Raw genomic sequence first — 60,948 nt, forward strand, 5'->3', positions numbered from 1 at the left:
ACTTCTGCTTAACTAGCTAAAGAATCAGACCTACATAGTCACTGAGTAAATGATGGCCAGGAACCAATGTGTGTTCCACAATTCCATAGCTGCATCAGCAGCAAGTCTTTTTTATTAAAAAAGACGTTTGGGAGACCTGTGAGGATCAAGAATTTTCAAACTGATTCACAGAACCTGTGGAACAGAGAAGAAAAATATAAGAAAGGGAAATAACAGAGGTTTTGAAACCAATAAAACAATGAGAAGACACAGAGAGAAAGAACATATATCTGGAGGCTGGGCTGTACTGAGATAATTGTACATGACAATGCAAGGCAGATTACAGCAGCAGTGGTTACTTCGTTAGTCCTTAAGACTGAGTAGCCCCAACAGTACTCAGGAGAAGTTTGTATGACTCACAATTTGTTGAAATTTAAGTCCTTGCATGGTCAGCAGCATAGTAAAACAATCTGATGCTTAGGAAACCTGCTGTGTCAAGGTGGGCTACACGCAAATAGCAAGAAAGGGAGAACATCAAAAAAAGATATACCCATCTAGGTGACCAGGCCACGCCCACACTGATCTGCTTCTTTTTGAAAGATGCCACCTCCTAACAAGTAGCAACAAATCCCACAGAATCCAATCCTCTTCCAGAAGCTCCAACTTTGAGTGCATGAGGTCCATATATAAATCATAACATCCTGCTCCTTGCCACCAAAAAGAACAACGTTCATGTCTCTATGAGAAAGACATTCATTACATCTCTAAAAGTAGCCAAAGTCCTAACAGTTTTTACATTGCTGAAAAGTCCAAGTCCCATGAGATATACAGGGATCTATTAACTTCAAGCCCCATAAAGTCAAAATGAGTGTTAAACATCGCTAACACACAATGCCACAGGGTAAACATCCCAGTTTCAACAGGGAGAAATAGGGCAATAGAAACAAATGGAACCAAAGCCAGCAGGAAGCCCAGCAGGGCAACCAATAAAAGTTCCAGGTCCAGCACCCAGGGTAAGAGATGTCAGGGTACAAGTTCCAAATTCTTGGAATGGTCCCACACCTAGAACATCACTGGCATTTGCTCTTTTTATGGTTCTCATCTTGAGCTGACTTTTTCAGTCCTTGCAACTCCCTTAGATGTTCTACTTTTGGGGAGTCTCTAAATTCATTGTTCTCCACTAAAAATTTAAATTAACTCTAACAGTCCCATCCATTGTTCCTTCAGAAACACAGTGCTGGCCTTTCTAGACTTTGTTCTGACATCTGGGTGGAAGCTTCTGTGAGCCCATAACTTTTGCACTCTGTACACCTGTAAATCTGATACCATATGACTGACACAAAGTCTACCACAGGCTGTAATCATAACCAATCATATTACATGCTGGATGCAGAAGCCTCTTAGTGCTCAGACGAATGAGGACTGAGAAAGAAATCCCAAAGACCCAATTTCCTAGACAAGCTTTCTTTAGTGAAGGAACTTTAGTACTTTTTACTCAAAGGAAATTCTTTGAATTTTCCACCCATGTTTGCAAAGATGCAAAGGATGGCATCTTTTGGATTCCTTCCATCCCCTCAACATATCCATTTTATTGTCTCTAATGCAAAGTGCTTGGCTTCTGTTTGTATTCACCTTTCAAACAGTCAAGCTCTCCTCTTCCAGATAAGAAGGCTCCAACTTTACTGAAGCTTCCTTTCCTCCAAACTGAAGTTTTAAAATCATTCACCTGTGCTGTTTGGTCTTGATTCTCAATGTAGAGCAGAATGAAATACATAGTAGTACCTATGCCACAGCCTCAACATTAGGCTGACTTGAAATTGCCTACCCAGATGAGTTTAGCTCATCTCTCTTAATCTCAGTCTCCCTTAAAATCACAGTGTCTATCCTTGGTTTTGACTGACAGCTTTGTTTTGCCATATTTGACTTTATTCTCTTCCAAAAAAAAGTAATAAGAACTAAGGAGTAATAAAACCCCAAATGTGTAAATTTTGTTGTAAAAAAGAGGAAAAAAAAGTGCTCGAAAGTATACAACTGCAAGTGTGTTTAGGGGTGTTAAATAGATGCCCATATTAATGTTTTTGGTTGGATCATTGAATACAACTGTTTGCACTCTCACTGTTTGAATGTCCACTTTGTATGATTTGATACTGTGACTTGAGCAACTGTCTCTAGGATGATAATTGTAATCCATTAACTGGTGATTTCTTACTGTTTTTTTTGTAGTTCTGTATTAATTGTACCCTTACACTGCTTTGTTTTGTTTCATTTTTTCTCTTTTTCCTTTTAAATAAATTTTTTTAAAAAAAATCACAGTGCATGAAGACAAGTTAGACAAATTTTCCATTAGAGCATAACACACAAGCCTAAGAACACAAGGACTAAAGAGATAATCTAGCAGGTTGACAAGTGGATGAAGCCAACTACACATTGGCTCAGGTGATATAAGTGCTCCGACAGAGACAAAGATGCTCAGGCAGACTGCACTTGACAAGCAACGTGACTCAAACTAATTGAATTTCCAAAAGCTCTTCTTGAATCTCCACTCTAATGCATTCTGGAGCATCAAAAACCCTTCCTCTGCTTTACTCCAGAATGCCATGTTTTATGACAAATAATATGAAAATTCTTTATAAGACATAATACAGAATTACTGGGTCAGGGGGCTGGGGATTTAGCTCAGTGGCATAAGCGCCTGCCTTGCAAGCAGGCAGTCGTGAGTTCGAACCCTGGTACCGATAAAAAAACGAAAAAGACAAAAAAAAAAAAAAAAGAATTACTGGGTCATCCACTGATACTACTCCTGGGTACATGTGCAAAGGACGTGTACCAAGATGTCAAAGAAGTACATGAACAGTCATGTTTATTGCAGCATTATTTACAATAGCCAAGATGTGGAATCAACTTAACCACCTCTCAACTGTAAATATGTATGATAAGTAGTAGGTGTACATAATGGAATACTGTGCGTTCATGTGAATGGCTGAAAATATGTCATTTGTGACAATATGAACAGAAGTAGAGACTTTGGGGAGGATTATTATGTATTTTTAAAATTTTCTAAGCATAGCAGGTCTCTGACAACATTCACGTCTCCACCAGTATCTCAACTGAGTCATAACAAAATCACCCACCTTCATTTGCCTCACCTCACAGAGCACCACCAAGCGTGCATCAGTGAGACCAGCAGCCTTTCAGCTCTTGACCAGATCAGTGATGTCTGTGTCCTCCTGAGGGAGAAGGCACAGCACAGGGGAGAAGCATAATCAGCACATCAGCCCCTGGTCAGCGCCCACCACAGCAACTCTTGGATTTTCAAGGATACACTACATAATAGGCCTCCATGCACTTTTTTTTTAAACTAACAAGGTGCTCTGTGGGATGGGGATTTAGCTCAGCGGCACAAGCGACTGCCTTGCAAGTGCGCAGTCGTGAGTTCAATCCCCGGTACCAAAATAAAAACAACAACAACAAAAACAAAACAAAAAAAAAAACCAAGGTGCTCTGTTTTGAATATATCCCCCCTGTAATTTCTGTTTTTAAACCTTTTTCCCAGTGTGATAGTGTGGAAAGGTTGGACCTTTGCGAGGTGCTTCAGTCCTGAGAGAACTTATTTATTTCACTTATGAGTATGGCCTCCACTTGCATTCGTTTACCTATAAATGCCTTTAGTTTATTCTTCTGTATAGCTGAATAGAACCCTGTTGTATAAAAGTACCACATCATTTTTTATCCATTCCTCAGTTGATGGGCATTTGAATTGTTTCCAAGATTTAGCCATTACAAATTATTAAGCCACCTTATCTTTAACAGAGGTACACATTCATTGAAACAAAAATAGTTTCTTTAACAAATTGTGCTGGAAAAACTGGCTCTGTGCATGATGAAGGTTAAAATTGGACCCATATCTTTCACCGTGCACTAAAATAAATTCAAAATGGATCAAAGATCTAATATTCAAACAGAAACATTAATCTGTTGAAATACAGAATAGCTAAAACTGTTGAAAACATTGGTTTAGGTAAAGACTTTATGCATAAAACCCTGATCACACAGAAACTATCACAAAGAACTGGGACCTCGATGATTAATATTTTTTTTAATTAAAAAATCTAGCCAACTGATACCACACAAGAAACAGATTTCTGATCAAAGGAAAGATGGGAAATTGTGAAGCACTGAGCTTCCAGTAGAGAAATCCCAAACCAATTTATACAGCATTTCACCAGAAAGCTTAGATGGTAATAGAGAAACTAGGAAATAACCTACATTAAGAACTTAACCTTCCCAATCACTTCAGGAAGAAGGAAAGATTTTCCTTTTTTTCTCTTACACTGCTTGGTTCACTAAAGAAAACTAAGCACTCAGTATGATGACAGTTAACTACAGTGTGGCTTAATTCAGACTTTATGAGCTTCCCTGAGAATCTAATCATTTTATATTGCATTCCAAGCCAGTAGTTACAAGAAACTTTGGGAGCCTGGATGTTTTTCAACATTTTAAATTAAAAAATCTAAAACAGTACAAATGTTCATGCATATGAAACCTCTATATACTGGAAAATTAACCCAAAACACACTAGAGCTCATTTTATAAAAATCATAGTTTGTAAGTTTTTACTATTAAATACAGTTAGTATGTTAAATGGTAAGTACCAGCACTTTAATTTGCTCAGGACACAAGTTTGAAATGAAGCTTCTTGATACTTATTTTATGTGGAGATTAAAGTCAGCAGATTTCATGGTGACCCATTCTATTTTTTTCTATCACTAGGTTCAGTTGGTATTCATAAAAAACTCCATAGTAACCAAAAAGCTCACAATGGTTTCTTTCATATTGTGTTTATGAAACACAAGCACTATTCAAGAAAATCTTCAGTCTCCTGTGCATAACCTAATTTGGATAACAAGAATCATACCAGCAGTTGTATAAAGTATTTCATTCCAAGGAAAAACACTGATCATAAATCTAAGTACATGATCTCAAGAACAATTTCCTTGATAAGCTGAGCTCTGTCAGTATTAGTGCGTACAATAACTCCTGAAGCATGTGGATCAGGAATCCTTTAGTGAATAAGTGAATAGATCAGTAATCTGGCCTTACCAAGATGCTAGAAGGCTGAATTATAGCAAAACTTGAGAACATGGGAGAAAGATTTCCCACTCAGCTTCATGTTTGTGTGTGTGTGTGTGTGTGTTTCTATATAACTGTGCAGGAGATGAGGTTTTTGAAAAAAGGAAAAGGACCACAGCCCACAAGGTATCAATCTACATGTATCGAGAGACATAGATGTAAAATGGAGGCAGGGTGCCAATGTTTTTATCCTGCTCCTACTTACCAGGACATCTGCAGGCCCAAATATGGATCAGCTTTTAGCCAAAGCAGCCTTTACATCTCTGTGACTGCTGGGCTCATGAGGATTCAGATAGGAATGAGGAAATGCAGGACTGGACTGGACTGGACTGGAGGCCATGCCTGTTCTATTCTGGAAAAGAATCTGTCTACACACACAGCACAGCATTTTCTATTCATCTCCTTCGATTCCGACCCCATTGGATCAGATTCCTGCTCATTTATTCAACTAGACATTTTCATTATTTAAAGACTGTTCATTCAAAACTTTGTTCAAGTGCCAATTTTCACAAGACTGAGATTACAGGTGATGGAATAATTAATCTGCTAGAGGGAATTTCAAGACAACTCAGCCCTCAGGCTGTCTCTCTGACATTGCTTGTCATTTGTTAGATAGTTTTACTCTGAGGATTTTAAAAATCTGTTGGGAGTTTGAACAGCTTTTTCCAGAAAATGCACAGATTGAAGTTTGTGATCAAAGAAGAGGTTATTGCTGCAGAGATTCTGACCATTAAAAAATCAGCCATAGCAAGGCCATCCTGAGGGCATAGATGCTAGGAGCATGGAGCTGCTCACCTGCAAAGCTGCTGTCAGAGAGCGGAGCCAGACATCATTTTATGACATGCACAGCATATCCTCTACAGGCAGTTTCCCATCATTCTGCCCAGCCGTGCTGATGTTAACTCTGTGTCCTGAGTTAATTCACAAACTATTTTTTAAAAAAGGAAATATAGACATTTCCTTACCTGGGTTTACTGAAAGTCAAGAGGAGGAAGGTACACACACATTTAAGTAGTGCAATGGATAAAAAGAGGTGGGACAAGATTGAATGAAATATCAGTAAGTATTTAATTTGGCCTATATTCAAAAAGGTGTGATTATAGGAGGCAAATAATGATAGAATTTCAGGTAGGTGAATGTGCTGTGTTTATTTCCTGTACTCCCAATTGACTGCTCAGTAATGAGAAGGCATTTACAAGTATTTCATACTGAAATTCGTCCTCCTCACCACCATCCTCTTCTTCCATCTGCTTCTGAGTCAGAGCCAAATCATTCCTGCAAAAATGAAGAAATGACTCAGAGTCCAGCTATTCAGTGGGAACTGAACGTGCACAACACATGTCACAGGCAGCAGCTTTAGGAGAAATGGGCTTTGGGGCATCAGCCCACATAGTTCAAGGTTAAACACAGACAGAAGAATACTTCACGTTCACCCAGAATGAAGAAGCTGCCACAGGCCAACAGGGAAAAGTTAGAAAGGGAACCATGGGCGTGAATCCTTGATGTGTAGAGACTGGGAGTACTCCTGTCTATTTCCTCACCAGGGCTGGGTGTCAGAGGAGAGGGTGTCGGGAAGGACCTGAGATTAATGTGTGGTCTGTGAGCCAGGGAAAGAAGCTGTGTACATTTTCCATCCAGCCCAGGTCTGGGGACATCAAGGAGGTCTCTGATTCCTTCCAGACCAACGTGCCTGGTCACAGCAGCAGTGTGCAGCAGACACAGCACTGGTACACCAAGTGAGCACATTGATAGCCATGACCCTTATGCTCCACAGAGGCCTTGGTTCCTGTAAGGAAGTTGCAGTTAGGATGCATAGTTGGATCAAATGGAAGCCCTGTCTTCCCTGACCCACAGCCCCCCCACCTCCACTGGGTCAGAGAGCAGGATCTTCTCTCCTTGAACAAGTGGCCATTTCCCCTCTGCATCATCAGTGCTGCATTCTGGTGAATTCCTACCTAGGCAGTCTTCATAAATACCGAGTCTCATTCAGAAAGAGGCAAAATTAAAACTCCTTAAGTTTTGGTGACTTCTTTTCAGGTAAAATACTGCTTAAATATAACACTTTCAACATATTCAGATGATAGAAATTTTCTATGTGCTTTTTGTGGGGAGGGTTGTACTACTCTTTAAAGTTGTCAAAATTCAACTAAATCTTTGAGATGGTGAACTTTCTTCTGTATCCATAATACCATCATGATAAGTCTTCAAAAATTCAGAAAGCTACATGGAAAAAATTGAAGTCTAGTGAGTTATAAAATACTATATCAAATCAAAGTATTTTCTCCAATTTACTTATTAATTAGTATTAAGGTGTGGGTCTTAAGTGTCCCCCAAAACCTCATGTGCTGAAGGTTTGATCCTCAATGCAGTGATGTTCATGGTTTGTTTTTGATAGCTCATTGGATTGAGAGGACTATGATCTTGGGACTGGATTATGGATTTGTTCACAGTTTTACGGCTTCTTGAGTTTTCAAACAGTATTTGTTACTAAAGCGTGTTTTTATTCTCTCTCTCTCTCTCTCTCTCTCTCTCTCTCTCTTTCTCATATCTAGCCATTGTAATCTTAACAAGATTTTGCTACCATGTGAACCTTCCACAAAGATCAGGGTCTCTACAATCTAAACTAAGACCAGCATATCAAGGCCTGAAAATTCTAAAAATGTCAGGTTTTTTTTACCACTATGCTGTTTATCTCAGGTATTTTGTCACAATATGGCAAATCTTTCCAGCCCAAAACTGATACTAAGAAGTGAGGTTATAGAACTGATTATATGTAACAATGTGGTTCATATGCATAGGGAATGAATTTATTGAAACAAATTGCACACATTTGAAGGAGCAGGTTAGAAAAACGTTATCATATAATCACAGCTTAATGGAAAGTTGTGGAAAAAGTTCAGTAGACTAGAATCTGTTGGGAATTTTGCCTGTAAGATTATGTTATCATAGATTTATGTCACGGGAAGCTCAGTACTTCAAGATTCCAGCATACAACACCCCACCATGGCCCCAAAAGTCAAATGGAAAAATTACTGGTCAGACAGAAAAGTAGTTTATTCATTAAAGTCACATTGAGAAGGAGCAGGAGAAGGAGAAAGAGCAGAGAAGCCGAATACCATAGTCTTGTCCTCATGGTGTTAACAAGAGCTCTAAGATGTGGAATGAGAAGCTGACAAAAGAATCCATAACCAGCCATTCTCAGTAAGACTGCATTTCTTGATCATTATTTCAGGAATGGTCATGATGAGAAACAATGTTACTGCTGGCTGGGAGCATTTTCAACCTGTGGCATCACAGGATGTTTATGAATCTCAACAGCTCTTGCTGAACTCTAACTTGATTGGAGGAGAGAATGACTCAGAGAAAAAGGCAATTCGAAAAAAGACCAGATGGACTTAGTGCTTCAGATTTAGGGCCCTGACCAGACTTCTTTGGGGCACCAGGAGGGCTGGAACAGGATGGTGTCTATGCTGAATGTTGAGCATCTGGTAACTACGACTCCACTACAAGTCATGAAAATAACTTTGTTAGATATGGAAGTAAAAAGATTATAATACGATCCATACATATACCTATTCTCCAAGAGGAATGTGTTTTTTATTACAAACATGTTTTTAAAAAATAATGAAAAGCACGCCTATCACCATGCACTAAAGTCAAAATGAATCAAAGACCTAAATATTAAAACAGAAACACTAAATCTACTGGAAGACAAGGTAGGTAGAAGTCTTGGAGACATAGTGGTATGCAGAGAATTCATGACCAAAACACAAACTGCACAGGAAACACTTCATGAATCAACAACTGATATTTTATATTATTGAAAATTTTTTGCACTTCAAAAGAAATCAACAGAATGAAAAGAAAACCCACAGAATGGGAAAAAATTTTAGTGAGCATGCCCTTAGTCAAAGGACTTCTATCCAGAACATATAAAGAATTGAAAAACATAAAGCCTCCCAAATTCAAAGACCCTCTCCAAAAATGGACATCAGGAGATGAACACACATTTCTCAGATGAAGATATACAAATGGCAAATAAATACTTGATGAAATGTTAAAAATCACTGGTCATTCAGGAAATGCAAAGTAAAACAGCATTGAGATTTCATCTCACTCCGGAAAGAATAGATGCCATCAAGAAAACTGATAACAAATGTTGGTGAGGCTGCAGGGGGAAAAAGGAACACGGCTCCACTGTTGGTGGGAGTGTAGACTGGTACAGCCACTATGGAAATTAGTATGGAGATTTCTCAGAAGACTAGGATTGGAAGTTCCATTCAATCTAGCTATTTCCCTCCTGGGTATTTTCACAGAAAAACTGAAAACATCATGTGACAGTGACATATGTGCACCCATGTTCATAGCAGCACAATTTGTAATAGCTAAATCTTGGAAACAATCAAAATGCCCATCAACCACATAGTGGATGAAAAAGATGTATTTTTATACAATGGACTATTACTTAGCTATAAAAAAGGATGATCTTGAGGTCTTCATAGGTAAATGAAGGCAACTAGAGACTATCCTCATAAGTGAAATAAATAAAAATCATATTTATAAATATCACCATGTTTCTCTAGTGTAAAAAGTAATAAGAACTGTAGGAGTAGTGAAACCTAAAATGTGTAATTGATACTGTAAAAAAAAGAGGAAAAGAAAGTGCACTAAAGGATTTAACTGCATGTATGTTTAAGTGTGTAAGATAGATAACCATACTACTAAGTTTTTGCTGGACCATTGAAGAGAACTGTTTGCAGTCTCATTGTTTGAATGTCCACTTTTTGTGCTTTAATTTTGTAACTTGAACAACTATTTCTAAGATGACAATATGTAATTTATCAGCTAGTAGTTTCTTAGTTTTTTTAAATTCTGTATGAGTTCTACCCTTTTTTCTCATTAAATAAAATTTTAAAAAATAATGAAAGAAAATACCTTAGCTACTATTGTCTTCTCTTCAGCCTTGATGATGGAAGAGTGACAGTATTAAATGAACAATCCTTAAATGACTAACTTGTCTATGTGTAGAGTTGAGCAGAAATCTGACCCAAAGTTTATGACCAGATGCAAAATGGAGGCAGGGATGTCAAGGTTTTAGCCTGCTTTGGGTTGCTCAGAGGACATTTGCAGGACTGGGAGAGGCATCAACGTTCAGGCAAATCAGCCCCTGTATCCTGTGACCACTGTGCTCATGAGGATTCAGACGGAGATGAGAATGCCATTGGGAACTGCAGTAGAAGTCATGCCTGCTACACTGTTAATATTTGTTTTGCTCATGTCCCCAAGATTTTGTGCAAGACTGAGTTTTAATTTGAAGGAATAATTAATTTGGGAGACAGCCTTTCAAGAGAGCATGATGTACTGGCAGTTCCACAAATACTATTTCCCATTTTAAGCCCATACTACTAAGAAAGTTTTAAAAAGCAGAGGGAAAGACTCAATAAACCTGTGCTTTTTCCAGAAAATATTTAGGTTTATAGCTGTAACTGGGGAAGGTGTGGTTGTTGAAGAGATTGGCACCATTAAAAAGAACCCAAGTGCTTTGCACAAGGACTTAGCACAGATGTCCTGAGGGCATAGATGCAGTAACTTGGTTCTTCTGCCAATAAAGGGGATGGCAGTGAGCATAGTGAGCCCAAAGAGAGGCCATGTGGGTTTTAACCAGGTAAGTCACAGAGTGAGGGGAGAGCAAACCATTCGGAGCTCATATCACACCACTCTGTGCCCTAAATGTCAGACACGAATTTAATGTCTGCCTTTGATTTAATGTCTCGTTTCCCATGCTGCTGTTGTCTTATTTCATTCCATGCTCAAATTTCTGTTTTTTGTGTTGGTAATGTTGACCCAGCCTCTTGTCTTGAAATCCTATAACATATTTTAATATTGTTTTAAATGATACAGGACTGAAATTAAATACTTGCCTTCAGCTTATGAAGAAACCTTAGAAACTGACTACTGAACAATGCTAGATCTCTTTCGACTTTGGAGAGTCTTTGTCCCAAACCAAATGCACTTCACAGTGAAAAATGGACAAGAGAACCGGGTCTCAGGATTGATGTGCCAGGTTTGGTTCTTACGTGTCTTCTAAAGGCTAATGTTTCAGTGTTTAGGCTGGGGATTGTGGAAAATATCAGGGAAAATCAGAGTTTTGACTATATAAATAGATTAATCATGTTAGGAATAAATAGCTTATTGGACATCAGGGCACAGGAATTTTAGAAAAATAAACCCTCTCTTCCTCCTGGCAGTGAAGATACGAGAAGCTTTCCTGGACCATGTGCTCCCTGTGATGCTATGCTCTTTCACCACGACCCCAAAGCCAAGAGTCAGTCAACCATGGACTAAAACCTTTTCTGCCCCAAAATTCACGACTTTAGGTATTTCTTAGAGGATGAGGAATCTCATGTATATTCTCACACTTTTTAAAGTGATGCCCCTGAACTCAAGAGTATGACAGCACCATGATTTCCTAGATCAAGCCCGGAGCTCTGGATGGCACCAGAAAAACCAGCCATAAGCTTTGAAAGAAATGAACATAATGATAAAAACAAAATATTTTCTGATGACGGAGTGGTCATCCCCACCATATTTGTTATATAATATACACTCTGATTTTGGGAAGAATGCTATGGTAACAGACTGCTTTTACAGTTGGACATTTACACCATTTGTTTCCTTCAAGCACTATGTGACATACCATCCAGAAAGTCACTCTTGGAGACCCAGATATGATCTCTTATGAGAAACACAGCACATCCCGTTACAAGATCTAATCTCCCTTACTCTTCTCAAACATTCTGCTGTTAGTACTCACTGCCTTGCTAAACAACATACTAGGAAATAACCAGTGCCATCCTAAACAAAATACCAACAGCATACATTGCAGAGCTACAGAAAGAAATTCTAAAATTCCTACAAAAAAGTTCCATAATAATAAAAGTAATTTTGAGCAATAAGAGCAAAGCAGGAGATCCTTCAGTACCTAACTTCAAGCGATTTGTAAAGCACACTGTTAACCTGGGGATTTAGCTCAGCATCATAAGCACCTTCCTGGCAAGTGTGAAGGTCATGAGTTCAATCCCCAGTACAAAAAAAAAAAAAAACACAGAATGGTACTGGAACAAAAACACATACATGAATCAGTGGAACAGAACAGAGAATACAGAAATATCCTGAGAAACATTCATCTATTTGATCTTGAAAAGGGAACCAAATCCATATGTTGGGAATAAATAGCCCATTCAACAAGTATTTGGAAAAATGGTTACATGGGAACACTTCAATATTTGTTTCCAGAAGATTGAACCTGGACCCTTACCTCTTACAATATAGTGAAAGCAAACTGGATTAAAGATTTAAAAATTAGACACAAGGGGAGGAGCAAAGATAGCATAACAACTGGCTACAAAGCTCCCTGAGATGGTCAACTTAGAATTCAACATAATACAGAGTGGGGAGCCCCAAATAGAGGGAGATAAATTCCCTCATCCCAAGAAGAAATTAAGTTGAAAAGAATCAACCAAACATACAGTCCTGGTGCTATTATTGCAAAAGCTAAAGTTCAGTGTTCCTGCCCACAGTGGGTGACTTGCCGACCATCCGAGGTCCCACCACAACTTGCTGAGGTCAAACCATGACTTGCCAAGCCATCCAAGGTCCCGCAGCTTCAACTCACTGGAGGTGCAGTTACACTGAGTTTGGGGGTTGGTGAGTCAAATGGAGAGCTGAGTTGGTGGGGTGCCTGCATCGACCTGTGGTGAGTGATGGGAATGGAGTCATTCCACAGAAAGGGGGTCTCCAGCGGATAACATTCTGGGACTGGGCAGGACTTGCAAGTACAAGGGACAGCAGTGACTTCAATCAGCTGTTCCCTTCCCAAATGGGATTGCTAGAGTGATCTAGATCTGGGTCACGCGACCTGGCTGACACCCAATAGGTTATCTGAAATCAAATCCCTACAGCGGTGGTGCACACTAACCACACTAACCCAGTGAAGCCTCAGAAGTTTGACTGACCTGGAGGGGAGGCAGCACAAAGTAATACAGTGCAGGCCACAGCAGCTTGACTGATCTGGAGGGGAGGGGCCAGTATACACTGTGCCTGTCTGCAACTCACTATCACATGGCAGTGGGAAGGGTCATCTAGCCAGTGTGCTTCAGAAGAATTGTAACCAACAAAAAAAGAACTGGGGCCTCCTGGAAGAAGCAAAAAAGATGGGAAAAGGAAGTAACAACAAAAAGTCCCCAGGTCCCAACCCTGAGAACATTGATCCAGGACAGGTAACTACAAAGGAGAATGAGAACAGCAAACAAGCAATATCAGACACAGTGCCAGTGGACATAAAGAGATTCGGGACCGTGTAGACGAGTTCCAGAGTGAAATATTTAGCAAAGTAAAGCAAGATATAAGAAGATTAATAAAATAGATACTAAGCACCCCTCAAGCAGACACAGACGGAAGAAGGGAGGAACTCAAAGGAGAGAACTATTTGATAAATAAAATAAAAAAATATATAAAATACATGAAGCAAATCAGCTTGAAAGAAATTAAGGACAGATTATCCAAATTGGAGGACAGTTTTGCAATGTGGGATTATGAAAGGGAAAACTTTTCAAAAAATAACAAGGAAACAAGTAATAACAATACAAAGGCTAGAAGACAACAAGAGGATCTGTAACTTGAGAATAAAGAATGTGAATGAAGAAGCAGGGGTACAAACAAAGGAACTACAAAGGTTATTCACAGAAATAATTAAGGAAAACTTCCCAACCTTAGGAAAAGGAAATGATATTCTGATAGATGAGGCATACAGAACTTCAGCCACCTACAACCAAAACAGAGCTACAGGCATATAATAATCAAGGCATAAAATAATCCAGGCATATAATAATCAAGATCCCAGAATTTCAATATAAGAACAGAGTATTAAAAGCTGTTAGAGACAAGAAACAGATAATCTATAGAGGAAGGCCCATCAGAATAACAGCAGATTTCTCAACATAAACCATCAAGTCAAGAAGAGCCTGGAGAGAAATATTCCAAGCCCTGGAAGATTGATATACCCTGCTAAACTGTCTCTAAAAATTAATGGAGAAGCAAGACATTTCCAAGGCAAAGAGGAACTTGGGAAATTCGCATCCACCAATCCAACTCTACAGAGAATACTCCAGCGCATTCTTGAGAGAGAGAAAAGTACTAAGATTCCAGGAACAGTGGCAGAGAGGCCTCAATGAATGGAGCAGAAAGCAGAATGAAGAAGACAAGCAGATAACTGATAGCAAAAAAAGAGTATAACAGAAATAAGGCAAAGAAGATTTTATTCAAAACTGATATGATTGATAGCATCAAGACTGAGAGTACAGGCAACTACACTGAAGATGACAAGACTCTACAATACACATTCTGGTTTGATAACTGCCGGTTTTTGAAGTTCTATACTATATATAAAGTTGTGTTTTTATTAATACTATTATGAACTGATATATTCAATTATACTATGTCTGATGATATAGCCAATTCTATTGGAGATAAGAGACAACATAGAAAACATGGTAGAACTCTTTGTAAAATGGTCTTATATGTTTTTTTTTCATTTCATGTGTTTATAGGAATGTGTTTTGTTTTGCCTTGCTTTGTTTCTCCCTCAATACACAAAGGATAGAAATACATGTTAAGATTCATGCATGTGTAGAATCTATAAACAGTTTATGAGAACTGATCTTATGGCACATGAGGAAATGAACAGACACTTTGAAGAAAAAGAGACACTACAATACCCAGTGCTGATCCTGGAGTGTCATAATGTGAAACCCAGAAACAAAATCCAGCCATATGCTGTCTGCAAGAAACTCATCTAACCCAAAACGATACTCACAGACTGAAAGTCAAAGGATGGAAAACAATATATCATGCAACAGGAACCACCCCCAAAAAAGCGGGGGTAGCTATTCTGTTTGCAGACTATATGAACTTCAAACCAATAATGATCAGAAGAGATAAAGAAGGTCATTACATACTGGTTACGGGAAAACTTCAAGAGGAAGAGATAACTATCTTAAATATATAATGCACCAAATTCCAGAGCACTCAGTTATATAAAGCAAGTATCAACAGAAATGAAAAACCAAATTAGCAGGAACACAATTATAACAGGAGACCTTAACACACCACTAACACCAAGGGACAGATCAACCAAACAGAAACTCAGCAAAGAAATAACAGAACTGAATCACACCTGTGAACAAATGGACTTGATAGACATATACAGAGCCTTCCATCCAACAACATTAGAATACACATTCTTCTTAGCAGTACATGGGTCATTCTCTAAAATAGAACATATATTAGCTCACAGAGCATATTTAAATAAATGCAAAAGAGTTGAAATTATCCCTTGCATGTTATCGGATCATAGCGCTATGAAATTAGAAATTAATGATAAAAGATACTGCAAAAATCCCACAAATACATGCAAACTGAATAACACACTCTTGAGTAATCAGTGGGCCACAGGGGAAATTAAAGAGGAAATTAAACAATGCCCACAAGCAAATGAAAATACAAATACATTTTATCGGAATCTGTGGGATGCAATGAAATCTGTACTCAGAGGAAAATTTATTGCACTGAGTTCCCATATCAGGAAAACAGAACAAATACAAATAAACAACCTGATGTTACACCTCCAACATCTAGAAAAAGAAGAGTTTGTCAAGCCCAAAGCCAAAAGAAGAGAGGAAATTATAAAAATCAGAACAGAAATTAATGCAATAGAGACAAAGAAAACAAAGAATCAATGAATCAAAGAGTTGCTTCTTTGAAAGAATAAATAAAATCAATAAGCCCCAGGCCAATCTTATTTTTAAAAAGGAAGAAAAAAAGCTCAAATTCATGCAATAAGGAATGAAAAAGGCAAAATCACTACAGACTCTAGAAATACAGAAGATCACCAATTTCGAAAACCTCTACTCTCATAGGTTTGGTAACACAGAAGAAATAGATTCCTAGAAAAATATGAAGTACCAAAGCTAGGTCAAGAAGATGTAAATCTGCAGAATAATCCAAATTCTATTAATGAAATTGAAAACATAATTAAGTCCTTACCTACACAGTAGAGCCCACGCCCAGATGGATTCAATGCAGAATTCTACAAGAAGTACAAATAAGACTTAATGCCAACACTCCTCAAACTCTTCAATGAAATTGAAAGGGAAGCAATCCTAAGTCATTCCTGGAAGCAAATATTACTCTAGTACTAAAACCAGAGAAAGACCCAAGGGAAAAAGAGAACTATAGACCAATCTCCCTAATGAACACAGACGCAAAAATCCTCAATAAAATATTGGCAAATAAAATGCAGCAAATCATCAAGAAGATTATACACCTTGACCAAGTGGGATTCATCCGAGGTATGCAGGGATGGTTCAACATATGTAAATGAATAAATGTAATTCATCATATTAATAAAAGTAAGAATCACATGATCATTTCTATAGATGCAGGAAAAGCTTTTGATAAGGTCCAACATTCATTTATGATAAGAACCTTACAGAAAATTGGAAGAGATGGTCTTTACCTCAACATAATAAAGGCCATCTATGACAAACCAACAGCCAGTATCATACTAAATGGCCAAATATTGAAGGTCTTTACTTTAAAATCAGGCACAAGACAAGGATGTCCCTTATCATCGCTATTTAATGTAGTACTGGAAATACTAGCCAGAGCAATTAGACAAAAGAGAGAAATAAAAGGGGTAAATTTAGGAAAAGAAGTTAAATTATCATTATTTGCAGATGACACGATACTCTACATATAAGACCCCCAAAACTCCATTGAAAGACTCTGAGATATAAATAAATTCAGCAAGGTAGCTGGATACAAAATCAATACTCAAAAATCAATAGCATTCCTATACACTAACAACAAAATCACAGAGAGAGAAATAAGAGAAGTCACACCCTTCACACTAGCAACCAAAAAAATGAAATATTTAGGAATTACTCTCCTGAAAGGAGTGGAAGACCTATACAAGGAAAATTATAATACACTGAAAAAAGAAATTTAAGATGATCTCAGAAAGTGTAAAGACATGCCTTTCTCATGGATAGGAAGAATAAATATTATGAAAATGGCCATCCTCCGAAAAATGTTATACAGATTCAATGCAATCCCAATAAAAATACCAACAACATACCTCATAGATCTAGACAAATCACCCCTAAAATTCATCTGGAGCGAGAAGAGACCTAGAATAGCAAAGAGAGTTCTAAGCAACACAGGCAAAGCAGGAGGCATCACAATGCCTGACTTGAAGTTATACTACAAAGCAACCATAGTAAAATCAACTTGGTACTAGACCCAAAATAGAGATGAAGATCAATGGAATAGATTAGAAGATTCAACCACAACTACAAACACACTCAACCACCTTAATTTTGATAAAGGGGCCACGCATGTTCACTAGAAGAAGGACAGTCTCTTTAATAAATAGTGTTGGAAAAACTGGCTCTCCATATGCCGAAAATTAAAACTAGACCCATGCCTATCACCGGGTACTAAATTAAAATATAAATGGATCAAAGATCTGAATATTAAAACAGAAACACTAAATCTATTGGAAGACAAATTGGGTAGAAACCTTGAAGACATAGGGGTAGGTAGAGAATTCATGAACAGGACTCAAACTGCATGGGAAATACTTCCCAGAATCAATAACTGGGATCCCGTCTTATTAAAAAGTTTCTGCATGTCAAAAGAAATCTCCAGCATAGTGAAAAGAAAACCCACAAACTGGGAAAAAATCTTAGTGAACTCTCCCTCAGACAAAGGACTTCTGTCTAAAACATATAAAGAATTTTTAAAAATCAGACCCCCAAAATTCAAAGATCCAATCCAAAAATGGGCATCTGAGATGAATACACACTTCTCAGATGAAGAAATACAAATGGCAAATAGATACATGAAAAAATGTTCATCATCATTACTCATTAGAGAAATGCAAATTAAAACCACACTGAGATTCCATCTCCTGAAATAATGGCCAAGATCAAGAAAACCACCAACAACAAATGCTGGAGAGGCTGTGGGGAAAAGGAACTCTCCTGCACTGTTGGTGGGAGTGTAGACTGGTGCAACCATTGTAGAGGTCAGTCTGGAGATTTCTCATAAAGCTGGGATTGGAAGTCCCATTTCTTCCAGCTATTCCACTTCTAGGCATATTCCCAAAAGAACTAAAAGCATCATACCACAGTGATATATGTGCACTCATGTTTATGGCAGCGTAGTTTGTAATAGCCAGATCTTGGAAACAACCTAAGTGTCCATCAACTGAGGAATGGATAAAAAAGTTGTGGTATTTTTATACAATGGAGTACTACTCAGCTATAAAGAATGATAACATTGGGATATTTATAAATAAATGGGCGCAGCTTGAGACCATACTCATAAGTGAAGTAAATCAAACCCACATCTATAAATACCAAAGTTTCCCCAGTGTAAGAAGTGATAACAATACATAAAAGTATGTGGTAATCAGGATTCCCCATTATATTGCTTTGAAACCTTATAATGTTTTCATTCATTAATTATAATAGTTTTATTCTGGGCTGTTTGATTTTATTGTCTGTGATGGTATGAACAGCTATTTTGGAGAACACAAGACATCATAATAGCTAGTGCTGATTTAATATCATCTTGTTTTGAAGTCCCATCAAGCTTTTGTTCTGTCTCCATCAGTCTTAACATGTTGTATCTTATTGGATTTTATTATATGTGATAATATAAACAAAAACTTTTATAGACAGTGAGATAATATAGAAATGATTGTTTGTTTTCTGTTAGTTGGTTCTAAATACCCTGTAATACTGTCATTCTCTTGAATGGTTTTACATTGTCTTGATATGTTTAATGCTACAGTATACGAAGCTATACTCAAAGATTTCAAGGAAAGAGACACTATGGTAACTACTTTTATGTCGGGGTATCTTGTGGTGAAACACTATGTTGCTTAAATTGTTATGTTCTGACCTGTGCTGTCTTATTGTTATGTCCTCTTTTATCTCAGTTTCCTTTATTTATTTATTTTTATCTTTTTAATTAAGGGGAAAATAGCAGGATATATTATAGTAACCCACTTGGAATTCCTATTAATTTGATTTGAAACCCTGTATTTCTGTAACCATCTTGTTTTCACTGATTTTACTCTGTTCTGTTTTGCTTGATAATACCATGTTTGGAGTATAGGCAACTTTGAAGACAGTAAGATTCACTGTGATGCCCATTCTAGTTTGACTATTATCTTCTTTTGAAGTCCTATAATGTCTCCAATGTTTTGGTTTTATTGGTTTTGTTCTGTACTGTTCTGTTCAATTTTATTATAACTGATGATATAGGCAATTCTTTTTAAGATAGCGAGAGGCATAATTGTAACCATTGTTCATCACCTTGTATTCTGTTTTTACATTATGTACTATGTCCATCCTTTTGATTTGACTGACTCTATTTTGTTATGTCACATTTGGTTTCATTCTCTTGCAAAAAAAGTAGTAAGAACTGTGGGATTCATAAAACCCAAAATGTGTAACTGTCATTGTAAAAGAGAGGAAAAGAAGGTGCTCTAAAGGATATAACTGCATGTATAGTTAAGCGCATAAGATAGATAACCATATTACTGAATTTTTGTTGGATCATTGAACAGAACTGTTTGCAGTCTCACTGTTTGAATGTCCACTTTATATGCTTTAATGTTGTAACTTGAACAACTATTTCTAAGATGACAATATGTAATCTATTAACTAGTGGTTTCCTACTATTTAGTTCTTTTTGGAAATTCTGCATTACTTGTATCCTTTTTCTGTTTTTTTTTTTTTTCTCCTTAAATAAAGTGTTGGTTAAGGTCTTTACTTCAGTTTGGGTATTACTCGATCCCACAGCCAAGTGGTGGTCACACTACTCTTTAAATCTGTCAAAAATTTATACAACTGGACATTGAAGATGGTTGACTTCCTTTTTTTGTCTTTTTCCTTTTTATCGGTACTGGGGATCGAACTCACGACTGCCTGCTTGCAAGGCTGGCACTTATGCCGCTGAGCTAAATCCCCAGCCCCTGATTTTCTTATATATAAATCATAGCTCAAAGGTGAATTTTAAAGATAGAGCATACTAAAAACAATTTTCAATTTTCTGTGAAAAGATAATGTATCATCTCAAAGTATCTCCTCCGTGTTGCTTATTAATTAGTATTATGAGTTTTGCTTTAAATATACCCCAAAAACTCATTGCTGAATTATTGGTTTTCCATGCAGCAAATTTCTGAGGTAGGACTTCCGGAAAGATTGTATCATGAGGGCTATGAACTCAGGATGTGATTAATTCATTCATGTTTCCAGAGACTGTATTTCCAAGGAAAACATCTGTTATTAAAGATCTCTGTCTCCCTCATCTCCTTTCTCTGTTTTCCTCTTCTTCTCCTTCCCATCATCTTTATCTCTCCTCCTCAAGCATGATAAAGTCATTAACTATTATTATACCATGTGCACCATAGTTATTAACTATCATTTGGCATGTGCACAATAGAGTTATTAACTATTATTTACCATGTGCTCATGCCATGAATTTCTGGCTCTCCATAGGTCCAAATGCAAAGAATCCAGCACACCATCGACTAAAACCTGTCAAAACCGTCTCCTACTTTTAACTCATTTGTCTCAGAAATTTTGTCACAATGTGACAAATGTGACTAATACATAATTTGGTATTAGGTATGTTCTGTTGTTGGCTACACTCAATGTCGTGATATGGATGCATTTAGAATGCATTCACAGGTTGACATTGGACATGTTTGGAGAAGCAAGCTAGAGTTTACTGAACTCTAATAAGCAGAGTTTTAATAAGCAGAGTTTAATAATCAATTCTCTCATAAGACCACAGTCAGAGAGAAATATGGGCTTAAAGATTATGTTATTGTAGTCTTAGATTTGTTGAGGCCCAACACTGAGAAGTGCAAACATCCCAATTTTACACAATTGCCCCAAAAGTTAAATGGAAAAACTAATAATGCAGTGCAAAAACAGTTCATTCAGTGTAATTACACTGGGAAAAAGCAGGAAATCCAGGCATCCCCAGTTCTGTTTTCAGAGTGCTAACAAGAACTCCAAGATATATGACAAAGGATGATCAAGGAAATCCATAGTCAGGCAGCCATGGTGAAACTGTGGAGTAGTTGATCATTGTTTCAGGAGCAGCATTCAGAGCCTTTTCAGCCTTCAAAAAAAAAAAAAAGAAACTTCTGCCTATGAGGCATTTCAGATTCTTTCCCAGGAGGTTGATGAATCAGATCTGCTGTTAAAAAGAGTATGCGTAAAAGAATGATTCATAGAAAAGATGATTCAGATGGTATCGTGGTTTCTGTCTGAAGTCCCCACAAAACCTCATGCAGTGTTGAATGGTGCTGTTTGGGAGGTGGCTGAACCTAGAATATGTGACTAATTCGTAGTACAACACAGGGATCAAGCATGCTGGGATTAGAAGTGGCAATCAGTCCATTGATTGGATTGGCACTGCCCTAATCCCAGAATACTGGAGACAATGTAAGGGGAAGAAAGGGCTATTTTTCCCTTCCTTACTTGCTCTTACTCCCTTATGGTGCCATGAACTGTTTGGCATCTGGGATGCCAGTCTACCAAGCCACTCTGCCTTGGAGCCAGAAGATTATGGACTGAAACTTCTACAGACTGGGAGCCAAATAAACCTTTCCCCTTTAACTTTGGCTGTCAGGTATTCTGTCTCAGCAGTGAGAAAAATAACTGACACATACGGACAGAACAGAGATTGTTCCTTCAGGTTTTGGTAAAGGACAAGACTTCCCAGCATCAAACATGGATCTCTCCTCATGAAGATTCAGATGGAAATGAGGACTCTATTAGAAACTGAACTACAGATTATTCCTTTATATTCTGGAAAAGAAATTGTCTAAATTTTTTTCCAAGCCTAAACACTTTGTGAAAACCTCAGCTGACAGGTGATTGGATAATTAACCTGGTAGAAGAAATTTTAATATAACAAAGCATTCAAACTGTGTCACACGTATTACTGTTCAATTTTTAGACATATTTACAGTGAGCAGAGTGGAAAGACTTAAAAGCCTTGCAGTTTTGCCAGAAATGGAAGAGTTTTAAAGTTGTAATAAAAGAAAGTGTGGTTGTTCAAGATATTTGCACCACTAAAGAGAAGCTCAATACATTGCTCCAAGATGATTGCAGAGGTCCTGAGGGAACCATTGCTGGGAAAATGGACTTCAGCCAATTAAAGATGCAGGCAGTGACCAGAACGAGGACATGTGTGCTGTAACCAGCCAGGCCACAAAGCAAGGCTGCCTGAATCTCTGGGGCTCATATCACAACAACATGTGCCCGAAGTTATATCCATGCAGATTTATGAATTAACATTTACTCAGCTTGGTTTTTAGAGGTTGTTTTTGTTTTTGGGGGTTTTGTGGTTATTGTTTGGTTGGTTTGGTTTGGTTTAGTTTTTAGCTTTGGTTTTGTTTTTTGTTTCTGTTTTTGTGGTATGTGTGCACACTTTTCCTTTCCATAGTCTTATTTCCTCCTTTTGGTACACAAATGCAAACACTCTGCTACTGTATCTTGTTGTCAAACTTTCTTTTTGGTATTGTGCATACTTTAAGCTCAGTGAGAGGTTTCAGCTTGAGAAGACACCTTCAGCTTTGTCCTCTGAACAATCCTGGAGCTTTTCAGTCTTTGGGGGATTGATGAATATGAACAGAATGTAATTCATATCTTGCCATAGGCATGTGAATTTGGGCCCACTGTTGGTATGTTATTGTTCAGTTTTTTAAATGTCATCCACAAGCTATCCTGGTTGTGTACTCCTCTGTATGAGGAGTCTTCAAAAAATAAAAACTGGAAATTCCATTTGATCCTGTTCTTCTGCTTCTACATATCTTCCTAAAAGAGTTAAAGGTATCAGAGTGCACTGATACATGCACACCCATGCTTAGCAGCACAACTCTATACAGCCAAATCCTGGAAATAGCCCATATGATTCTCAACAGAAGAATGGATAAAAATGAATGTACCTCAAGACCATAATCTTGAGTGCAGTAAATCAAACTGCACATTAAATATTACATTGTTTTTCTTAGAGAAGAAACCCAAAGCATAAAGAACAAAAAAGAGACACATTAGGAAGTGAATATTCTAGCAAAGACAGTAACAATTCCAAACTCCCTGACCTGTTAATAAAAGCGTACTATGAGCTTTCCTCTTCCCACCCTGGCCTGTACCATTGCAATTGAAAAGACACAAAATGGTGCAAAACAGAAAACGTTGTGCAGTTCCTTGGAAGAGACTGAGCCCATCCTCAAGATCCCCTTCAATGGAGTGAGACAGGCCAGCTAAAAGTCCACGTCCAGTCAGGGCCTGACCTCAGCCTCTCTGGATGTTGACCCTCAGGGAAACTCAGATTCACCATTAGTCAGTGAAGAAGTACTGGTGGCTGTGGGGAGGCACATGTGACATCACTCACTGCATGGGTTGGAGATTAAGCATCCCCATCAAAATTTTGGTCCCTAGCATGGTTTTATTTTTTTTTATTTTATTTAAAAGGAAAAAGAGAAAAACACAGAACAGAACAAAGTGGTGTAAGGGTACACGTAATACAGAACTACAAAAAAAAAGACAGTAAGAAATCACCAGTTAATAGATTACATATTATCATCTTAGAAATAGTTGCTCAAATCACAGTATCAAAGAATACAAAGTGGACATTCAAACAGTGAGACTGCAAACAGTTGTGTTCAATGATCCAACCAAAAACATTAATATGGTCAGCTATTTAACACCCCTAAACACACTTGCTGTTGTATCCTTTAGAGTTCTTTTTTTACCTCTCTTTTTTACAACAAAATTTACACATTTTGGGTTTTATTACTCCTTAGTTCTTATTACTTTTTTTGGGGGGGGGAGAGAATAAAGTCAAATATGGCAAAACAAAGCTGTCAGTCAAAACCAAGGATAGACATAGCACATGATGTAAAACAGAGTACAAAGTTATCAACAATGGTTATCAACAATGTCTCTTGTTTCCTTAAAAAGAATTGTCTATCTCATTAGATATTATAAAGTTGAACAAAACAGTAGAGAACAAGACCTATAAAACCTAGGTATTGTAAACATTACAGGACTTCCAAAGGAGACAATAGTCAAACCAGAATGGACATCTTAGTGAATCTTATTGCCTTCAAAGTAGTTGCCTATACCCTCACACTTAAAACTATCATACAGAATGGAACAGAGTCTAATCAGTCAAAACAAGATCGTGGGAGTATTACAGGACTTCAAAACAAGTTAATAGGAAATCAAAAAAAGTTACTATTATACCTCCTGCTAATTTTTTTAATTTTTCCCCTTAATTAAAACAAACATAAGAAATAACTAAATAATTTTTTTAAAGAATAAGGGAGAGATTGAGATAAAACAGGACATAACAACATAACAATACAGGTGAAAGCATGACTGTTTCAGCAGCCTAGTGCTTCACCACCAAATAACCGACTTAATAGTAGTTACCATAGTGTCTGTCTTTTTCCTTGAAATATTTGAATAAAACTTCATATACTATAGCTTCAAATATTTCCATATCAAGAAGCCCAGAATAAAGCCTTTCCAATTAATAAGTGAAAACTTTATAAGGCTTCAAGGCCACCTAATGGGGAATCATGATTACCACATATTTTTATATATTTGAATCATTACTTACATTAGGGAAACTATTCGGTATTCACACATGTGAGATTGATTTATTTCACTTATGAGTATGGTCTCAAACTGCGCCCATTTATTGATAAATAGCTCAATGTGATCCTTCTTTATAGCTGAATAATACTCCATTGTATAGAAATACCACAACTTTTTTATCCATTCCTCAGTTGATGGACACTTGGGTTGTTTCCAAGATCTGGCGATTACAAATTGTGCTGCTATAAACATAGGTGCACATATATCACTGTGGTATGATGCTTTCAGTTCTTCTGGGAATATGCCTAGAAGTGGAATAGCTGGAATAAATGGGATTTCCAATCCCAACTTTTTGAGAAATCTCCAGACTGGCCTCCACAAAGGCTGTACCAGTCTACACTCCCACCAGCAGTGCAGGAGAGTTCCTTTTTCCCCACAGCCTCTCCAGCATTTGTTGTTGTTGGTTTTCTTGATCCTGGCCATTCTTTCAGGAGTGAGATGGTATCTCAGTGTGGTTTTAATTTGCATTTCTCTAATGACCAATGATGATGAGCATTTTTTAATGTATTTATTTGCCATTTGCATTTCTTCATCTGAGAAGTGCGTATTCATCTCAGATGCCCATTTTTGGATTGGATCTTTGAATTTTGGGGGTATGAGTTTTTTTAATTCTTTATATGTTTTAGACAAGAGTCCCTTGTCTGAGAAAGAGTTCACTAAAATCTTTTCCCAGTTTGTGGGTTTTCTTTTCACTATGCTGGAGATTTCTTTTGACATGCAGAAACTTTTTAATAAGATGTGGTCCCAGTTATTGATTCTGGGAAGTATTTCCGTGTGGTTTGAGTCCTGTTCATGAATTCTCTACCTACTCCTATGTCTTCAAGGTTTCTACCCAATTTGTCTTCCAATAGATTTAGTGTTTCTGTTTTAATATTCAGATCTTTGACCCATTTAGATCCTAGCATGGTTTTATAGGAGGTGGTACAATCTTTAGGATGTGAGACCTGGTGGAAGGTATTGGAGGCCTGTGTTTTAAGAGGACTCTTTCACAGTACTAGTCTTTTTCTTTCACTTCCTGGCCTCAGGGTGAGCATTTACTCCACCATGCGCTTCAGTCACAATATGTAGCTACACAACAGGCTCAAAGAAACAAGGCCAATTGAAATCTCCAACACTCTGAGGCCAAGTACATCTTTTCCCACATAATCAATTTATCTTTGTTATATCATACAATGAAGGGAAGTTGATTACTGCATATGGATAAGGTTGAGGTCCATGCAGTCCTATTAGACATGTGTCAGAACAACCAAGTCAGAAGCATGGAACAGTATAATGGGTAAACATGAGACAGGCAAGAAGCACTGGACACTCATTTTTCTTCCTGCCTTCTACACAAGTGGTTTGTGTTGGACTGTTTGCTGCAGTACCCCCTTGTGACAGTACATTCTTCCGTGAGGTGATGCTGGACAACTACTATTTTAATAAATTAGGGGGGTTTTGATCCTCTTCCCCAGCCATGCAAAATGGAGCAGATAATTTTTCAACTGTCACTGGTTGGTGTCAGGGACACTGGCTTTTGCAGCTCTTGCTCATGCACTAGACAGGAGGTTAGAGTCTGCTCACAGGGATCAGGGCAGCAGGCAGTGACCCAGCAGACCAGGTATGGGAGACAACTCTGGGATCATCGTCCTTGAGCTGAAGCACTTGTGCTGTAGAGTCTCAGATTCTGCTTTAATTATGATAAAAGATTGATTATACAATACTAAAAATCATTGTGAAAGTTTCAGGGGGAAAAGTATGATGATGTTGGAAAATTATATTGACAAATCATTCAATAAAATGAGAAAATGGAGTTTGAAAATCATTACACAAAAAAAAAATGTAAAAAAGTAAAGAAGTTATTGTAAAATAATGATTGAAAGGATTTTGCCCTAAATGAGATGCTGCAGTGCTGGGAAGCAAAAGGTCATCTTTCCCACCCGTAAGCAATTTACCTGTGGCATGAAATGAATTCCAATGAGCTACTTGTGCATCAGTAATGCCCCTGAGGCTCCACCCCAAACCTAAGCTACATGTATGCCCCTACACCACATGTCTGGCAGAGAGAAAGCCCCAGAGGTCATGGAGTCTCTGTCCGCATTCTTAAAATAAAGGCCACTTTTATCTCATATTCCTATCTTTTTAGTCATGTCAAAAATTCTATCAATGATTGGTTAATACTAGCACTACAAATAAGTTTGGGGGTTTTGTGTGCATTCAAATAGTTCTATAATGAATATGGTTTTTGCACATACTACAACATGTCATTTAAATTCTTTAAAAATTCAGAAATGGTTTTTTACAGGTATAAACAGGAAATGGCTGAAACGATAACAATTCTAGTTCAAGGTCAGAGTGCAAGGAATTCTGATTTTAACCTACAATATCAGGTCCACCAAACCAATCTTAAAAAGAGTGCTAAAAGACATACTACACAGAGAGAAAAATCACAATTCCCGGAACCACAACAGAAAGAAATCACCGGGCAGAGGAAGCAATTAAATAATAAAGAAAAGTGGGGAACTAACAGTAGGAAAATAACATGACACAGTTAAGCCAGTACATAGCAGCTATACCCATCAATGTGAATGGCCTCAATTCATCAGTGAAAAGAAACAGATTGAAAGAATAAATAAACAGGATCCAACAATGCTGTATACAAGAAAAACATCTGACTCAAAAAGAAACTCATAGACTGAAAGTCAAAGAGTGGCAAATAATATTCCATGTGACAGGAACCTAGAAAAAAACACAGGTAGCTATTCTTTTTACAGACAATTTGAACTTCAAACAAAAATTGATCAAAAGAGATAAAGAAGATCACTACATACTTGCTAGGGGAAAAATTCAAGAGGAAGTGGTAACAATCATAAATAACACATGAACCAAATACAGGAGCACCCAACTATATAAAACAAATAATAATAGATATGAAAAGTCAAATATGCAACAACAAAATTGTACTGGGAGACCTTACTACCCTTTTGTCACCAAGAGATAGATCAACTAGACAAAAATGAGCAAAGCAATAACAGAACTGAATCAAACTTGTGAACAAATGGACATATTAGATGTTTACAGAGTGTTCCACCCAACATTAAAATACGCATTCTTCTCAGCTGGACATGGGACATTCTTTAAAATAGACCATATACTGGCCTATAGAACATGCTTAAGTAAATGCAAAGGGACTGAACTTACCCCATGCATATTATCTGACCATAGTGCACTGAAATTGGAAATTTAATGGCAAGAGAAACTGCAAAATCTACATAAACACAAGGAAATTAAATAACACCCTCCTGAACAACCAATGGGTTATGAATGAAATTAAACAATATCTGCAATTAAAATAAATATCTAAATAAAAATAAAAATATAACACACTGGAACTTGTGAGACACAATGAAAGCAGTCATAAGAGGGAAATATATACCAACGAATTGCCACATCAGGAAACAGAATGAGCACAAATAAACAACTTACTGCTGCTCCTCAAGCAAGTCAAGATGAAAGCTCATAGAAGAGAGGAAATTATAAAGATCAGAACAGAAATTAACACAACTGAGACTAGGAAAACAATACAAAGAATTAATGAATTGAAGAGATTGTTCTTTGAAAGATAAACAACATTGATAAACCCCTAGCCAAAATTATCAAGAAAAGGAGAGAAAAAAACACAAATTCATACAATGAAGAATGAAAAGGGTGAAATTACTACAAATCCTGTAGAAACTCAGTAGTTTATCAACACTTACACTGAAAGCTGCACTTGCATAGGCTGGAAAACAGGAAATGGACAGATTCCTAGAAACATATGAATTACCAAAGTTGAATCAAGAAGACATAAAGTTTTGAGTACCCCAGTGTCAGTTTTTGGTATTCAAAACATACTTAAAAACTTACCAATGAAGAAAAACCACAAGTCCTGATGGATTCACAGCTGAATTCTACAAGAAATTTAGAGATTTACAGCAATATGCCTCAAATTCTTTAATGAAATTGAAAGGGAAGCAATTCTCCCTAACTCACTCCTGGAAACAAGTATCACTCTGTTCTTTACCTCAATCTGATAAAAACCATCTATGACAAACCAACAGGCAACATCATACTATACGGACAAAAACTGAAAGCTTTCATTCTAAAATCAGGAATAAGACAAGGATGTTCACTATCACCACTCCTATTCCATATAGTTAGGGAAATGTTAGCCAGAACAATTAGACATGAGAGAGAAATGAAAGGAATGAGGATAGGAAAAAAAGAAGTCAAATTATAATTATTTGCAGATGGCATAATACTTTACCTAGAAGACTCCAAAAGCTCCTTCAAAAACTACCAGAGTTAATAAGCAAATTCAGCAGTATAGCAGGATACAAAGTCAACACTCAAAAATCAATAGCATTCCTGTACACAAACAACAGACTCACTGGGAGAGAAATTATGGAAATAACACCTTTAAAATAGAATCCCCAAAAACGAAATACTTAGGAACCAATCTAACAAAGGATATAAAAGATCTACACATTGAAAACTGTAGCACTTGGGGCTGAGGATTTAGCTCAGCGGCATAAGTGCCTACCTTGCAAGCAGGCAGTCATGAGTTCGATTCGTGGTACCAATTAAAAAAAAAAAGACGAAAACTGTAGCATTCAAAAACATGGGGAATTGAAGAGGATATCACAAAATGGAAAGATATCCCTTACTCCTGGATAGAAAGAACTAACATAGTGAAAATGGCCATACTCCCAAAATTGTTATACAGATTTAATGCAATCCTGATCAAAATACCATTAACATACTTCACAGATATAGAGAAAACAATCCTAAATTTCCTTTAGAAACAGAAGAGATGTAGAATAGCAAAGACAATCTTGGACAACAAAGGCAAGACAAGAAGCATCACAAACCCTGACTTAAAATTACACTACAGAGCTACGGTGATAAAATCAGCATGGTACCAGCAAAAAAAAATTGACCTGAAGATCAACTGAACAGAATATAAAATGTAACTGTAGCTACAAGACACTCAGCTACCTTGTCTTTGACAAAGGGTCTAACATATTCAATGGAAGAAAGACAGCATCTTTAATAAATGATCTTGGAAACATTAGCTTTCTACATGCTGAAAACTTACACTGGAGCCATTTCTATCACCATGAACTAAACTAAAGTCAAAATGGATCAAAAATCTAAATATTAAAATAGAAACACTAACCCTACTGGAAGACAAGGTAGGTAGAAATCTTAAAAGACATAGGAGTTGGCAAAGAGTTCGTGAACAAAAATGCAAGCACGAGAAGTACTTCAAAGAATCAGCAAGTGGGATCTCATCTTATTAAAAAAGTTTTTGCACTTCAAAAGAAATCACCAACAGAGCGAAAAGTAAACCCACAGAATGGGAAAGAATTTTAGCCAACTGTCTCTTAGACAAAGGACTTACATTTAGAATACATAAAGAATTTAAAAACATCAGGCTCCCCAAATGCAAGACCCAATCCAAAAACGGGTGTCTGAGATGGACACACACTTCTCAAATGAAGAAATACAAATGGCAAATAAATATATGAAGAAATGTTCAACAAAACTGGTCATTCAAGACATGCAAATTAAAGCAACATTGAACCATCATACCACAGTAGTATATGTGAACCTGTATTTATAGCAGCACAATTTGTAATAGATAAATAATGAATATCATCAGTGGAATGGATAAAAAAGTGGCATTTTTACACAAAGGAGTATTAATCAGCTATAAAAGACAAGCTTGAGGCTTTTATGGATAACTTGAGGCCATACTCAAGTGAAAAAAGTCAAACTCACATGTGTTAATATCCTATTTCCTCCTGAGGGTAAAAAAACCAAAAGAGTAATAAGATACAAAATGTACAGTGGATATTGTGAACTGGAAGGGAAAGAAAGTGCTCAAAAGAAAAGAGCAACTGGGATAGGCAAAAAAAGAAAAGAAAAAAGGGAAAAGACTGTACGTACATAGGTAAACAAACATGCATATGCGTATCTATGTATACATCCATATACACAAGATGGATAAGTATACTACTAATCTGTTAATTTATAAAAAATAACAATTTGAGCTTTCATTGTCTGATTGAACATTTTTATGCCTAAATCTTGTTACCTAAACAAATACTTCAATGCTAATAATATGCAATGTATTACCTAGTGTTAATTTCCTACCATTTTTTTGAAAGTCTGCATAATTTCTATCCTTTTGTTTGCTTTTAAAATATACTGCAATCATGACAGCATGATATTCCATAGTATATACCTAACACTGTTTCTGTATGATTTCATCAGTTGATAGGTGACTATGTTTATTATATATCTTAATTATTATGAATAATGCTGAGATAATTATGAGAGTGGGTACCTCTTTAATATCCTGGGTCATTCCTTTGTACAGTAATATATCCAGGTGTAGGATTATTGGATGGAACAACACTTCCATATTTAGTTTTATGAAGAACCTCCATACTGCTTACAATAAATAACTCTGTTCTTGTTGTACAAGAATGAAAGCTTCCTTTATGTATCAGGAACTAGAATTTTAGAAGAGTTTTAGCAAGTTCAAATGGTTTGAAATAGGTGGTTAACAAGAGACCTGGGCTGTAGGGCAGGTCTCTCTTAAACCCTACTAGATGCTCTGTAATGCCAGACATCAATTGCAGTGTTCAAAACCTCAGCCATGGCCTTGAGAGGGGTACAGCAGATTCCCATTTTGATATTCTTATGACTTCACTAAATAAACTTCAAATGTGGTAGGGATGTCTGAAATTCTGGAGAGGTTATTTCATTATGGGTAAAATTAATTAAACATCTTTCATGTGATTAGGAATCTTCCTATGTCAGGGTAAATACTTGGTGAATACATCTTCCATTCTTTCTCCTCTCAGGTCAATGATAAAGATATATTGGGAATGGGAACAGGGTAGAACCATAAGTGGGATGGAGATCTGATAGATAAGCTACTCATGCATCATCTGAAACCATAGTCTCGGGTTGATAATCTATATATTCTTGGCCAGAGATCCTTCATAGTGTTGTTGAATACGTGGTGACTTCTTGTGCATAAATGCTCAGTGTGACAGCTCCAAGGGGCTTCTGCCTGAAAGAAGTCTTTTTTGTTGCAAGGCAGGTAACTGAGTTGAGATGCAGCTCAGTGGCAGAGCTCCTGACTGAAAATGGCAGATAAGTCATTCATATAGAGGGTCAAGAAAGGAAAAAAAGTGTATGTACTCCTTTCTGTAGTCAGCTGTGACATGCCCATTTCTGGATACCACTTAGTTATCAATGCTACCTCATTATGAACCCTGCCTATACTGTTGCTGCATAATGAAAGCCTGAGGCACTGGAAACGTTACAGTGCTTTCAACAGTATTTCTTTTCTCTGGAGCTCAGTGGTCATTTCGTCTAGTCATTTGGGGATCTCTTGGGATTTTCTTTGTATCTGTAAACCGTTTACTCTGGATGCATGACTTGTACACTTATAAATGAATATAGAACAGCAATTTGTACATCCTTTTACAAATGAAAATAGAGAAAGAAGCTGCCATGGAGTCACCATGGGCCCAGGGACCTGAGATGACACAATCAACAAATCCTCTCATCAAGCCAAGTCTTCCCAGAGAGGGCTGTTTGTGGAGTCACGTAGGCATTTTTGAAAGAATGTGATGCTGTGATTCATCAAGCCTGCAGTGAGAATGGTGCAAGGAGAGGCAGAAATTGCACAGGTTGTTTCCGTTTTAGAAGAATTTGTGAGATCATCCCCTGCGCCCTTTTGCTGTATATGTTAGATGAAAGAAAAATCACCTCTAAATCTAAAAACACACGAAGGCCTCCTTTCTGTCTTAAATTTAAACTTGTTTTTTCTTACCTCAACTCAGGCTTAAGGATAGCCCTGGCTGCTCTTAATTCCGATAAAAAGTGGAACAACTATAGCCACTGCACAGCAGAGGTCTGGGAGATCAAGAAGACGCTCAGGAAGGAATGCATAGAGAAAGACACTTGCAGGAAGAGTAGTGTACTTAATGGAGAGAAACCCAGTGAACACATCTGACACAAGTCCACACTATTGAGAAAGCCCTAAAAAGTGTTCTTCTTGGGCGTACTTTCTGTAGAGCACACAACAGGGCTTGGTGTCCCAGGAGAAGAGAGAAAGACTGTCAGATTATGACGAGAAAGGAATGCACAGACGTGAAGGGATTTTGCAACCTCTCTGCTCTCTGGTGCCCTCAGACCCACAGTGCCATCAGAAGTGTGACCAGGAATCTAGGGTCGGAGCCTGCAGAATACTGAGACAGAACATTCTGACACAGTGTTCCCATAAACACTACAGGGTGCACCTGCAAGGTAAAGCAGCACTGATTTGTTCAGTTTTCCTGTGAATTTGATAAAAAGAAAAGTCAAGTTACAAAGCCTAGATCGTGCGTGTCTTTAGGGATCCTGAGATTACTTGTTTTTTTTTTTTTTTTTTTGTCTTTTTCCTTTTTACCGGTACCAGGGATCGAACCCACGACTGCCTGCTTGCAAGGCAGGCGCTTATGCCGCTGAGCTAAATCCCCAGCCCCGAGATTACTTGTTAAACAAAGCTCCTTGGGCAATTTTGATGCTCAACCAGTTGGGAAGTCACTCTTTATAAGTGAGAATACCTAGCTTTGGAGAAGGTGGGAAGGGTGATATATTATCATGTGTATAATATTTTAGATACAATAAATTAGTCTCCCTTGTTACTGAGTTTGGACTCTATCTTCAGCCACTAAATCCTATGTCCCTGCCCAGGGCTGAGAGGTTGGGAACTCTTGTTCAGTGGCAGCTCAGGGCCTTTTTCTCTGATGTCTTTTATCTCTGATTCAGTGAAACAAAATGCTCCAAACTCTTGCGGATCACTCTAGTCCCAGGAATCCTTTTCTGTGTAAACAGCAAAACATTGTAAGAAGGGCTGGATATTTTGATGGAAGAAAATTGGAGGTTTAGAGGCTTGTTTGAACTGAGTATCACAAAAATGAAAATAAAACATTACAAGGAAAAATCAAGTACAATTCTAAATCCTAATGTTGCTAAGTCTAGTAATATGAGAAAGTGGTCATAATCACATCTCCCCAAAAAGCCTACCTCAATTTGACCACCAGCCCTAATTCTTAGTGTGACTATCTCTGTCTCCATCACAGACACATATCACCTTAAATAATTTATAGCTGGCTTCATGTCACTGAATGAAATTTAGAGATTCTTGGTTCATATGGTTTCTCCTTCCACCTGTCAGCCTATCACATTCTTTTCGTAGTTCCCTTATTCCCAGACCATGTCTTTTATGCTCTAGTCAAAATTTTTTTCATGTACTGAGACTGTTGAAGATTGAGATTAAGGGTGGCAGGCTAATTAATGTGATGGAAGAAGTTTCCAGCCAATCTAGAGGTCAGGTTGTAGTATAAATTCTATTGCATTTTAGCTAACTTTATATAGAAGAGCAAACAACATAGCTGAGTAACTGTAAAAACTGAGTTTGGCCAAAAAGGAAGCTCCAGTAAAATTGGGACATGCAAAATTGGAACAGAGCAGAGGCTTGTTGCTGAAAAGACAAGCATTTTAAAACCCAAGTGGTTTGCATCAGGGACTCTACAAAAGATGCTTTGAACGTATTGAAGGGACCCAAAGATTTCAGATTCAACGGTGGAAAATTGCAAGATTTTGCTTGCTGAAGAAAACTCCAGAGAAACCTCTTGGGAAAAGACACCTCAAGAAACTGGCTTCTTGGGATGCATTTAATCATATTTGTACATCTAGGCACTCAGATTCTCTTGCAATCATAATGAAAAGTTGGCAACTGCTGGAGCAAGTGGCAGGCATTGGCATCTGCCATGTGGTGCTGGTTTAATAGGCCTGCAGAATGCAAGTGTTATGGGCTCATGAGGGATTCCACTACGATTTTCAAAGAAGATCGGGTGCTTTCCTTTCAACAAGACCGTACGTGAAGCTGTGAAAGTGACGTGGAAAGTGCAGTGGAGACCAATAAAGATAGAGACTCTATGAAAATGAAATAGATGAAAGTGAAATGATTGAACAAAGCCAGTCCAAGATAAAAGCCCTGAGAGTTGCAACCACCAGCACATTCCTAAGACAGGTACCCAAGCAATTTGGAGCTTCTGTCTTTTAATCTCTTGCCCCTAATACAAGACTTGAACTTATAAGATTTACTCTCTGCCCTGTTAGGTTTGGTCTATCTTTGGTCCCATTCCTTCAATTTCCCTGTTCCCCATTTTTAAAATGAAAATACTTACCCTGAAATATTGCAGGTTGGCAATGTTTACCTTTCTTTTTGATTTTTACTGGGGCTCACAGCTAACAATGTGCTTTCAATCTCAGAAGAGGCTTTGAACTTGAAAAATTGCCATTGTTAGCACTTTGGAAACTCCGGGAAAGAACTAAATTCATGTTTCAGAAAGAGTTGTACTTGAGTGGTCTGGAAGGTCAGTGGTGAAATGTTATTGGCTTATTTCTACACGTTTCCCCAAATCCACATGTACTCAACATTGACGCTTCTAGAAAGTGGATGATTTACAATTGCATTATATCTGCCTTCTTCTTAAGAGGTGGTGCCTAGTCAGAAGAGGCAGGTCACTGTGGGAGTGACCTGAATTTATTTGCCTTCCTGTTCCTCCCTTTATCTCACTGTGCTTCTTGGCCACTGTGGTATCAGTACGTTTCCTCAACGTCTGGTCATTCCACTGTGCTGTTGACCATGCGAGGACAGAAACATCTACTAATTGTAAGCTAAACTTAATCTCTATTCCTTTAAATTTTAGGTGCTGGGTATTACGTCTCAGTGACTAAGACACTGCTATAATGCATTTTCCCATCATATTTCCTATTTACTCAGATCAAGTCAGTTTCCAAATGTATGTTCTTTTTTCTGTTCCTCTGTTGTGTTTATTGATTTCAAACAGTCTATTTTCTTTTCTCCTTTCTGTATTCTATATTCTACACATTCTGTAAAACAGCTAAGAAATTTCCTTTTTCCTTATGGGCTTCTTAAATCTGCAATAATACAGCCACTGTTCCACTATGGCATTCTTGAACCTTGTGTATTGTTTGCACTTTATTTGCGACAGTGTAGGTCTTCTTTCCCAGATGGCTACCCTGAGAGAAGTTCCACCTTCAAATCACTTGCCAGAGAACAGCAGGGAGCCTTTTGTGAGACCCTCCAGTAGAGGGTGACACTCTGAATCCACTCATTCTTCATTATTTCTTACATTACAGGAAGCTCTCCTGGGCTGTCTCCTGTTCCTGGCCAACTTTGAGATTTCATGCAGTGCCAAATGCCACGATGTAAAACTGGCAAAAGGCGAAGGCAATCAATACCATAGTAAGTATTAGATTTAATATTGATCATGTGATTCAAGTCTGCAAGACAGATAAAAGCCTTTGAGCGACTACAGGACAGTGGGTGAGGGCGAGAAAAGAAATTAGCCAAACAAGGGTCTTCTACCTGAATTGCCTACAAGACAGTCCTGAAATCTAACTGAGAATTAACTAGGGAGCTTTCAATACTTATCAATAGTTGGATTCCGTCTACCAATGTCCTTTTTCAAAGCTGAATATTCACAGCTCAAGTTTAAATGCTATTACTTGTTTCAAAGATGTTTAATACTTTGATGCTCACACCAAACTCAGCGAGTTCTTCTGAACTACCAGGTGCTAATTCAGGAAACCTAACGGTGGATGTCAGAGTTGCTTGAACAGGGTAGTTTGATGAGACTGATGGATCTGGGGTTCTTAGCAGCAGTTCTCAACCTTGGTTCAACAGCAGCATCACTTAGCAAGTGTTCTAAAATCACCACCACTTGGGCTCACACCCCAAGGACATTGATTTCCAAGTTTTGTGATGAGTATTAACATACAGTTTTTATTTGTTTGTTTTTGTCCTGGATACTGAACCTAGGGCCTTTTGCATGCTGAAAATGAGATCTTGCACTGATCCATTCCTGTTAAATACTTTTCTTTTCCAGTCCCCAGAAGTTCATTTCACAGGTTCATGAAGAGTTGAAAACCAAAGTAAAAAGAAACACTGTAAATGTACATGAGTGAAAATTTATGTAGTTACTCCACTAAGAGAAAGTGGATCTAAAATAAGATTAAATACAAAAATGTTGGTTATTCTTAAAATGTGGGCTTTAAAATAAATGTAAAAGGCTTTGTGTTTGTTTTGGAAAATGCTACCAGTTACAAACTTTTCGGTACTCTATTTTAACTGAGGGCAAACTGAGAGCTCTGTACTACATGACAATAGAAATTACCAGTCGTCACACAGAAGGGCTGGGCCCCCATGTCCTCACTTCCGTGTTCCAGTTGCCTGATTTAGGGACTTCACTGATGTCGCTTTGTGGGTTTTCAGTATGCAGGTATTTCCTCGAAGCCATATTCAAGACGAACTCAACTTGGAGGAACAATAAATGTGAAGATTGTTCTTGCTATGAAAATGGGATGAAATGTTGTAGTATGTGAGTATCAGTCTCATCTCATCCAACAGAAAACTTGGCTATCTCTTAAGAGAAGCTCTCTCCTTATTGTCCTGAAGCAACATGCTTGAGTGCTGTAAGCTAATTTTTTCAGCAATGATTTTTTTGGCACAACATTTTTGGTGCTTCCTTTCTGATAAAATTGAAACACTTCAAATTGTTCATAGGCATTGTTTATTCTGATTTTCTCTGTAGTTATAGATAAGAGAAGCCTTCCATATTCATGCCACAGCCTATTGAGAATTCCTCTATCAGATTGGTTGCTCCACTTCTTTTAAATTCAGAGTAATTCAAGTCTTCTGTCATGTGCAAACACGGAAAATTGTTTCTGAAAATGAAACAAGTTGACATTTAGTCCAATTTCCAATAGAATCTTTAATAGTACCTGAAAACTCATAACAAGCCCTTTACTATCTACATTTTTATGAACAATCTGTCTTTTGAGCTCTGACCAGAATCACCCATCATTTCTGCACAGAACATTGTGCTTCTCTGAGTCACATGTGCCAGGCTTCCTGAACACTTCTCACAATCTTTTTCAAAGGAATCTAAATCACATGTTTAAGTACTATCACAGCAACAATCCCTCATATGGAATTTTCCTTATAATGACTTTAACATTACTGAAATAATATGACTAATATCTTAAAGGAATAGAATCCGATTTTCATTCACAGTTTTAAGGGTCAATTGCATGACTGTCTGTCTCCAAGGCATATTTGACGTGGTTGAAGTGGCTAGTGAAGGAAAGGTACTCCCTTCTGATTGGCCAAAAGAGATTGAGGGAGGGAAAGTGAGGGGGAAGAAGCAAGAGAAGCAAAAATAAAATAAAATAAAATAAAAACGCCAAACACAAGAATATAACTTTCCAAGTCACATCCCTAGTGACACAATTTTTCAAGAAGACTCTATATTCAATAGCAAGTTAGCTCTTAATTCATTAATGAGATAATTCACTGAAGAGTCTATGGCCCTTGTGATAAATATTATCTCCCAAAGGTACAGCATCTGAATATCATAGCTTTTTAAAAATTTGTATTTTACATAAATTATGATCCCATTCATTATAGGGAATTTGTATATCTACGTATCTTAATTCTCCTTCTTTTCCCATTCCCCTCTAATTCCTTCAACTTTTCTTCTCTTCTCCATTTACAAAATCGTTGTTTCCATGTATTCCTTTGATTCTTTTCTTTTAAACATTTTTCTCTTTCTTTCCTTCCCTCAATTATTCCTCTTCCCATTTGAACATACTTATAATTCTCAATATGTATCCTCATTTTTTCTCATTTACACTTTGGTTTTCTCATATAAGACAAACAAGGAGATATTTAAACTTGTATCTCATTTAGTTCACTTAAAATTATGGTCTTAATGGGCATCCATTTACCTAAAATTGACTCAGGTTTATCCATTTATGGCAAAGCAAAAATCCATTGCCTATAAATATCACTGTTTCTTTAGCATTCATTTTTTGATTGGCATATTTTAGATTCAGCTATTATAAATTACGTGCTTCAGTAAACATTGGTATGCATATATCACTGTGGCTGCTTTTAACTCTTTTGGGAAGATACCCAGAAGAGGAAGAGCTGGATTAAGTGGAACCTCTAGTTTTAGATTTTGAGGAATCTCCATAATGATTTCCATAGTGTTTGTACTTATATTAACTGCCAATGACCAAAGAGAAGAATTCCTTTGCCCCCCATAGGCTTGCCAGCATTTGTTATTTGTTGATTTCTTTTTTACTTTAAAAACAAAAAAATAAAAGTGAAGATTTCAAAACAAAAAAGTGAAAATTTCAAAATTAAGCAATAGGAAATTAACATTAGTTAATATATTGCATATTGCTATTTTAAAAGTAATTGTTCAGATTACAAAATTTAGGCATGAAAAATGATCAAGCAATCAAACAGTGACAATAGGCATTCTTCTGGAATGTGCTGGAAACTCATTAGTATTTTATGTTGCATTTCTCAATTGACCAGTGATGTTGAACATTTTTTTTCACTTGCTGTTTGTACTTCTTCACCTGAGAAATGTCTATTCATTTCATATGTCCATATTGGGATTTTTTCAACCCAGTCTTGTCCAGTGGAGAGTTGACTATCACTTAAGAGCTGCTTTTCTTCTGACTCAAAATCCTATCCTCAAGTCTATTTTGTAGGGCAGCTTAAGAGTCACAGTAAAGCAGAGACAAAGCTTTCCCTTTTCTCTTCAGGTACAGGTACAGGATCCCAGACTGTCAACATCCTCAGTAAAGATTCTAGGTGCTGACATTCAGCACATTCCTGTACTGATATCCTCACATGATCGTCACTGATTCTCCAGAGTTTAAATAAGGATTGTCTCTGGTTGTGGTGGAGGGGATTACTTTTTAGTTTTGTATCTTGTACAGATCAAGTGCTATTTGGACATTCAGTGTTATACAACATCCCCACCCATCATCCTCACGGTCCTCTTTCCTTGCACAACTAGAACTTTGAATCTATCCAACCACCACTCCTCTGGTACCTATCCCTCAGCACTTGACACTCACAATTTTTGCTTCTTCAAGTCTCACAACTTTAGGAGCCTCATATTTCCATCCATGGAACATTTGACCTGTTGAGCCTAAGTTACTGAGCTCAGCATGAATATCCCCAAAGTATATTCATGCTACAATGTGCTAGAATGACTTTCCAATTTAGTGCCTCTAAATTGCATGGTATGGAAGGACATTCTATGCGTATCTATTCATTTGTTTCCTGGCTGATGGCATGCTTCCAACTCAATTTTATGTCTATTTAAGTACTCACTGTATCTATTCTTCAATGATTATGTGCACACAGGCCCTAGAGGACAGGAAACCCTATCTGATATTTGGATGCTGTTCTACAATTTGTCTTGATAATCACAGTAGTCTTTACCTTGAAGGTTTCCAAGAACAGGAGTGCTATAAACACAGTCACAGGGAAGATATGTGAAGTAGCAAGGAGTGATCAGTAGTGTAATTTGTCCCATAAACCCTGTATTTCTTTACTGCTTGTGTTGATATCATAGAAGCTAAAGGTTCAGCAGAGGTTTTCTCTTGGTTTTCTATGGATTACAGTATTGTCGATTTGGGGGATAGAACACAGATATTTGCAGCCATGTCAAAATGAAGCACCCCAATCCGAACCCTCAGTCCCTTTGATGTCTTCATGTTAATCAGTCCTTGCTTATAGTATTTTCCAAGAATAGTAGTTATTTTATTTACTTTATCTTTGTGGTCCTGGAGATGAATCCAAGACTCATTCACCTAGGCTAGTGTTCAATAAAAGAAACTATGCTGGCCCAAAGGACCTTCTGTGCCAACCAAAGCATTGGTATCACATTGAATTTACCAAATTCACCTCTGAATGCAGCCAAAAGCCTCAGGAAAGTGACTTGTCAGTGTCAATGAGTAGAGAAGTCAGTTACACCAAAAGAATGTGTGAGTCCTATGGGGCCTGATGGATCTGGGAATTTCTGTGCACGTTTATTGAGAGGATGTGTAGTTAGTGCACAAGGGGGCAAAAAGGAGTCTGATGTCCAGATTTGGGCTAGTGCTGGAGCAGCTTCTCACTCACTGGTGTCTAACCATTGCCTTATACAGCTATATTTTTAATTTCTGGCTCCTGAAATTTGACCTTATCTTGTAGAGTTGATGATTGCCTCTGTAGTGCGGTCCTGTCCAGAGCCTGTCCTGGGGCTCAACCATTCCTCCCTCACAAGAGAGCACTCCTGCCTAGCTGTCCAACTGACTCCTATTTATTAGTGCTCAGTCATCCTGATTTCCTCTGCGACTCCCGGGAGTGACATACAGAAATGAGTGCTGGTTCTGGAATGAGGTGAAAAGATCCTTAATGCTGAGATCAAAGTGACCAGAGTCTGACTTTCCTTGTCCTTTTGTAGTAGCTGTGCATCTTTGGGGATATTTCTCAGTCACTCTAAAGCTAATATTCTTCACCACTATCTTCTCATGACTTTTCATTTTTGTTGTGGGTATGTCACAGTATTTATTTGATTAAGCAATTTTAGGACTATATTTGGACCCATACCCCACATGCAGGACACCCCTTAGATGCCCATGTATTCAGTGTGCTTGGCCCAGGCCCAGCTGAACCCAGGCTGAGCTCCAAGAAAGTAGTAAGGGAGACATAGAACCAGCATCATCTACCAGTGAACCCTGGGCATCTGATCACCTAATGTCTGTGACATCCCCCCAATTTCTCTGGCCTCTTTGCTCTCCCCTGCTTGTCTAAGTGGGATTAGATATGCTGTACCTGCAACTTGATCCTGCACATGGATAGAAGCCTTATGCATGTTGATTACCTGTAAATCAACATGTAAACAAGTAGGCATCTTTCCATAAATACAGTAATTTATTACTAATTATTTTCTATTGAATAATTATAAATAATTATCTTCTATTAAGTAATTATTGTCTATTGAAAAATCTTATTTTCTATTGAATAAAATTATCTACTTAACCGTCTGCAGATTTATAACTAACTGGTGTTGAGATCATCCACATCATTGTTTAACCATTTTCACTCTGTCTGATCCTTTTTGCAGTACATTTTGTTGGTTTGTATGTGTGACACTTTGGATTGATCCCAGGGCTTCTTCCATGGTGGCCTTTAGCATTCAACCCTTCCTCCCCCATGTTCTGTGTAGCTGAAGTAGTTGGTGTACTCCACAATTCTGAATTTTCTCCAAAAGTCTGTAATCACCAAAGATAAGTGGTATACCTTTTAATCTATAATTTCTGTACATATTTCCTGCCCATGTTGAAATCCTTTAATCTACTTTCTGTCTCAGTCATTTTGCCTCTTCTAGATCATTTGTGTCTCTAGATGCCCAGAAAGTTTGTCTGCTGTGTGGGCTCATTTCTGTCATTAGTAGTCTGAAGTCCACCCTGGTACCACGTTACATCTTCTTGACTCCATGCCATAGCAACACCCCTGGGCACTGACACCCTACATTTGGTTTATTCATTTGAGTCTGGAGGGACTTAACAACACCTGCACTTTCATTTATCATCACTATTGTTGGGGACATAAAAGTTTGCTGTGTCTCTGCTTTACTGTCTTTATGGCTCTACCTAGGAGTGGACTTGTTGGGCAGGGGAATTGTGGGCCTCACACCTGAGAAACTACTGAGGTATCTTCCTTTGTGGCTGTACACTTTCACATCCAAGCTGGAAGCAACCATTTCTGAAATTAAAAGTGCTTAAATGACATGGTTTTATGCGTACAATATATTTACATTAATTAATGGACTTTTGTAATGTACAGCAAATAATCCTCTTCTAGTTATAGTTCCATTGTCAAAACTAATATTAAGATTTTATCATACATTTTATCATAAAGTTGTAGTTTTATTATTCAAGTTAATATTCCAGCTTTATCACTCTGCCTTTAAAAAAAAACCTTTACAATGTTTTCTAGTAAAACTGAAACTATCCCTAGCTTTTTTTTTTTTTTTTTTTTTTTTTTGGGTCTTTTTCCTTTTTATCAGTACCGGGGATCGAACTTACGACTGCCTGCTTCCAAGGCAGGCACTTATGCCGCTGAGCTAAACCTCCAGCCCTAGTCTTAATTAAAACAGTAACAGTGCACAAGAAACTCTTGCACTAGAATCATGATATCTCCAGAGGTGTTTATAATACCTGGTCCCCTGGATTTGTGCCTAGTGCTTTGGTCATCGTGAGCAGACTTCTGTAGTCTTCATTAGCGCATAACTAGGGGCTGCAAGAGCCAGTGTCTAGGAGACCATGGGATGAATCAGCCACACTGCTTTGACTGACTGAGGAAAATATTCTTGTTTGTCAAAATCAAATTCCAGGAGTCACAGATGAAAACACTGTACTAATTATCTGTTTCTATCCACTTAAAACTCTTTAAACTTTTGGTGGGTCTCAAGAGGTGAATAATCACCTATGCACCTGAACTGTATATTTGTATTTCCCAGAAAGGTGACCCCAGTTTGATCATCTCTGAAACCTGTGTTCCTGGCCTGAGAATTCTCCTTGCTTCTGATGATGGAATTAGAGTCTCTGGTAGCAGGATTCAGGGCAGGGCAGGGACAGCTCACCCCTACAAACCAGCAGCCTATGAGCTGGTCACATCCTGGGCACTAGGATAAAAGGACTAGAGAGAGTTTTCTACCTCCAGCACGTGACAGCACTGCCCTGAGTGTGTCAGAGTGTCTCTTGCATTCTGTGCATGCAGCGAAGAGTATGGCACCCATGTGAGGTCAGACATATGGTCCAGATCAGTCTAAGTTTCTGGGAGACTGCTCTAATGCTACCAAGCCATAGCATCAGTTAGTAGGAGCCCTGAGTCAGCAGCAAAGTGACCTGCTTCACGCAAAGAGCTGGGCTGGGTGGCAGAATGGGACAGATGGTATCCTGAATCTTCTAACCAGCCTTTATCTTGTCTCCATGACAGAGTTGCTGAACCTGTGGATTATAACACAGTCATGTGCCAGCCCATTTTCCACAAGAATAATTGCACCTACACTGTGGTGAAGCGTAAAAACCCCAGAAAGCCGTGTAGAGTGGGCTCCTGGAGAGTGTGACCCAGCTCTCCCAGGCTCACTTCCTCCCTCTGTGGCTTCTATAATCTGTGATTGTGCAGCCCTACCCAGTAGTAAAGGCATCCATGAGCAAACCCTCACACATGAATGTTCTTTACGGTTACTTATTACAGGGTTAGTAATACGATGCATGTTACAAAGCACACAGACATTTAAAGGAGGAGACAGATAAGATAGGAATGAATGCTGTGGCAGGTTCCTCACACTGCAGCCATCTGTAAAAGACCTTTCCTACCTCTAACACTTTTCTCACAGCAGCTTCTTCTTCTTTTATCCTATGACATGGTGAGCAATATAATAAATGTATCTGTGAGATGAAATTCTCTTTTTTTCTTTTTAATGTTCATGTTTAACCCCTAGCATTCCAGAGAAGGGTAGGAAAGACAGGTCAATGAAAAGTCAAATATTCATAGCAAAGAAACAATATTAAAATCTGTTAAATAAATATGCCATATCATTTATATAGAACCCCCTTGCAATAACAATAGTTTTCTCCATAGAAAACTTAAAGTCTAGCACAACTTGGAATAAAATTGCTCAAGTAGAGAAAGAAAACACTGGCCATTCTAGAATATTATGCACTGCAAATAAAATTTTCAGCATTTCAGGAAAAAGATAGAAACTAACAACAACTATGATCAAGAGAAATTCACTACCAGCAAGCCAGCATTGTAGAAAGTAGTTAAGAAAACCTTAAACATGGATTGAGAAGACAACAACTATGAGACAGCTGGGAATATTAAAGTACGCTGGAGGAGACATAAATGAATAAACAATAGAAAGAGTTCAGACGAAAGAAAAACAGCAAATGAAAGTTTCTGGGAGACTCTGGAATGACTATATATATATATATATATATATATATCATTATTTTAAGATGAAAAATACTGGGCTTCAGAGCAGTTAAAAGGCATCTAGTCTAGATATTAATTTTGGAAGAGACACTGAGCCAATAGTGAATATGAAATTATGTAGAACCTCTCCTTTGGGCTGGGGATTTATCTCAGTGGCTCAAGTGCTTGCCTGGTAAGCACAAGGTCATGAGTTGGACTTCTGGTACCAAAAAAAAAAAAAGAACCTCTCCTTCACCAGGTCAAGTCTTATTAAAGCAAATGTGAAAAGCACACCTTATACATGCAGGTGTGCTTGAACTTCTAAAGAAATCCTAAGATAAATTGTGCTTGTGGTTGACATTTTTTAAAACAAAATACTGATAAGTGCATTCACTGTTAAGATTAATTCACAAGCATTTCAGATAATATTGAGTAAAATCTTCAATAAAGTCATGCAAATCTTGTCAATTGGCTTCTAAAACAAAGACAGTGAGTAATTTGGAGGTGCAACTTTAAATACCACCAACATCTCCCACTGTCTCAGATGAGGACCTACAGTGCAATTCCCAAATACCTACACCTGGAATCGCTTCCCAGAAGTCCTTTATGTGTCTGAGATATCTATGAAAATACAATTACCAAAATAGGTTGCTCAAATCTTCTACTGAAGAGAACAAATTGGCTGAAACTCATGATGTTCCCATGTCACCCATCCCCAGCGGAATGCAAATCAAACTCCTGGAGACACCACTTTATATTCACTGGGGTGATTAAGTGTTGCATGGAGTCTTATGAAAATAAGAGCATTTAGGCAAGGGTCTGCAGGGGACAACAGGGTGAAAATGATACAAAATAACTGGAAAATAGCTTGGCAATTCCTCAAAAACCATTTCTAAAAATCATAGTTATTACAGAACCCCAAAAATGAAAATAGGTACCCAAAAATGTTTGTACACAAGTGTTCATAACAGAATTATTCAAATTAGCCAAAGGAAGAAATGACTCCAATGTCTCTGGCTATTAACTGTATAAAGCACTATTATGTATCTGTTCAATGGAACTATTACTCAGGTATGATAATGAATGAAGTGGAAATTTTCAATAAAATACAAGCCAAGTGAACAAAATACCATACTATAAGTTTACAGTGTTTGACCATGTGGGGTTTTTTCCTTTTAGGAATGCTTTTTTCAGTATACAAAAGATTTCCACAATTGTGACTTCTATCTCACAGAGTAATGAAAGTTCTAGCCAGAACAATTAAACAAGAATAAGAAATATGACCCACCCAAACTGGAAGGAGGATATACAAGGTATCTCCATTTCAGATTATGTGATCTGTAGATAGAAAATTCTCATTGACACAAGATATGTAGTACAGTTTATAGATTCACCAAATCATAAAATAAAAATTCCATTGGATTTGTGCAGACTAAAAATGAACAGCTCCAAAAGGAAATTAATAGCAGTTTCAAAAGTGCCAAAGAAGAATAAAATTCTTAGTAATACACCTAAGTAAGGATATGAAAAACTTGAATATTTAGAAATATACACATTGAAAATTATACACGGAAGATTTCTTGTGATCATGGACTGGGCAAATCTTAACATTGTTAAAATGCCCATACTACCAAATGTCATCAGAGATTATATGTAAATATATCAATTTCTACTTGCCCAGACTCTACAGTGTACATGAGGGGTCACTCTGGATGTGGAGTTTAGGGAGATGATTTTTATTCCTGTTACTTGCATAGCTCTGTTCCATTAGTTACAGTTAGACTATAGTGCAAAATTCCACACTCATGGCCAGAGCCCATTCACCTTGAGCAACTAAAGCTCAGAATCTGTCAACTTAGCCTCACTCCTCTGCCTCTGTCACCCAACACTGTGGCTGCCACTTCCCTTTCCATATGCTCTAATGCCACAGAGCAATTGTCTTCATTTTTCCCCCCCGGCACAAGCATTTTGTAATACCATGGAATTGTCTCAACTTCTACCACATCCATTTTCTCTTGATCTTTCAATTTTGAGTATAGCACAACCCTGCTTTGGTTGAGCTTCTGTTCAATAATATTTGGACCCACATCTCCCACTGTGGAACCCTGCAGGGACTACAGATGTTTAACTCACACAGGCCTAGGCCAAGGTGCTCTGGGCAGGGCAGGCGGGGGTCCTGGCCTCTCAACAGCCCAAGCCCAGCTCTTCTCAGGCCCAGATCCAGACTGCATTGAGCAGCTTGAGGACGAAGACCATGCAGGTCCCAGCTCTGGTCCGATCACCTGATGTTTGTGCTGGCCTCTCCTCTCTCGCAGCTGTTTCCTCTCCTATGCTGGTCTGGGTGGAATTAAAGCTGCCTCCTGTCATGGGCTCTGAGTCACAGCAATTTGGTCCTTCACCTGCCTGCCAGAGTTATGCATGCTCATTTCCTACTAAGAACTCACAGAAGATTCTGTGTCCTTCAAAAACCACCACATTATTTTTACTTTTGGTGTATAGTGCATATTATATAACATTTTCAACTATAACCCTTTAAAATTGTACAGTGAAATGGCATTGAATACATTCACAATATTCTGAAACTGTCAGCTATATTTCCAATATTTTACAATAGTTTTCCCCCTGTGTTTTGGATTGCACCAGGTGCCTCATGCATGCAGGCCGTGAACTTCTGATTGTTCTGCCTCAATTCAACCTGTTTCAAAAGTTTCTGATGATATCAAAGCAAACCCATGTGCCCTCTAGCATTAATTTTTCATCTCCTCCGCCCCCAGCCCACTCCTGGTTTTCTCTAATCTACTTTCTCTCTCAGAGCATCGCCTGCACCATAGGGAAGCCCAGGACAGGACTGGGCCATCAGAAGCTCTCATGTGCACTGGGGCTGGTCCTCCCTTGTCCTCCTTCCTTCCCTCTCCCTCCTCCTCCAATAGCCTGTGACTGCACAATCCCCTCTAGCGTAAATAATGTCCCATCAAATACTTGAACACATGCTCTTTAAATTTGCCATTTACGTTTGCAGTCATTTAAGTGCATTATAAACCATACAGATGCTGAAAGAAGGAAACAAAATAGATACAAGTGAAAGGTATGCATGTCCTCATGCATCCCTCCACCGGGGGGCACTGTGGCACCTGCCACTTCTCACACATCAAACTTCTGCCTTCTATGTCCTCAGTGAGAACTGGTAGACAAAGCTAAAACAAGTGTCATTGAGATGAAGTTAGATCCAGTTTTCAGTTTGCAGAGTTCATGTTCACCCCGAGCACTCCATCAGGGAGGGTCCTGTCGGCTCCGTGCACCCTTTCCTGTGCATTTGCCCCAGGTCAGAGCGGGACAGGGCAGGACAGGCTGAATAAGTTCCCATAGGACACCCGCAGCCCCACAGGGTACTGATGTCAGGGCTAGGGCTGAAGGGTCCCCCGACTGTGTGCAGTGTTTCAGTTATTTACTGGTACACACAGACTGCCCATGTGGGGTGATTGAAAACACTGACAACTCGCATCTGCTCTACTGTGTCTGTGGTGGAGAGCTTGTGCTCCCTGCAAACCAGTGCTGAGTGTCACAGCAAGGAGGACCCTGTGCCTGAGATCTAGCAGTGACAGAGAGGTCAGGTGCCTGCTTTCTCAGGGCTTAGTGCAGCTGTGTTTACCTGATGGATTTAGATCAAAAAACCCTGACAAAACAACTGACAAAGGCTTTATTTCCACATTCTGACCCTCTTTGTTCAAACTTGCTCTGCAGATGCCTGAGTACTCTCTGCAGGCTCTTGGAGTTTCAGTCTCTCTCCCTGGTTAACAGGGATGAGCTTTGGTCTCTAAGATCCAGAAAAGTTTCCTTGCAGACTCTGAAACTGACCTGGAGAGGAGCTGGAAGACTGGAGCATTAAGTGCAGACACAGTGTTGCTTCTGTCTGAAGAGGTGATAATCATTGACTCCTTCTGGGGGTTTTGGTGGCCTCTGGGATGCTCCCCTTTTCTCCTGCTTCTCCACACCTCCTTTCTTCTCACAGGCTATGTCTACTGTCATTTCCTGAGCATCTGAACCTAGAACCCTTTGTGCTAAGACTGTCTTCCTTCTGGGAGGGCTGCTCTCTTCTTGGAGCCATGAAACACTACCATGGTCCTAGCACTTGCTAGAAATTGTAGGGAAAATACATATGTGAGTTGTGACCCCTTGGTCAAAAAAAACACAAAGTATTTCCCATGCCAATCTGTTGTCACCACTAAATCCACAAAAACACACCTGAAATGACTTCAGTAATCAAGTAGATAAGATGCCCAGTCTGTGGATCTCAGCCAATCTATCCCCTCAGCTGCTCTGCCAGGGCACAGTGGGCTCATGAGCAAATGTTCCGTGGTGATGAAGAGTGTCCACTTCTGCAGCACTTATACTCTGGTGGCAGGAATGCGGGTTATGTGTGGGCTCGGTTTCATGGATGTCCACTCATTAGTACTGAGCTGGCCACAGCCAATGCCCAGGCTAAAGCAGCAATGACCAACACTGAGACCAACATATGTCAGCTCTCTTTGGGGGTAAGCCTGTGCCTTTGTGGTAACTGTTTATGCTGTGGTAGGTTTTCCATCTTTAATGGCACAACGCTTGGAATAAAAGCAAAGAAAGAGGATGTCTCATGCTTTTTCACACGCTCCATCCTGCCTAACCAGGCATATCTTTTGCAGAGGTTGCTTGCGCACACCGAACTGCAGTTTTTCGCTTTCCAACACAAGTGCACGCCAGTGAATGTCTAGTGAGCTACCCTAACTTCTGTTTTTCCTGGAATAGACACTTGTTCTGGGTATGGATTTGCTTCCCTTTCGCATAACTCCTTAGCCCAAAGTTTAGTCCACCAGCTGTGGACTTCCTGAAAGCCTTTCCCACCATCAGCTCATACCCATGAAATGCACTGGTCATCCGCATCCCTATCAGCCAAAAGTACCTGGATTGTTAGAACTGTCCAGTGCCTTTTGAAGATCCAGTTACAGTGCCAGCTAGATGGGAACACCAAGCAGAACTGGGAAAAAGTTCTCCGGGAGGCTGTACATTCTCTGAATTCGCATCCCATGTGTGCTGTTTGCTATCCTGCCACTGAGATTCACGGGTTCAGGAATCAAGGGATAGAAATTGATGTGGTAACTTTCACTACTGTCCCTAGTGACCACTGACAAGTTTTGCTCCTTTCTCACATGACCGTATGCTCTCAAGGCCTCTCAGTCTGTGTTCCAGATGAGGAAATCTTCCCCCACACAGCACCACAATGATTCCCTTGAACTAGTGCCTAAGACTTCCCTGGCCATTTTTCAGGGTCTCATCCACGAGTCAAAGGATGAGAAAGGAGTTACATTTTGTAGCATAAGCATGCTTCCTTGCTTCCACAAAACCTGTACAATGGAAGTAAAGAAGCATATGTTTGGAGTATGGATGGTCCATTTGAATCTCTTCTAGCATTGGTCTGCTATTTAATAAAGTCAGGGAAACGACATCACCTACACCCAGACCAAAATGAAAATAGCCCCAAAACTTTCAGACTAAATTATAGATCACTTTATCTGGTAAAGAATTAAGCGTCAATGAGGCACTTACTGAAGGCCACGGAAAAAAAGTACAATGGCTAACAGAAGACCAGAACCTGTTACAAAAATGAAAATTAGAATTGTCATGAACATTTCTTTCTTTTTGTTAAAACGTTTGTATGTATATGCACAGAGACTAAAGAAATCTTTTCTTTCTTTGTTGGTATTTTTATACCACAGGAAAACATTGAGTGAGGTAATATCAATACATACACATTGTTAAATCTACATTATATTGAACTTATGAAATATTAGGAAAAGAGAAGATATGACTCAAAACATCAGCTTCAACTCAGGGAAGATTATTAGCTCTTTTTTCTTTTGTACAGAGGATAGTAGTATCGTATTAGGGAGTTATAAAGTTGTTTTACTTGGAGACTAAGTACAATTTTAAATTGTGTCCAACTGCAAACCCGACAAGGGGTATCTTGCAATTATTACTCATGATACATCAGTGGCTAGATGATATAAGTACTAGGTGATTAAAAGGGCGCAATTTTCTTGTTTCTATGAGATGTTACACAGATCATTGCTATATAGGCCAGCAAACTGTGGAGACAGAACAGGCACTAATTGTAGGTGCCACCAACCAGTACATTTTCCAGCCCAGCAGATGCGTAGCTGCCACATTTGAAATCACGACGTGCTGCAGATCTTCACACAGCAAAAGATACAGAGAGCCCTGCACCCAGGTTAGGATTCGCACATCCAGAGGCCTGGGCTCAGTTCCCTGAGGGGCTAACCTGCTTCAGCCTGTCCTAACTGTTCTGCTGTGACCTCAGGCAATCACAGATGGATGTGGGGACACAGCAGCCAGGACACTCCCTGAACTAGTGAAAAGAGGTGGGAACATGAGAACTGGAAACTACGAAGGGGTCATCTGGAAGACTTTTCTACTTCATCCACCCAGTCTCAGGGAAGAAGCAGCTGAACAGTCTTGGGTGAGAGAACCAGAGGTTCCCACTGGTCCCTGGGGAGGGACGCATCACTGCAGTGCAGGACACATGCTGCAATGTTCCATTGTGTTTATGTCTGTCTACTCCTTTAAATACATGTGTGCTTAGAAATCAGCTTTCAAACCTACAAACATCATTAGCAAATTTATTTTTTATTTTAAAAAATACATATATATAAAGGGAGAGATTAAGATGAAAGAGGACATAACAACACAGGTCAGAACAGAACAATTTAAGCAACATAGTGTTTCACCACAGAATAACTCAAAATAACAGTAGTTACCATAATGTTTCTCTCCTTGAAATATTTGAGTATAACTTTGTAAACTATCAAATATAACAAGACAGTGTAAAATCATTCAAGAGGGTAAAAGTATTACAGGGTATTTAGAACCAACTAACAGAAAACGAACAACAGTTTCTATATTATCTCCTTGACTATAAAATATTTTGTTTACACTATCACATATAATAAAATACAATAAGGTACAACATGATAAAACCAATGGAGACAGAAGAACAACAGTTTGATGGGGCTTCAAAACAAGCTGATATTAGAGGCTGGGCATTTAGCTCAGTGGCATAAGCACCTGCCTTGCAAGCAGGGAGTTGTGAGTTCGATCCCTGGTACCGATAAAAAGGAAAAAGACAAAAGCTGATATTAAATCAGCACTAGCTATTATAATGTCTTGTTTTCTTCAAAATAACTGTTCATAACATCACAGACAACCCAGAATAAAACCATTCCACTTAATGAATGAAAACATTATAAGGCTTCAAAACAATATAATAGGAAATCATGATTACCACATGCTTTTATGTATTCTTATCATTTCTCACACTAGGAAAACTATTCAGTATTTATATATGTGAGTTTAATATATTTCGCTTATGAGTATGGTCTCCAGCTGAGCCCATTTATTTATAAATATCTCAATATGATCCTTCTTTATAGCTGAGTAGTAATCCATTGTATAAAAATACCACAACTTTTTATCCATTCCTCTGTTGATGGACACTTGGGTTGTTTCCAAGATCTGGCGATTACAAATTGTGCTGCTATAACATAGGTGCGCATGTATCACTGTGGTATGATGCTTTCAGTTCTTCTGGGAATATGCCTAGAAGTGGAATAGCTGGAACACATGGGACTTCCAATCCCAGCTTTTTGAGACATCTCCAGACTGACCTCCACAATGGTTGCACCAGTCTACACTCTTACCAACAGTGCAGGAGAGTTCCTTTTTCCCCACAGCCTCTCCAGCATTTGTTGTTGGTTTTCTTGATTCTGGCCATTCTTTCAGGAGTGAGATGGAATATCAGTGTAGTATTAATGTGCATTTCTCTAATGAGTAATGATGATGAACATTTTTTCATGTATGTATTTGCCATTTGTATTTCTTCATCGTGAATTGTACTTCTTCATCTGAGAATTGTGTATTCATCTCAGATGCCCATTTTTGGATTGGATCTTTGAATTTTGGGGGTCTGATTTTTTTAATTCTTTTTGTTTTATATAGAAGTCCTTTGTCTGAGAGACAGTTCATTAAGATTCTTTCCCAGTTTGTGGGTTTTTGTTTCAATATGCTGGAGATTTCTTTTGACTTGCAAAAACTTTTTAATAAGAGGTGATCCCAGTTATTGATTCTGGGAAGTATTTCCTGTGTGGTTTGAATCCTGTTCATGATTTCTCTATATACCCATATGTCTTCAAGGTTTTTACCCAATTTGTCTTCCAATAGATTTAGTGTTTCTGTATTAATATTCAGATCTTTATTTAGATTTTAATTTAGTACATGGTGATAGGCATGGGTCTAGTTTTAGTTTTTGGTGTATGGAGAGCCAGTTTTTCCAACACCATTTATTAAAGAGACTATCATTCTTCCAGTGAATATGTTTGACCCCTTTATCAAAGATAAGGTGGTTGAGTGTGTTTTTAGTTGTGGTTGCACCTTCTAATCTATTCCATTGATCTTCGGCTCTGTTTTGATTCCAGTACCATATTAATTTTACTACATTTGCTTTCCAACAGCAATTTTAAGATCACACATTTATGTGTGAATGACTTTACTTCTAGGTAGGACTCATAAACATGATTACTAGAGGACTGAGGAGGAGGTCACTTGGCCCAGGGGAAAACGTAACATTGTGCAGGCATGGGCACAGGCAGTGCAGGGTTTTCCTGGGTACTAAAGATCCACCATGCTGTGGGAACAGGTTTTGAAGTGATTCATGTTAACTTCACTTCCTTGTGTCAAGACCTCAGGCTTACCATATCTCTCATGGAGAGAAGACCAAGGCTTGTTAGAAGCAAAGGACACTGGCCATCTTGCCCTGCTGTCCACACCAGCTCTGTGCACAAACAATTCACACTGTGGGAGGTCACTGAGCCCCTAACGATCCATGGTGCGCCTTGGTTGGTAGCCCCCGGTGGTTTCCCAGAGACCCGGTGTTCAATGGTACAGTCACATGGATCAGCCCTCACATGAGTAATACACACCCCCTCCATGCGGAGAAGGCAAAAAGCCTTTCTGACAAGCCCAGGACAGGTCGATCACACACTAGACCAGGAAGCCTATTCTAGCCCAGGCCTTCTGCCCTGCATTGCTCTGGAAGTGGCCTGCATGGCTGCTGCTGGAAACAGAGAGGGAAATGCTAACCCTCCCAGCATGTGTGTCTATCACCAGAGGACCTAGCACCATCACCTAGCAAGGAGACAGCCCTGGCCAGGGTCACAGATCCCAGCGAGATCACTGTCCCAGGAAAATCCACTGTGCTCTCAGGGATGTGAACAGCTTAGTGCTCTTAAAACTTTGAAACTTGTCCCATGGCTCTAGGTTTAAACTGCTGAATGAGGAAAGATGCAGCCAGCCTGTGTCCCCTTGGGACCATGTGGCCTTTCCCAGGTGATGCTGGACTTCAGCTTAACAAAAGAAGACACTGGGATTCTCTTCCGAGCCTTCCTAATGCAGTGTGGCTCCTCAGTGCTCACTGAGTGCCCCTGGACATTGGCACCTGCAGCCCTTGCTGATGCACTGAAGGGGAGGACAGATGTGTGCGCATGGTGACCAGAGTTCTGGGCACTGACCCAGGGGAATGGACACAAAAAGACCCCTGTGGGAGGCATCCTGTGAATGGAAGCAAATTTTACAGTTGTTCTATGAGCTCTAAGACTGCGGCACCACAAAATATTCTGGATATTCTTATGGAAAAAGAGTAACGATGCTGAAACATCAATTTGACAAGTCAGATGACAAAAGGACAATAAAAAGTTTGATATCCACTATGATAAAGAGTGCATAAAAGAAAAGGAATGTATGGTAAAATATTGAGAATTCTTGCTATTGAACTATGAATAAGGTTTGTTTGGAATACTTTCGAATCATTTTATAAGAATATTTGTTTCTTCCCACATATACCAAAATGTCATCTTAAGTCTTTTAAAATTCAAAAGTGGTTGTTTGCAGAAACCGAAATGTTGAAGTCCCATAGGAAAAAGGCTCCAAGGGATCCTCCAGGTTAAACCACATTTCCAGAATGCCCCCTAATGCTATAACTAGTATGGAACCCCAAGAAAGGAAAATACACAGAGACACAGTTGTGCTCCTCACAGGGTTACTCACTAAAAACGAAAGTCCCTCCCAAAGTCCCTCCATATAGCACTGAAGAAACCAAGTATGGACTGGGTCCATTCTGGCCTGCAGCTGTGTTGGGGAGGAAAGAAGCTGTAACAGGCAGCAATGGAGCTGAACCACCAGCAGCTCCAGAGAGAAATGAGTCTGCAGAGCAGGGAAGTGGAGAAGTACGGTTGCGGCCCCCGTGACCTGAAGCCTCTAGAAGAAAGAAAATCTACAAGACAGATGGTGGAGCAGAAGATTCTCAGGGAACAGGAAGGGTATCTTAATTATAGCTTAAAGTACTCACTTTTTCATTTTGGGTCATTATAAATTGTTTATAATGGATTTATCATAGAGACCTATAATCCCAGCAACTCAGGAGGCTGAGGAAGAACTGAAAACATTCAAGGCCAGCATGGAGCAAACCTGATTTCAAGTAAAAGCACCACAAAAACACTATAAAAGTTTTCTATAAAAAGTATTAGAAACAAAGGTGATGTTTAAACAGTAATATAGACATGCCAAATGCTAGTGAATTTTAAACCTGCAAATTTTTAAATTGAAAATTATAGTTAACATGTGTTAACTTAAATAGAAAAATAATTATGCAACAAAGTAATGATTATTATGAGACACAAACATATACATGTTTTCAGTCAGAAATGAACATGCACAACTCTGCCATCTGTGTGCAGGACCAAGTTGTAGAACACAGAGTCCCTCACTGAATGCAACTGTGCTTCCATCATGACCTAGCAAGGTAGGGTGAAAAGCTGAAAAAGAATGAGAGGGGATGTCACAGTCACCACAAGCTCAACACCAAGAGCTGAAGATGGAGGACCGTGGCCCTTGCCTCTCTCACCAGAGTCTGGCAGTAGGGTACTGAAGGCTGGGCCTGAGCATAGAAGACAGAACATCTCCCTGCCCTACTCAGGACACTGATCACTTAGGCATCTAGGAAGGGTCTTGCAGTGGTGTCATGGGTCCAAATACTTTCCCAGAGACTGAAAAAAACTTTAACTATGTTAACTATACACAAAATAAAAATGAAAGATTAAGAGAAAACTGATGTAGGAGTTGAGTCTTTTCCTGGGGAGCAGTAGCAGGTTCTCACAGTAGGGACAAGTAGGTAGCATCAAAATTGGAAAGGCTTCATGGAAAAGGGGAAGCAAGGAGAACCTGATCACCTGACCATGTGCCAATTACTGTCCAAGGCTGGGGCTCACAGACCAGATCAAGAGAAGTATCCATAGTAGGTGATGAGTGAACTTGCAGTATCTCACACACATCTCGTATCTACCTGATAATCCTGTTTACCGTGAGAACAATGAGGCTGAGAGAAACTGAAAACCCTCCCAGGGACTCACAATATGACAGGAGGAATAGGAGATTCATACTCAGGTCACTGTAACTCCAGTACTGAAGCTTCTCCAACTTCACTGCAAAAGGACCCAGCTCACTTCTCTGAGTCCCAGGAAAGAGATGTCTTAGTTACTTTTATCTTGTTACTGAGACAAAATACTCAATTCCCAAAGGGAGAAAAATTTTATTTAACTCAAGGTTTGTTGAAATTTCAGTCCATATCAGCTGGCTCCAAGGCAGCGTGACTCATAGCAGAGGGGCAAGAGTTCATGGTGGTAGGAAACAGAAAAACAAGAGAGGGAGAAAGAGAAAAAGAGGAAAAGAAGAGAGGAGGAGAGGAGAGGAGAGGAGAGGAGAGGAGAGGAGAGGAGAGGAGAGGAGAGGAGAGAAGAGAAGAGAAAAGAAGAGAAGAGACAACAAACAGACGGACACAATATGGCAAGTATAGCAATCACACCCTGAATCTCATCATTGGACCATAAATCAATCACAAATTCTAGATTCAGTTGACTCTGAAAACCCCACCCCTCTCATGTCTGTATGAGGCTTTTCAGGGACATCCAGACACAAATCATAACAATAAAGGAGTATCTTATGGATTTGTTAGGATGACCCAGCACTTACCAGTAGAGGACAGGTTAGCCACTATTCAGGGCACTTTCTTGTAAGAGAAGTTGCTTACCAGCCCTGACCATGGTCAAAAAGCAACCATACTTCAGAGTCTACTGCTGCTTGCTGCAAAGAAGAGTTCAAATTGGAAGAGCCACAATCCAAGAAGCACTTGTAACAGGCACTGGTCAGCCACTGCAGTGCATGAAAGGCTGCTCCAAACACCTCTCTCTGGCTGGTTGTGGTATTCTCCTCCTGAATCCCATGAGGTTTCTCAATCACTGTGGACAGAAATTTCCAGAACGCTCTCTGATATTCTCCTCAAGATACATAATCACTTGCTGCCTAAAGTTGACATAAAATTCTCTGAGGCTCTTGCTTACAATCAAAATCAAAAGAAAGGCTGGAATAGGCTACTTCACACCAAAAATTTTATTAGAAAAGATGCTCCTCTTGAGAAACAAGTTCTAGCTTGTTGGTAGAGCAAACGTCTAGCAAGTATGAGTTCTGAGTTCATCCTCAACTCCATAAAAGCAAACCAAAATGAAACAAACACATTTTATATCCCTATACAGAATGACAAGCCAGGGTGAGTGATAGGAGGACATCAGATGGATTTTGCAGATGGGAGTCATATGAGTTATCTGGATGCAGCTACATATATATGTGCTCTACCAACCCGAGGGCATCCACAGACACAGAAGGAAACATCTGTAGAACACTTGGGCACCTGAGTTTAAAGTGAACCGTGAACAGGGTTAAGAACATAACAAACTACAGAATATCCCTGATACCCCTCATCTTTTCTCTCTGTCTCTGTTGACAAAACTCCTGTCTGGGAAACAGCTAAAACAAAAGCAATCGTCACTGTCAAACCACATGCTAAATAACCATCTGATTATTGAATATGTCTGCCTGTACTCAGGAGCCTATGTTCCTATAGGTATTTCTGAAAGAAAAAAAGACAATGAATGGCTAAAGGAAAATAAAACTGTAGGAGAAGCAAGCTAAATGCCCACTCATAGATAAATGGATAAGCATAATGTGGTCAACTGATAGAGCAGTCTACTGGAGCTCAAAGAAGGAAGACATTCAGACACCACTGTACAGCACAGATAAACCCTGAGGACATCATGCTAAGTCCAGCTAAATGGTCTCATCAGATCAAACATCTCATGCATGCAGCTCTATGAGGTCCCCAGAGCAGTTACACTTGTAGATGCAGAAAGGAAAATGGGGGTGGTCGGGGATGGGGAAGAGGGCAAGGAGAGTCATGGTTGATAAGTTCTACAAGATGCAGAAGATGCAGGGATGGTGGCGATAATTATTGAGGATGTTTCACAGCAGTATGTATGTACTAACTGTTCTTGATCAATGAAAGACCCAAGACTGTAAACTAATCAACCCTCCACCACAGCCAAAAGGAACCCTCAGGTAGACTGTGGAGTCTGTGTGGTGACCAAGTGTGAATACAGGCTCTGAGGCAGTGTTCACAGTCTGGGATACTGTGCACACAGGTGAAGAAAACCAATGAGAGAGTGCTATCTCTGCTCAGTTTCACTGTGAATCTAAACCTGCTCAACAAAATAAAGAATATCACCTAAAGCATAAGATTTTGAATGAAGAAAAAGCTGCTCTTAAAGACAGCTGCAGATTCACATCTTGCAGAAGTGAGTTTCATCTACATTGCAAGAACACTTCTCATAGGACTGAGTCCTTCACTGAGTTCCAACCAGATCCTTGAATCCTGCAAAAAGCAACACAGTACTCTAATCGCGTCCCCAGGTCACACATTAGGAACAAGGCTATGAGGACACTGAGGCCTGGCTCCATCTTTAAATGACAGAAAACTTAGAAGGTGTATATGACAGTGCTTTTTGTTAACTTCAGCTGAATTTCAGTACTGGGAGGTCCATGAAACTGGTACCATTTTCAAAACAAGCTCAAATCTTTCTGTATTGTAATTCAAAACAGATATTTCATGAATAACTAGGACCTTCTTCTTTAATTGCATTGTGAATACACATTCACCTGGCAGAGGATATCTGAAGAAATACCTCATTCTGTCTGTACATTTTTAGTTTTCTTCCTCCTATTTTGTTTCTCAATTATGCATACACTGATGAATATACTGGGGACTTACAAAAATGGTGCACAATGGGTACAGGTCAGAGGAAGATCTCATACTCAGCATATAAAATGTCTGGGCTTTATTTTCAGCCCTGGAATAAACAAACACACAAAGACAGTGTCAAACAGACAAGCAAAACTCTATACTATGTCTCACCACAGAACACAGAAATCAGGATCCCTACATGTGGGCTAGTGCAAATTCAAAAATTTAACTTAGTATCAACCACAAATGAAAGCCACCACTGAAATCCTTGAGGCCCTCAGAATCACCTGGCTGTTGCAGCTATGTAAATCTCACACCTTCAAGTCTTCTGAGCAGCACCTTCCAATTCATATCTTCCTCTGATTGCCAGGATCATCAAATCTGATATCTCTTTGGACTCAGCAATGGTTCTCAACCCAGAACACAAGTGGGAATCAATCAAGACGCTGCTGAATGTGCTGTTCTAACAGCAGAGATTCTGATTCATTTTGCCTTAGATGGATCCTGAGCTTTGGTAGATTTCAAAAGCTCTCTTAGCGCCTCTCAGTCAGGCAGAATTGAGAGTAACTGTGTCACAATCAGCCAACTGGAGGACCGTGACTTGACTGCAACCACTGTCTCTGCCTTCACCCTCTTCTGTTATAGATGAAAAGACCTTTGCTTGCTGGGAGGCCTCTCTATCAGGCTGCAGTCACACTGCCAATATTGAAAACCAATACTTACCAGCAGTGGAACTGTCTTGACCTCCCGCCCTGGGTGTGGAATAGCACTGGGCACTGCACAACATCACAAGGGCACCAGGATCAAGAGTCCTCCCAGGAGAACTTTCTGTAATGTATGGAAAATCACAGTGGAGAGTGAATGGGTTTGGATGCCACCCTGGACTGAGGGTCACAGACAAGGCTGGTTGCTAGGCTCTGACAGGTGGCTCAGTGAATGCAGCTTCTTCCCTCCTGTTTCCCAGATGGGAAATCTGAACTGCAAGGTAAAGTAAATGATGGGTAGGGCTAAATATGTGTCAAGAATCTCACAGCAGCAATGACAGTGTGCTTTCTTCTTATGGATGAAGCTTAGAATCTTCTTAAGGATAAAAGGATTTTCAGCAGTTTCATAGAAACATAGAATTTGAAAAACAAAATAAATATGAGAAAGAAAGGTCATGGAAACAATAAAACATGTACAGAGGCACAGAGCCAGGAAAAATACTGCTGGAGGCTGGCTGAAACTAAGTTAGTTGCACAAATAGCTAAGAAGACAGGCTATCGCAGGCTGTAACAGCAATCACTTTCCTTGTCCCTGAGACACAATAACTGATGTCTGCACCATAAACAAGGAGAGGTTTATTTTGGCTCACTGTTTGCAGAGATTCTATCCTTAGATGGCTGGAAGCAGGCTGGAAGTGCCAGATGTGGAGGAAATCTGCTTATGCACCAGTGGCCGGAGTACAGTGAAAGGTCCAGGAGACAGAAAGGAAATGTACAGAGCAGGTCAGGTATGCAGTGACCTGCCTCTTCAGGTAGATTCAGACCCTACCTCATTACAGCAATTCAGCTATAATGTCCCCCAAAGCCCACGCACCTTCTAAGATATGCACCCTGAACACCTGAAGTTTAGAGGAGACATCCAGATATAAAATATAACATTCAATTCCAATCGCCAAAAGACTCATGTCAATCTCTTTGTATCCACCTCTAAGAGTTGCCAAAAACTTAACAGTTCTAGCATTACTGAAAAGTCTGTGTCCTGTGTCTCTTCTAAACTCTTACTTGTGACCCCATGTAAAAACCAAAAAGAAACAAACCGATATAGAATGCCAAAGGGTAAACATTCCCACTCTAAAA

General features: G+C 38.9%; 1 long non-coding RNA gene across 1 annotated transcript; it reads right to left on the bottom strand.

Moving 5' to 3' along the window:
• Positions 1-21,562: 21,562 nt before the first annotated feature.
• Positions 21,563-60,312, bottom strand: LOC134472425 (uncharacterized). Its single transcript, XR_010042234.1, has 2 exons — positions 59,831-60,312; positions 21,563-37,769 (listed from the first exon to the last, which is right to left on the bottom strand). It is a non-coding gene; the product is annotated as an uncharacterized LOC134472425 (long non-coding RNA).
• Positions 60,313-60,948: the final 636 nt, after the last annotated feature.

Source organism: Cavia porcellus, unplaced genomic scaffold, assembly GCF_034190915.1.
Source record: "Cavia porcellus strain 051 isolate PalLab524CR breed Dunkin Hartley unplaced genomic scaffold, mCavPor4.1 scaffold_23, whole genome shotgun sequence".
Taxonomy (NCBI): Eukaryota; Metazoa; Chordata; class Mammalia; order Rodentia; family Caviidae; genus Cavia; species Cavia porcellus.